Source organism: Oncorhynchus mykiss, chromosome 2, assembly GCF_013265735.2.
Source record: "Oncorhynchus mykiss isolate Arlee chromosome 2, USDA_OmykA_1.1, whole genome shotgun sequence".
In the NCBI taxonomy this organism is placed as follows: Eukaryota; Metazoa; Chordata; class Actinopteri; order Salmoniformes; family Salmonidae; genus Oncorhynchus; species Oncorhynchus mykiss.
In genome coordinates, this window is record NC_048566.1 from 31,604,258 (window position 1) to 31,667,847 (window position 63,590).

Here is a 63,590-nt window from a genome sequence, read left to right on the forward strand (position 1 = left end):
AGAGGTTGCATCTCTGGAGGCACTAGTTATGCTACGTTTCTGAGTGACAGCGTGAGGACTTTATTGTGTTTTGTTGTGGGACTAGAAAAAAATGCCTGGAACGTAAAAGAACGTTATTAACCGGTTCCCATGATTTTTAAATTACGGTTCTGTTCCTGAAACAGTTTGGATCACTTTTGTTCCTTGAAAATGTTTGTTATTTTCCAGTTTTCGGTTCTGTTCCCTGAACCGGTTCCAACCCCTGGTATACAGTGCTAAAAAGCAGTCCTGCCTGTGTGGTTTCTCTGAGGTAGAATTTCCCAGAGCGTGACCTGCTCCACTGCCCCTCTAACTCTGTGATCGAGGCCCACTTCATGTCCAGCATCAAGGAGGCGGATGCCCTCAAACACAAGAGCCAGGTCATCAACGACATGCAGAAGAAAGACCACAAGCAGCTGTGGATGGGTCTGCAGAACGGTGAGGGCCCCACACACATACATACACACACACACACACACATATGTAAATATTGACTTTTTAGACTCTGTACCCTTATGTTCCCCTCTACTCAGCAACTTACACACCCCCAAGTCAACCAGTCAAAACCACGCCACCCACGCTCTCTGAACAGTGTCTTTGCCTCAGCTGCAAAGTTTTTCTCTTCTCACTTACCAAAATATACTCTTTTGGAAGCTTCCATAACCAAACCAGACCAGAAACAGAGAGAGAAAGAGACAGTTACAACTCCACCCAGAAGAGAAAACACATCTGAAATATTTCAAAAGCTAAAATTGTGTGAAAGTGAGATACAGGGGAGGGGAGTTAGAAACCAGGAAAGGTTACCAGGGTTTCAGAAGCCTCGTAGAGCTGGTTTAAAAACAAAAGGAGATGGGGGACAGTTTGTATGTAAATGTAGTTGTGTTGTGTTCCTCAGATAAGTTTGACCAGTTCTGGGCCATGAACCGTAAGCTGATGGAATACCCCACAGAGGAGGGAGGCTTTCGCTACATCCCCTTCAGGATATACCTGGTAAATGGGCTAACACATGCCTTGTTGACATCACAGCCAGTGTGACCTGCAGTGCGGCATCACTGTTACTGTTAATAGATGATGTAATCAATGCAATCAAAAAAATAAGTCAGGTCGCAAATACGGCAATGCATAATCATGAAAGAATCCTCTTTTATCATCTGATAAGCAAATAGAACACCAGGGTGCTTTTAGGAATATAAGAAAGCATGAAGTGAATATGAAGATCACAAAATACACAGTACACAGAAATACAACTGAAATGTGCAGCACAAACCACTTATCAACACAATCATGAATGAATTGTCACTCCACTGCCTGGTCTTATGACGATGCAGTCTAGTACCTGAACTGTCCCGTAGATGGTGCTGTATGACGGACTAGTAAGGCGCTTCATGAATACCGCCTAGTCCTACGGTTATGATTAAAGTGGGCTGCTGTTGAGCAACTTTTTATTTGTTCGTAAGCTTGTAATTTATTGTGATCCAGTGACAGAAACAACCCTACAGAAGTGCTCAGTTGCAAAAATATTTCCTGGAGATGAATCAATGAATAACTTTTTCCCGCCCAAAATGATTTTGTCAAACTCCTTTGATTACGGCAGATCAATCAAACAATCCTCATCTTTTCCCAGAGATCACCCATTAAACTACAAATGCGTTAGCCTAATGTTTGTTCTGACCGTGTGCTTGGCCATCGTTTAGTTTGACAAGTATATAGTTGGATGTGGGCAACTCAAATAAAGCGTGCCCAAACCGTGGGATGCACGCGGGCACAGGTGAATTACTAAGGGGGATCCCGCGCATCCATGACTCAGATGAAATTCCCTCAAAATGATGAATAAGCACCAGTGTCTCATCCTGAAGGTCTGGAAAACATTAGGCCGTGTGTATCCCATAGTGTAGGAAAACTGTGGGGAAACGTTGCGCCTGGAATGGGCATGATTTTACCCAAGACTGCTTTCAATAAGCCCTCGAATTAGCTCGACTGGTATATAGCTTTGCCTACCTAATTCCATCGTATTTGAGGCCATCTCTTCTCAACAAGAATAAACAAATGAGTATAGATTGATGTGGAAATTTCTCCAGGGGAATCTGAGTAGGTTGTCAGGGCTTTGCTGCTGTGTTATAACAGATGTCAGCTTTTATGCCCATGAAATCTCTCATCAATGTGTTTACTGGAATGTTACAATCATAAATCTATTCAAAATTAAAGACCAAACAGAACAATAAAATATATCATTCATGTGTTGACTAAAACATTATAAAACCGTCTTGGCCTGTATTGACTTTTAGTTGGTAAAGGAAACAAAATGTTACCACAAAATGAGATGATGAATATTTTTTGCAACTTCCAGGAAAATGCGATGTAATGCCTAGTCTTCAATTATAATATTGTGGCCAATTCTGTCACGTGTGTATATGACTTTCAAAAAAAAAATACAAGCAAAATTAAACAAAAGCGTGGTACAAATTTGCTTTGGGTGGGACACAACATTGGGAAACGGTGTATTGGTTGGACAACCACTACACAGACTCCCAATGCTGTGTCCCAAAACTAGGTACATATGTAACTAATTTCACACTTCAACAAATCGTTTTTTATTTTGCCTATAATAAAACGGTCCAACACAATAATAAAACAGTGGTTGTAAAACCACAGACGCGCAACAGGACTCCTTGGGTCTAGACAGAAATGTAGTTGTGTACTCCAAAGTTAACTGAACCAACGGCGGACAAAGCTATCCGGGTCCGGATGCAGAAGTCACAATTGAGGACTATATTTCAACCTGCAGGCCCCCCTCTGATGGCAAATTGCGGTCTTTAGTGTAAATAACGTGCTGCTTTTGATGCAGACAGAATGAATGACAACATTGACTCTAAATAACAGAGCACTCACTTCCCCTAGACTGTGTTCCTTATGGAACAGGGAAGCGATTTCGAGGGGATGGATTTATCTGTGTCATCGCGCCAGTCTTTTTCAGACCACCAGTTTCACGCTCCAAAAGTGACGCCACTGTGTTACAAAGTGCCAGAACCACTCAATCTTGCGGAAAGTGAAAATGATCATCCTACTGGGCAAAAAAAGCTTGAATCAACGTTGTTTCCGTGTAATTTCAACCCAAAAGAGCAATGTGATGACGTTGAATCATCGTGGGAAACTGATTGGATTTGCAAGAAGTCATTAACGTAAAGGGCATTTCGTATTTTTCTTTACCCAACTTATAACCTAAATCGAATGACATGGTTCATTTGTTTGTTGAATTTACGTTAGGTGACAACTCAAACAAATGTAAATCAAAACTAGACGTTGATGTCTGTGCCCAGTGGCATGCTTGTATTAGAGACCGGTTACATTGTTTCTCGGCAGGTATGCCTTTTTCTCCTGTGACTAAATGTTTACTCATCAACCGAATGGCAGCCGCACTAACCTTTTTTTATGTTGGCTTTGAGAGGCACCTTCTAGGAAACTAGGTTGATAGTTTCTTAAATGTCTCTAGGGGATGATTTTACAGTGACACATCTGTTTACAAGCCCTGCTTGTGGGTGTTAAGGCAACAGATGTGAAAGCCACTGGGCATACTGTTGCAAACATTTCTTGCTCACTTATTATGTTACATAACACCCAGAATACTCAGGCCTACAAAATATTCTTCAATATTATTTTTCCCTGTTGTGTGTGTGGACTACTGTGGGAGAAATTAGGACAAGCTGGAATAGAGTGAATGGAAAGGGAATCAAACCCATGGCATATTATAGGCTAGAGTATAGTGTTAAGCTATAGACCTAGGTGTTATGGTTATGATGTTTAAGCTAAACAGATTGGCTCCTCCATGGAGGAGAGGGAGACATCCAATTACATGAGGTAGCTTACATGTATACTGTACATGACAGTGGCTGAGGGAAATGAGAGCTCAAAACAAAATCCCCTTGGAATTTTGATTTACCAGTGGAAGGTCTTGGGCTCAGTGGGAAAAGTGGTAAAGCTTTCTCTCCAACTGACTCACTCAGTGAGGGGGATTTGATTATCTGGGCTGGATGGGAGGAGTTTACACTGGGTGAAAAGTGGATAGCATTCATTTTGTACCGGGCTTGGCTCCCGTTCAAAGCCCACGGTGAAGTAGGCTGAAAACAAAAGGGACGTAGCCAAGACTAGATTAAGCACGTGGAGGAATTGCCTTCCCAATGAAATCTAGTTTGAAAATTCAAACATATATTTTATGGAAAAGCGAGAAATTCTGCAAAAAAAGAAACGTCCTCTCGCTGTCAACTAACTGCATTTATCTTCAGCAAACTTATTAACATGTGTAAATATTTGTATGAACATAACAAGATTCAACAACTGAGACATAAACTGAACAAGTTCCACAGACATGTGACTAAAAGAAATTGAATAATTTTTCCCTGAACAAATGTGGGGTCAAAATCAAAAGTAACAGTCAGTATCTGGTGTGGCCACCAGCTGCATTAAGTATTGCAGTGCATCTCCTCCTCATGGACTGCACCATGTTTGCCACTTCTTGCTGTGAGATGTTACCCCACTTCCACCAAGGCACCTGCAAGTTCCCGGACATTTCTGGGGGGAATGGCCCTAGCCCTCACCCTTCGATCCAACAGGTCCCAGACTTGCTCAATGGGATTGAGGTCCGAGCTCTTCGCTGGCCATGGCAGAATACTGACATTCCTGTCTTGCAGGAAATCACACACAGAACGAGCAGTATCACGCACAGAACGAGCAGTGGCGTTGTCATGCTGGAGGGTCATGTCAGGATGAGCCTGCAGGAAGGGTACCTCATGAGGGAGGAGGATGTATTCCCTGTAACGCACAGTGTTGTGAATGCTGGCAATGACAACAAGCTCAGTCCGATGATGCTGTGACACACCGCCCCAGACCATGAAGGACCCTCCACCTCCAAATCGATCCCACTCCAGAGTACAGGCCTCGGGGGGGTTGTGCCCATAGGCTACATTGTTGCCGGTGATGTCTGGTGAGGACCTGCCTCTTTCAGCCTATTGCAGACAGTCTGAGCACTGATGGAGGGATTGTGTGTTCCTGGTGTAACTCGTGCAGTTGTTGTTGCCGTCCTGTACATGTCCTGCAGGTGTGATGTTTTTCAGAGTCAGTAGAAAGGCCTCTTTAGTGTCCTAAGTTTTCACCACTGTGACCTTAATTGCCTACAGTCTGTAAGCTGTTAGTGTCTTAACGACCATTCCACAGGTGCATGTTCATTAATTGTTTATGGTTCATTGAACAAGCATGGGAAACCGTGTTTAAACCATTTACAATGAAGATCTGTGAAGTTATTTGGATTTTTACGAATTATCTTTGAAAGACAGGGTCCTGAAAAAGGGACGTTTCATTTTTTGCTGAGTTTCTATGTTTCTAGACGATGTATCATGCTGCCTTATTGACAATATGACCGAGCATATTACTGTTCCATTTGAGAAGGGCACTCCTCCCTCCGCTTCTGCCCATTCATGTCACGGGCCAAAAATGATTATAATTATATTGATTTACTTTTGTGCACCTCAGCCACCAGTTTACTGTCAATTAGTCGGATTGAACCCACACTGGCAATTAGGCAATGGGTTGAGTTCCTTTGCTCGCTTCAGTCAGGGAGAGCGAGTCTCTTTTCCCCTGACCTCTCATCGTCAGAGAGTTAATGACGCATCGCTCTTGGGTGTCGCCAGGTGGTACTCTGCTAGCTCTGGTGTCACACAAACTGAAAAGAAAGTGTCTCTGTCCAAGAGTATCGCTCTTCTATCCAGGATCAATGGCCCCCTCTTTGTATGGTACCCAGGTCAATTATTCATGGCGGTTTTTAAAAATGCAACGAAGTAGCTGTCACTTATCGCACTCTCTCCACTCCAGCTCCTGGCATAATCCCACACAAACTCTACGCTTCCTGTCAGTGAGTCACTCTTTCTGGTAACCCAAGAGCCAGCTTCGCGCCTTTAGAGCCACCTTCCCTACCATGCGCCCGGCGGTGTTAGTTACAGCTCCGTTACCCAAACCCTCCCGTTGCAGGTTTCCTTTTCACAGCTCCCATGATTAGTTGCTATTGTGTGTCTGACTCGCCGTTTGTCACCTCAGAGGCCCCTGGTTTCCCCGAACTGATAAACAAACTGGTTTCCCAGAACTGATAGCAACCCGATCGCCGGTGTCCGTGTACGAATGCCTGATCTTCTGGACCATATCCAGCGAGCGTCACCTTTCTCATTGCACTCAGATCAGAGACTGGGTAGCAAGCACCACTTTTTATATTTTACTAGATGTGTCTGTAGGTGGACTCTTTTCTTCAATTGGTCATTATCAATAAAACATCTCAAAATGGTGTAGAGCGTTTGATTTGGCTGCTGGGGGCAAGGAGACCCCCTAAAACCATTGACAACTGCATGCCGTTTTCAAGGGATTGTTAAATGTTATAACTTCTTGGTTGTAATATCATCACCTCTAGAAGAGCATAGACAGAACTAGACATTTTAGATTATTCCATGCAAATCAATTGCGCACATTTAGCTCTATCAGAGTTATACAGCAAGTAACAGCGTGCTTTTCATGATCATTAAACATCAATTGATCATGTAATTTCAGATGCGTGAGGGTAGCCCTATCCATTTGAAATGTAACTAGCTAGCTTACCAAACAACGTGTCATTTAGTTTGCGTCATCAGAGATTAGGCTTTTGGAAAGAGCTTGTCATCGGCAAGTCCTCGTGCTGGTGAAGTTGTCAGTCAGACTACTGTCATCACTACTATAGATGGCAAGCAAATATAGCCATCTAGTTTGTCTACTGAAAGTTAGCTTGTTACCTAGCCATATTGACGTAATCTGTTATTAGCTAGCCAATTATATGTTATTACCTCGGTGCCTGTCATGTCTGTCAGCAGCAATCATAATTAAACACTTAAAAACAATTTTAAAAAGGGGGTAATGTTGGCCTCCCGGGTGGCGCAGTGGTTAAGGGCCAGCTGTGCCATCAGAGTCCCTGGGTTCGCGCCCAGGCTCTGTCGTAACCGGCCGCGACCGGGAGGTCCGTGGGGCGACGCACAATTGGCCTAGCGTCGCCCGGGTTAGGGAGGGCTTGGTCGTTAGGGGTGTCCTTGTCTCATCGTGCACCAGCGACTCCTGTGGCGGGCAGTGTGCGCTAACCAAGGTGGCCAGGTGCACGGTGTTTCCTCCGGCGCATTGGTGCGGCTGGCTTCCGGGTTGGATGCGTGCTGTGTTAAGAAGCAGTGCGGCTTGGTTCGGTTGTGTATCGGAGGACGCATGACTTTCAACCTTCGTCTCTCCCGAGCCCGTACGGGAGTTGTAGCAATGAGACAAGATAGTAGCTACTACAACAATTGGATACCACGAAATTGGGGAGAAAAAGGGGTAAAAAAAAAAATTAAATAAAAGGGGGTAGCTAACTTCACTAGATAGGTCTACGCTGCAGTTGGAGAGGAAAAGTTCTAAGTTTCTATTGCAAAGTAAACATTGTCAGCTAACAGTACATCGGCAAATGCACCCTTTTGTTGATTGACAGGCAGAGCCCACAAAGGATGGGAAAATGAACCTAAACCACTTACACTTGTCAGGTATAGTTCACTTTATCACTCAAATATCCAGTTAATGGCGGCCAATATTGAGAGATATCATGAGGCTACACTCATGTATGACATGATCAATTGCACCTAACTTTTATCACTGGAGTAGCCTGTGATTGAATCGTCAGAGACTTTGGTTTATTTAGTTGTATATTCATTTGGGGCGCAGTTCCCGAGGGCTTGGGTCAGTGCCAGAAATAATCGAGTCGTGACTTGTAGCCTAGAATAAGCACTTAATTTTATGTTCTTGCATTGGAGCTATTGTGTGGCTTTGTCAAGCTATTGCATAAAAGTACTTGAGTAATAAATTAAGTAACTTATTGCAAACAGGATGCATGTTTTGGAATATTTGTTTTCTGTACCGACTTCTTTTCACTCTTGTCATTTAGGTTAGTATTGTGGAGTAACTACAATGTTGTTGATCCATCCTCAGTTTTCTCCTGTCATGACCATTAAACTCTGTAACTGTTTTAAAATTAGCCTCATGGTGAAATCCCTGAGCGGTTTCCTTCCTCTCTGGCACCTGAGTTAGGAAGGACGCCTGTATCTTTGTAGTGACTGGGTGCATTGATACACCATCCAAATCCTAATTAATAACTTCACCAGGCTCAAAGGGATATTCAGTGAATCTGTGCTTGAATTCACTGCTCAACCGAGGGACCTTACATACAATTGTATGTGTGGGGTACAGAGATGGGGTAATCATTACGAAATTAATTAATGTTAAACACTATTTTTGCACACAGAGTGAGTCCATGCAATTTATTGTGACTTTTTAAGCACATTTTTACTCCTGGATGTATTTAGGCTTGCCATAACAAAGGGGTTGAATACTTATTGACTCAAGACATTACAGTTGTTAATCTTTTACATTGTTGGGTATTGCATGTAGATCACGGGCACACAATCTCAATTTAATCCATTTTAAATTCAGGCTGTAACACAACAAAATGTGGAAAAAATCAAGGGGTGTGAATACTTCCCGAAGGCACTGTATGTAATTTATTTGTCATGCTCTGATTCCTCTCCCCACTCTCCGTGTAGACGATGAGTGACAGGCCATTCATCCAGAAGTTGTTTCGCCCCATCTCGTCCGACGGCTACACACACACGCTGGGGGATCTGCTGAAGGAGGTGTACCCCATGGCCATATCCAGCGACGGTACTTACCTACTCATAGACATTGCACTACACTAATTACACCTATACTACATATACCTCTCTTACACACAGTACACACACACACACACAGTAAACACACACACACACACACACACAGTAAACACACACAGTCCCACACAGTAAACACACACAGTCCCACAAGAGAAAGCAGACCTGTTTCTTCCTCACTGTGCTATCAAAGGGTGCTCTGCATCTCACAGGAAGCCAGAGGATAAAAGACATCAGCCATGTAGGTCTATTTTATTTACACAGTAAAATAGGACTTTTAGAGATAAAACACAGGAGAGGGTCAAGGAGGGAAAATAGTCGCCCTCATGTGAAAGAGTGAAAAGCAATGGGGAGGGGAAGAAAATACATAGTGGAATGAGGAGCGGCGCTAGATGTAGAGAAGAGGGAGCGATGGAGAGAGAGAGGCAGCCTAAACAGGTAGTGTCTGGAGGGCTGTGCAGAGGAAGTAGATAAGCAGACAATGGAGCTGTGAGACAGAGGACCTGCAGGACAATCACCTGCATGGAGCAATGCACCACTACCATTACTTCTGTTCTGTCTGCCTGCCTGACTGCCTGCATCTCTTTCTCTCTCTCTCTCTGTCTGCCTGCCTGCCTACCTGCCTCTCTCTTTCGCTCTCTGTCTGCCTCCCTCATGTCTTTCTCTTGCTTGCTCCTTCTCTCCCACTCTCTTGCTTTATCAAGAATCGCTATATTTTCTATTCATACCCTTCCTTTACTTATATAATCTCTTTTATCCATTTCCCTCTTTTCTTAATTCCATCTCTCCTCTCCTCTGAGGGTGGTGGTGGCTTGGCTTGATAAAGGTGAAAGTGCTGCTTTGTTGTGTTTCCCTTTCTTCCTCACTGGGGAGATGGGTGTGCGATAGCGGGGGAATACAGCGGTGTGTTTGGATTAGAGGGACTGGGGGGGGGGGGGGGGTACTCAGGCAGCCTAATGGTGGCATTGTTCACAGGTGTATTCTGGGGACCCGATTCCCTGTGAGGACCTATCGGATAAGGATGTCCCAGCACTCTGTGATGTTTCAAACATCAAACCAACATTTTTTTTAAACATTCCCCTCTGTTTTGTCTGGAAGCCTTGATGGCCCTTCAAGCACTCCCGAAACCTGTCAAACTGAACTAACCCAACGAAACATGTAACCAGGGGTTATATTAACTGGGGATTCCCAGCATATGGCAGCGTGATACTCAGATGAGTCGTACTGTTACCGGACCGGACCGACGTTCTTCCACCCACGCAGGAAAATCGGACGTCAGCATCTTATTCTGATTAGCAGTCGGTTGGTCAGCTTTGACGTCTGCGAATTCTTTGTTTTGACCAAGGTATTAGACATGGTTTAACTGGGTTAGAGGCAGGAGAGATGTCTGAACAGTAACACGTTTCTCCCCATGTATGACGCAGGACAAGTTCAATTGCACAAGCCTCAGAAAGAGTTGCCTCGGCGGGTCAAAGCCTTCCGAGAATTCCCCCGTCATGTCCTTTACAGATGTGACATGTTTCTTTTATAAAGAAAAACTGTTTTTGTGGTGATATTTCTAATAAGTGGAGAATGCAGAAATCCCCCCCCGACTGACAAGCCCACGCGCCAACAATAGTCGCCTACACACCCCTCTTATTGATTTTACTCATTCATGGTACAGCCCACAGAACAAAGGAGTGAAACTATTGGCCAATCCGCCCACACAGAACACCACAGTCAGTATCAATAGCGAATCCAGTCTCTTCTCATCAAACGGGCCGTCTCACTGTTCAGAGTGCGGGGGTGTTCTGGGTTTCAGTGGTTGGTTTGATATGAGGGACGGTGGGTGTGTGAGGTGTTGCTAGGTGTTGAGTAGGGGGAGGCAGAAATGAGACAGAGGTCTCCAAGTCAATACCTTATGGTCTGTTTATTGTATAACTGCAAACTCCATTTCCCTGTTCTTTCTTAGAAATGCAGTTGAGGAGTTTATTCATGAAAGAACAAACTACTTAACTTTCTGAAGGAAATGACTCTTATGAGACGTCATAAGACAAACATGATTTTCAGGTCTAGAGAGATGTATTGATAGATTTATACCTGCCAGTTCCCCCTAACATACACACATATTTCTTATTGGCCGGTCAGTGTGTTGATTGAGTTCTGGTGTAACTGTTTTGTCTTGGCTGGCCTCACTGCAGGGATGAATGGGCTTGCGGCCTTCTTAAATTGGACTTTGCTATACTTAAGTAACAAAACACCATGTCTTGACTGTTAGTCGCCGCAATACTCAACCGCAGTGTGTGTTCATGGGTGAGCAAATGTGTCATCTTTTATTTTTATTCAAATATGGTGGTCAATATTCCTCTTTAGAACTAAGTTGTTATGGAGTTGTACATACTATTTAGGGAATAGGGTGCCATTTGGGATGCATGCATTACTATAGTAATGCATTAACATTAATCAAACACAACTTGATTGGCCCCAATCCCAAATCACTATAGGAATGTATAACAACCATGTATGCATCCGAAATGCCACCCTATTCCCTAAATAGTGCACTACTTGTGACAAGAGCCCATAGGTCTCTGGTTAGCCATGTTAATGGCTCACAGCAGCATAGTGTGATTCAGATGTGAAAACATCTCTGTCAGTCTTCCTAAGAGCCCTAATATTATGTCACGTTCCAGTAAAACCTAGGGGACCATGCCTTCTGGCCACAGTATAGAAGGATCCATGGAAAATACACAGTAGAATTCTATCTGGAGGACTCAAAATCCTTCCACTATGACACAGCGCTTTCACAACGTTTCAGAGGAGAATTACAAATTAATCACATTGGTCTCCACCCTCTGAAAAAGATATGACAACCATAAGAGGGCCCACCAGACCATACATTCTGTGTGCAGGTATTCAAGCTGTGTATTTTTGGGATGAATTTCCCTTGTCATAGTGAGAGTGTCAGGGGAGCCCCCCCCCCCCCCCCCCCCACGTGTGCCTGCTACTGTCACCAGGGGCACAGTATGTGGAAGAGAGAGGGAAAGACAGAGAAAGTGAGATTGCAATATGAATGTCAGTACTTGTGAGTGTATTGATCGTATGTGTGCGATCGTATCTGTGATCATAGAATATACATATAAATTGCTATGTATGGCTGTACGTAGGGCGGCCTAGCGGTTAAGAATGTTGGGCCAGCAACTGAAAGGTCGCTGGTTTAAATCCTAGAGCCAACTCGGTGAAAAATCTGACAATGTGCCCTTGAGCAAGGCACATAACCCTAATTGCTCCTGTAAATCGCTCTGGATGAGCGCATCTGCTAAATGACTAAAATGTTAAAATGTACATTGCTGGAACGGCATCATGAACACAGGCCACAATCGATAATGCAGTCATTGTTTTACTTTCTCGAGAACAGTAGTTGGTTTAAAGTGGGATCAAGTTATTTCAATGTAATAAACCTTAAAATTATACTAAGGGAAACTGAGTTAACAAATAATACATAGAATGTATACTTGTTTTATTTATTGAATTAACAAACTTATGCAACACCCAATTCCCCTGTGTGAAAAATAAGTTGCCCTCTGGCACTCAATAACTGGTTGTGCCACCTTTAGCTGCAATTACTGCAACCAAATGCTTCCTGTAGTTGTTGATCAGTCTCTCACGTCTTGGCCCACTCTTGCATGCAGAATAAATTTGTGGATTAGGTGTGGAATTTGACTAAGCTATTACAGAACTTCAAATTAGTTTGGCTTTTTAACTATTTTCATGTAGACTTGATTGTGTTTTGCATCATTGTCTTGCTGTATGACCCAGCTGAGCTTCAGTTTCAGCTCACAGATGAATAGCCAGACATTCTCCTGTAGAATTATCTGAGACCGAGCAGAATTCATGGTTCCTTCTATTAAGACAAGTCGTCCAGGTCCTGAGGCAGTAAAGCATCCCCAAACCATCACTCTACCACCACCATGCTTGACCGTTGGTATGAGGTTCTTACTGTGGAATGCAGTGTTTGATTTTCGCCCGACATAATGTCATCTCATCCAAAAAGTTGACTCAAGTCTGCCAAAAAGCACCTGGATGATCATCAAGACTCTTGGAAGAATGTTCTACAGACATATGATTCAAAGGTAAAACACTGCATTCCACAGTAAGAAACTCATACCAACGGTGGTGGTAGTGTGATGGTTTGGGGATGCTTTGCTGCCTCAGGACCTGGACGACTTGCCTTAATAGAAGGAACCATGAATTCTGCTCTGTATCAGAGAATTCTACAGGAGAACGTCAGGCCGTCCGTCTGAGCTGAAACTCAACTGGGTCATGCAGCAAGACAATGATCCAAACACTTGATCAAGTCGACATGAAAATAGCTAAAAGGCAACTCATTTGAAGTTCTGGACTTGCCTACCTGGTTAAATAAAGGTTCAATAAATAAATACAATTTTAAAAACCACATGTTGCTGAGTTAAGCAGTTCTGCATGCAAGAGTGGGCCAAGACGTGAGAGACTGATCAACAACTACAGGAAGCATTTGGTTGCAGTAATTGCAGCTAAAAGTGGCACAACCAGTTATTGTGTGAGCAATTACTTTTCCACACAGGGGTATTGTGTGTTGCATAACTTTGTTTATTAGATACATTTGTAAAAAATATATATATATATATATAATAATTAAAAAGTGTTCTTTTGTAGAATCGGGTTCCTCTTATGTAATTAGGTTTTGGTTGAAAATCTGATAACATTCATTATCAAAAATAGTGAAAATCAGAAAGTAATTCAATATTTTTTCACGGCACTGTATTTCCATACTATATACCAGTCTGCAGGTGGTGGGTGTGCCTGAGGAGCTTCTTACTAACCCTGGATTCTTCACTTTCTAACGATCGTAACGGTCGTTCAGATATTACGTGTACATGCAACAGTATGCATCTTTTGGTAACGTATAAGGAGAAACGGTCAGTGTATGTGTGCATGTGTGTGTAGTCATATAGACACTGAGCTCCTACATGACTTGGCTACGGCCCCCTCTAGTGTTTTGACCCCGCCCTTCCCCTCAGTGCTCTGATATGAGTGGGTGAAAGTTCGTGACCTGGGGCCCAGTGTCTCTGAAGGGGTGGGGCTACTGTTGCTTTGAGTAAACCAGTAACTTACAGATATCGATGTACACACACACAACATATGCCCTTCAGATGCGTCTACCTGCTGGCAATCTTTCACACATTTCATGCACGTAGCCATACATCCAAACACAGAGCGCATGCAGATTATCATACTAACTCTCTCTCTCACACACACACACACTCTCTCTCTCACGCACACACAGAAACACACACGTGCACACCTCATCGGGCCATCCGAGTGAGGCTAATTTGTCTTGCTATGTGACCCGTGGTCAGTCCCTGGGTCAGGCCTGGTCACTGTGATTGATTAATCTGTCTGTCGCTAGCCGAGAGCCTTCGGTCATTCTGAGGTGAGAGGGACAACTTAAACACACGCTCACTTAACTATCGCTTGCACACACACACAAACTCCCACACTGTAATCTATGAGTGGGGATGTTTTTAAGAAAATTCTAGCATTTCTGTTTGTAGAAATATATGGAGTCCGACACAAAGTCAAAAGGATTTTTAAGTTGGAGCTCCCTCTCATCCTCCATCTCCCTCCCCTCCCTCCCTCCCTCCCTCCCTCCCTCCCTCCCTCCCTCCCTCCCTCCATGTCTCCCTTTTCTCTCTCCTTATACAGACGAGTCCAAGCGCTACCAGGTGGTGATCCATGGGATTGAGCCCCTGCTGGAGACCCCTTTGCAGTGGCTGAGCGAGCACCTCAGTCACCCTGATAACTTCCTCCACATCAGCGTCATACCCGCGCCTAGCGACTGACACCCCTGGCAAATTTTGTAACACCCGGCAACTAGGAATGTTGCAAACTCCGAACGGACTCTTTAGAGAGCAGGAAAACCCACGTGACTGGGGGGGGACGAAGAGTGACGCAATCGCAGTGTGACGTCATCTCATTCAACTTGTCTCAAAAAGGAGCCCACCAGGAGAAAATGTACCCTTCTGTTCTCCATCTCTTTTCCTCTCCTCCTTCGCCCTCTGTCTCTTTTGGACCATTATGTGTTTGGGGAAAGTTGTTCCGCCCAAAATGTGGAAGGCTAAGCAGAAAGAGGGCTGATCCGTTTAAAAAGAGAGGCAGCAAGATGCCGCTTACCACCTCCTCTCTCCTCTTCCTCCTCCTAGAGAAAGAGACAGAGCCCCAACATGCCTAGTGGGACCCCCTACAAACAGAAGTTGCCTTAGTTTTCCCGAGTCACATCATGCGCTACACGGCTGGACGTTCATAAAGTCACACTGAGTTTACATGGTTGTACTGTATGCCACTGAGGAGTGAAAGGGGATTTTTAAAGACACTTCTTCATTCTTTCTCTCACTGTATTTTTATATTCTCCATCTTCCTCACTGTATTTCCTGTCTCTTTCTTCTCTCTCTTCCTCCCTCCCCCTCTTTCTCTCTCGTGTCATTTACTGCCGATGCTCTCTCATCTCCGTAGCTAATTTATCTATTGGAATTCCTTCTGCTACTAATGAGACCGCTAAACTTCTCTCCATGCCAAGCCTTGGGGTTGTGTGTGTGTAATGTAATTAGAGACATAATTTAAAGTCTCCTAGAGGGGGTGAGGAAGGTGTGAAGAGTACGAATGGAATCATGTCTGTCTTCTCTCTTCCGTGTCAAAGGGAAACGGAGCCAGACATGTCATTTGGAGTGTGTTGCAGTCGAAGGGGAGGGAAACTTTTGATGTCACACCTGTCTTAGCACGTCGGGCTTCCTCATTCGCCGCCTAGGATGATGGGAGAGGGGAGTTTACAGCTCAGTCAGGGCTGGGCTCGACGTGGGGTACTGTCTGAGGGGTAGGCATGTGCATACGTGTGTGTATGTACATGTCTGTATGGGTACTTTTTACACATTTTGTTGTTACAAAGTGGGATTAAAATGCATTTCATTGTCATTTTTGGTCAATTATCGACACAAAACACTCTGTAATGTCAAAGTGGAAGACAAATTGTAACATTTATTAACAAAATGCAAAAAAATTAAACTACTATATCTTGATAAGTATTCTCCCCCCTGAGACTACATGTTAGAAATGCCTTTGGCAGTGATTACAGCTGTGAGTATTTTTGGCTAAGTATATAAGAGCTTTACACACCTGGATTGTACACTATTTGCCCATTATTCTTTAAAAAAGTATTCAAGATCTGTCAAGTTGGTTGTTGATCATTGCTAGATAGCCATTTTTATGCCTTGCCATACATTTTCAAGCAGATTTATGTCAAAACTGTAACTAGGCCACTCCAGTGTAGATTTGGCTTTGTGTTTTAGGTTCTTGTTCTGCTGAAAGGTGAGTTTGTCTCCCAGTGTCTGTTGGAAAGAACATTGAATCAGATTTAGCCTGTGCTTAGCCTTATTCTGTTTCTTTTTATCCTAAAAAAAACTCCCTAGTCCTTGCTGATGACAAGCAAACCCATAACATGATGCAGCCACCACGATGCTTGAAAATATGGAGATTGGTACACAGTAATGTGTTGTATTGGATTTGCCCCAAACATAACGCTTTGTATTCAGGACAAAAAGTAAATTTCTTTGCCACATTTTTTTGCAGTATTATTTAAGTGCCTTGTTGCAAACAGGATGCGTGTTTTAGAATATTTTTAATCTGTACATGCTTCTTTGCACTCTGTCATTTAGGTTAGTATTGTGGAGTAACTACAATGTTGTTGATCCATCCTCAGTTTTCTCATATCACAACCATTAAACTCTGTAACTGTTTTTAAATCACCATTGGCCTCATGGTGAAATCCCTGAACAGTTTCCTTCCTCTCCGGCAATTGAGTTAGGAAGGACACCTGTATCTTTGTAGTGATTGGGTGTATTGATACACCCTCCAAAGCCTAATTAATAACTTCACCATTCTCAAAGGGATATTCAGCGTCTACTGTACCAATCAGTGCCCTTCTTTGCGCGGCATTGAAAAACCTCCCTGTCTTTGTGGTTGAATCTCTGCTTAAAATGTCCTACTCGATTGAGGGACATTAGCTAAATGTATGTGGGGTACAGAGATGGGGGTAGTCATTCAAAAATCATGTTAACCATTATTATTGAACACAGAATGAGTCCAATTTATGTGACTTGTTAAGCACATTTTAACTCCTGAACTTATTTAGGCTTGCCATAACAAAGGGGTTGAATAATTATTGACTCAAAACATTTCAGATTTTTTTTTAAATATACTTTTTTGTAATTCCACTTTAACATTATGGGTTATTGTGTGTGACACAATCTCAATTTAATAGCTAAATGTGGAAAAAGTAAAGTGATGTGAATACTTTCTGAAGGCACTGTGTGTGTGCGTGTGTGTGTGTGTGACTGCACACAGCGGACACAGACTTTTGACTCAGTCACAAAGACACATGCTGATGATGAAAAGCAGAGCTAGACTCTCATCTTGCTGACATATTTGTCTTGTTGGGATTTCCCAGTCAACCTATTGGATTGAGTTGCTCAATACTGACAGCTCTGGCTGTATCTCAATTGCAGAGATTTTAAATATCTCTATTGCATGTGTATACTGCCATTCCTCCTCCAAGCCCTTGGCAGCATGTCTCGCAACTCACCCAAAGGGATCCTCGGCAATCATTTATTTTTCATTACGATGGGGAAGTACAGGTAACTGCCACAATAAAGCAAACCCCAACATAAAGTGTCTTAATAGGGTGTTGGGCCACCAGAACAGCTTCAGTGCACTTTTACATAGATTCTACAAGTGTCTGGAACTTTATTGGAGGGATGCGACACCATTCTACCATGTGAAATTCCATCATTTGGTGTTTTGTTGGTGGTGGAAAACGCCGTCTCAGGCACCACTACAGAATCTCCCATAAGTGTTCTTTAAACCCCCTATGCTTTTTTCAGACCCTCTTTCAGTCTCTAAGATTTGATTCATTTAGCAGACGCTCTTTTTCAGATCTCTTCTAGCCTTGGTAGCCAAAATAATGGGTACATGGGTACATGACCCTGAGAATGATGGGATGTTAATTTCTTAATTAACTCAGGAACCACACCTGTGTGGAAGCGCCTGCTTTCAATATACTTTGTATCCCTCATTTACTCAAGTGTTTCCTTTATTTTGGGAGTTACCTATATATGGGACACAATGTCTGACCCCTGTTCTCCAATTGTCCCTCTGTTCCCCAGGTCATCACTTAGTTCATCCTGTTGTGGTTGTTGTCGTGTTTTAATTCATGGCCATCGTCATTAAGGCTGAGGTGGCAACGAAAGGTCACTAAGCAGGTCACTGGGCATGCTCTGTACTTAGGCAGTGTGATGATTGATGTTTGTGTTTTTTTTGCTTTCACCATCAACAACAACCCCAAATGCTCCCCCAATGTGTTCCAACAATAGCCAATAGCCACTGTCCTAGTCATTGGCACTAGATTCCGCGAAACCGAGCTCTCTCTCACACACACACACACACACACACATTTGTTTGTGTTTAACATGTTACAAGGGGCTGAGAGCAGTCAGAGGGTATCAGACACATGAGAGTGATTTGTAATTTAGAGGAATCCATGACTGTATTCCCTCCATGCTGCATCCCCGTGGGATAGAGAGCAAGATTAGGGAGAGAGGATGAGTGCGTAGCTGAGGTGGCCAACGGGCCTTTTCTCGGCACAAGCTCACTAAGGGGGATTTTCTGCTCTATATTTCTACATTTGGACTCTGAGCTTATTTACAAATACTGTAGTTTTTCTTCCACCACACAAACACACACACACTAGTCAATATGCAAACAAGGGTTCTGAGGTACTTTTCTGTCCCTCTGCTGTTTGTCTTTTATCCCTTCCTCTACTTTCTCTTGGTGACAGCGATCATACTTACAGCACAGGTACAAACAGAACCATCCAGTCAGTGGAAGCGTTACTAATGAAATATTTCTTGATTAACGGGCGCTATCTTCAACTATCAGATCTTACCTGGATTCAGCGGTTTTCTCACTTTTAACTCTGCAACAAACAACAAAAATCTGCATTATTTTTCTGTTTTTTTATTTGTTTTCTCTCCAAATACACTATTTTGCAGTGGCTTTTCTTTTGTTTGCTACTTACTGCAATGATTACAATAAAATGCTGTAAAAATGTTTTTGTGTAGAATTAAAAATGAAATTGTTTTATACTGTAGTTCTGGGCTATGCCTGTCTTTTTGTTCCTGTTCTGGTTTGAGTTATCATGATTGGGGTTGTTATGCATCTTATTTCTACATCAAATGTTTTTATTTCTATATGAAAACCTAATCTCCCAGAGTTTGTCTTTGTCATTTATTGGTGTTTATTTGAGGTTCAGGGGGTTGTAAAGGGTGTACAAAATGTATCTGTGAATCGTAGACTTAGTTTTATTTTCAATCCTTTAAAAAAATAGCTTCAGCCCGTTTCTGAATCACTATTGTCTACCCTTATTATTCCATGTTTATCTCACGATCTAATCTCTTTTCAAGAGGGATGTGGTCTCTCTCTGGAATAAGGAAATGGCCATCCCGTCCCAGTCTCCACTTGTTGTAAACTAGTCACCAAACACATCTAAGAGATTACTCTCGTCATTGTTTCTTTCTCTTTCAATTCTTGGCACTACAAACACAGAGCGCCTTCCCTCTCTGTCCATCTCTCTCTTTTCCTCCTGCTTCAAAGGATGGAGAGAATTATGTCTGTTTTAACGAGGAAACAGCCTTTGAAGTTTGTAATTATTAAAAGGACAGAGTTCAGCTCTCTGGATGTTAGCAACCCTAGCTCTTTCATTTGCTTTTAGTCACTCCCTCTCTCATTCCCTTTGTCTTTTCTCTCTGTCACACACTTTTCTGCTTGTGTATACCTTTTAATGACAAGTATTGAGTTGATGAAAGTCAATCTGAAATTGTATTGTTAGTTCAAAAGGAAAAAAATAAACTACTGTCTAGCCAAAGAGTCCCCCCTCCTCTCTCTCGCTCTCTGTTGATGAGGATGTTGAGGTAAACCAGAGATGCTGGAGACCATAAGTCTCATGTGAAGTTATGAGGTGACTGGAGACAACTTTCCCCTCTGCCACCCTCACCCCGCCCCCCTCCACACCGTGACTACACAAACACACAAATACAAACCTTATCTTTCTTACACATATTCTCTCTCACACACACACACACACAGGTTCCCTTCCTACCTCAAGCATACCTGTAGCCAGGGGTAAGAATGGCTGTCAGAGGAGCAAATAACTCTCTCTCCTCTCTCTCATTCTCGGGGGTGCCCTCTCATTTTGAGTGCGTCCCCCTCCCCTCATCCCACACAGGGGCCAACCTGTCATTAACCTAGGCCCCTAATGGGCAGGTGCTGAAGGCAGAGAAAGAGAGTCACTTCAAGGCCTTTACGGTCACTCGCCTTCATCTACATCCTCCCATCATTGTCTCAGTCGCAGTGGCTGAGTTTACTGTATCCTTTCTCTGTCTCTCTCTCTCTCTCTCTCTAATAACTGCTGTACCCACCTCCCAGCTGTAGCCTCTGGCTCAGGGTGAGTAAGTAAAGAGGAAGACTGTAATTTGTCTTTAATAGACTAGAGAATTTGACCCTCAGCCCGTGTGTGTGTGACAAAAATTTAACATTTTGATTCACTGCTTACTAGGGGTGAAACGGTACGTGTATTCGTATTGAACCGTCCGGTACAGGGTCCACAGTGCACGGTTCGGGACGCACTGCAAACCGAACAATACATGAATAATATATTATTGCTAGAAAAATATAGATATTTAATTGTAAAAAAAAAAAATTGCACAAACCAGTGGCGTATAAATTAACGTGGGAAAAATGTAGTAATAAATAGTAATAAAGTTGGTTATAGTTGTCTGCAGCTCCGCTCATTCGTTTTTTCACTCCAACGAGAACAGAGCTGAGACCGTTGTAGCAGCAATTACCTTATAAAGGAATTAGCAGTTAGCTAAATGCAAAGGAGCAACCTGGCGAGCCAGAACAAGAAGACGGCCGAGTATCATTCAGGTCTGCCGTCTGGGAACATTTCGGTTTCCCTGTAAACTATAACGGGGATTACCAACGAGTGGTGGATAAAACATCTACAGCATGTAGGCTCAGTTCATTTTGCAGATAGCCTATTAGAGTGGTAATATAAGTAACATGACTCCTCATTTGCGCCGACACCTCAAAGTGCCAATCCGTGGGACTAGGTGAAAAAAATGAAACGGCAAACACTTCTCCCCACAGCCTTCAGACAGCAATATGCGTCTGACTCCGGTAGGGCTAAAGAAATCAACGCAGCGACAGCAAAATTCATAGCAGCATGTATGCGACTCATATCCGTGGTAGATAATGCGGGGTTCACAAACATGTTTAAAGTGGTCGAGCGCGCTTCACTATTCCTTCCCGTACACATTTTGCCCAGACATTAAAGCCTGCTTTATACAAACAAACAAAAACTTGAGAGCGAGTTGTCAGAAACGCGGTCTCTTGCTCTAACAACAGACAGTTGGACGTCTAGAGCTACAGAGAGCTACCTTACTGTAACGGTTCATTTCATTACGGTAGAATGGGGATTACAAAGCCGTGTCTTTCAAACACGTCCCATTGAGAGTAGTCACACCAGTGTAAACTTTGGGGAAGAGCTAAGGGCAGTAGTTGCAGTGTGGAAATTGGAGAGGGATAATGTAACGATTCCTGTGACCACTGACAACGCTAAAAATATTGTAAATACAGTTGCACTAGCTGGATTGGGGAAACATATAGGATGCTTTGCTCACATTATTAATCTAGCATCTCAAAAAAAATGTCAGTGGGTCCAATCTCGCCTCCTAGCAAAGATCAGGAAGGTGGTATCCTTCTGTCATAAAAGCACAACTGCTGCACATGTTTTCAAGACAAAACAGGAGATGCTGGAGCTGCCAAACTACAAACTAGTCCAAGATGTCCCTACTAGATGGAATTCAAGCCATGACATGGTTGAGAGGTACTTTGAGCAGAAAGTTGCAGTGTATTCTACACTGACTGATCAAGCCGCGAGGAAGAATGTCAAATATATTGTGACTTTGTCTGAAAATGACATAAGACTAGCAGAGGAAGTTATCAAAGTGTGCAAACCTCCCAAAACAGTCACAACACTGATATGCACTGAGAGCATTCCATCAGTTTCCATGGTCCTGCCTAAGAAAACAATGATCCTGAAATCAATGGTGGCATCTGATGAAGATCCTGCAGTAAGGGATGTCAAGACTGCTATCAGAGTTAACCTGGAGCCTAGATATGCTGACCCTGGTGGCCAAGTCTTCTTACACAAGAGCACCACTTTGGACCCCCAGTTCAAGTCCCTGCTGCACCTGGATGCTGCTGCTCATCTGAGAGTCTACAATGAACTCACAGCAGAGATTGTGACCAATACACAACAGGTGTTGTATTTATTTTGTTTATGTGACATTCATTATTTTATTAATTAGGAATTTAACAATTCATTATAAGGTAATAATTGTAATTGTCATAATAGTGTCTGATATATATTTCTAACAACAAATCATATTTTTAAAGCCACTTCAGAGAGAGTAATTGTCATCTAATTTTATTCTGCAGGGTCAAGCCACAGGAGCCAACCCCTCTCCAGAGATGGTAGACTACTCCAGAAAAGGAGGTGACCTCATACAGGGAAGTGGACTGCAATTCCCCTGGATGCTGATCCACTTACATGGTGGAAGACCAAATAGTTAATAAACCTTCATGTTGCCATGTTAGCAAGGCGCTACCTGGCTGGGCTGACATTGTCACAGTAAGCCGATCTGTGCTCACTGCAGATCGCGTGGAAAGACTAATCTTCTTAAAGAAAAACTTGAAAATCTGATTACATAAAAAAAAAAATCAAGTAATCAGTCTCAAGTGGTCCTATTTTGTTTAAGGCACTGCTATGTAACTTAATTTTGATATCTGCTGCTGGACTATGCACTGTTGTTGAAGTTCTGTTTTAAATGACTATTTTATTTCATGTTTTAAGACAGGCACTGTTGTTTTTTGTTGTCCATTTGTTTCCATCTGCTCCTGGGAATTGAAGCTACCCTGTTTACTATTATAATACATGGAAAATATAAATATAAATGACATATTTCTCAGACATTTATTTTGTCGATGTATCGAAACCGTACCAAACTGTGAGTTTTGTGAACCATTTCACCCCTACTGTTTACAGTATTTTTGAAAAACTTCCTGAAATAAACAAAATGCAATGATGTAAATATTTATATTTAGTCCATTGGGACTTTTCTCTGGCCCATCTGAGTACATGAAACGTTTTGTAAAATGCACTCACAAACAGGGCCTAAAATTCCCTTTTTGGTCCACCAGCCACTGTGTTAGGTAGATTTTAAAAATCTACCAGCCACTCAGATTTTTTACCAGCCAAAATAAAAATGTTTTCAACAATAATTACACCAATAAAACAAGAACACGGATGAGCATGCTTTGTAATGTTTCTAAAACAATAAATGTATTACTAATGAAAATTAATGTGGTATATTGTTTAATTTCATATCATTTTTTGTGACCTGAGCCTATAAATATCACAGATGAGACAAAAATGTTCACCTACCCCTTTAACAAATGCAAATGACCTAATTCAAAACCTAACTTTGTTCACTTTATAAATATATTTAAACAGTATGGCACTACTTTAACTAAAATGAAAAACAAAAAGGCAATTAAAACTTGTTGATATTTGTTTGTTAATAAAAAATAAAATACATCACTTCCGTTGTTTGGCTGTGCCTATTGCACCTTTCGAAAATGAGGTGGATAATTAAGCCTTGGGGAACAAGAGGCGGTTCTGTATCATAAATACAGTCGCAGGTAGATGGGTTGACTGGCCCTCGTCTATCGCGTCGGGCCGAATAGCTTCATCTGCATGTGGCTATATTCATGATAGAGCACTGCCTCGCTTGCCTAATTGCTTTTACAAAACTATTACCAACATATTAAAATAACAATGAATTAGATATTTTCATTAACGTTATTTTGAACAAGAAAAAAATCGAACAGAAAAGGTGGGAGATTAACGTGATAACGTGATTTGAGATTCATGTACCTGTGAGATTGAGAATCTGACTAATAGTTGCGTTGTCTTCTCTTTAGCAGTTGAAACGCAAACATTTAAAAACAACGTGGCTTGTGAACAAAACAATGTAAATAGCCAAGAAACACAAGAACAAAGTATTATTTCAGTTGACGTGCGTTCCATGTAAATTAGACCAATTTTTATGCGCGTTCGCAACGCTTCTAAAAAGGAATCTTTTACTCAGCTCTTAAGGTGCACACAGCCCCCAGCCAGGCAGTGTTGCAGCGCGAGGTGGGATAAGCAAAAGCAGAGTTTCCCACAGTCGGTCCAGCGCCCCCCCCCCCCCCCTCCCCCCTTTTTGGTTTTTGCTCTACACAGCTGATTCAAATAACCAACTAGTCATCATGCTTTGATTATTTGAATCAGCTGGATCGTAGTTCTTTGACTTTGTGCAATTAATTTACCAGCTATGAAATTTAACAAAACAGAATAAATACTTTTAAAACAACTACTGCAACATTTATTTAGCTATAAATGTGATCATCATTTACTATTTATATTCACAAATGTGATTGAAATGCTTGCACTTTGGACCCCTGACCACCCTCCAACTTGGCTGGTGAAATATACATCTTACCCACCAATGCCAAAATCTACCTGCATTTGGTAGGTGGCGTGTGTTAATTTTAAGGCCCTGATCACAGAACCAATACTTGCTCACAGTACATTTACCCACATTGATATATAGCACCAGCTATAAGCCCCCTTCACACACAGTTACAGTCACACATAATACATAACCTCTCTCATTGAAGTAGCAAGGATATTGTTTGCATATGTGCATATGATGTGGTATGGAGAGAGAAAGAGAGAGAGAGAGAGAGCGTTTGTGTGTGTGTCACATACAGGTTCTGAGCCAGGATCGAGGGAGGGAGACAAAAGGTGGTGGCAGGAAGCGAGGGAAGGTAATCATAATTCTTAATCGGAGGGCTTCACACGTGGCTCGTAAATTCACACAGCAGAACACTAATTGCTATAATGCCCGAACAACTCACTCCCCTTCCCATCCTTACTCCATCTGTGTCATCTGGATAGGGCCGATGACAACACTGTGGAAATCTGTGAGCCACTAGTCCCATAAGGGACTAGAAGATTCCTTTCTCATAATTATGTAAAGATGTTAATTCATATAAATTCAGTTTTTTGGGTGTCTCAGCAAGAGAAAGTTACTCAGCAAATCTTTTCAAGCCTGGTGTATCCCACAGGGCGGCGCACAATTGGCCCAGTGTCGTCTGGGTTAGGGGAGGGTTTGGCCGGGGTAGGCCGTCATTGTAGATAAGAATCTGTTCTTAACTGACTTGCCTAGTTAAATAAAGGTTAAATATATACATCTGTGATAAATCTGCACCTCGCACAAACACACACTCACATACTTGCACACATATGCAGATGCATGCCACCTATGCACGATGGCGGTGACTCAGCACTACATCACTGTAGCCATCTTTGTTCAGCCTCTAGCTTCATTGGGACAGATGAGCTTCATTTGCTGCTCCTTTGTATTCAACCACAGTTCCCCTTGGTTCCCAAATGCTAGTTGCACAGCGGTATGTCCATGTGTTCAAGTGACCAACTGTACTGCTCATAATTTCTCCCTTCTCTGCGGTCCATATGACCCGGTCACCATGTGTTCTGGTCCTTATCTGTAACTACGGCTCGCCTCTTCTGGTCCTCATCTGGTCCTCATCTGGTTTCTGTTTTTGTCCTAAAATGGGGTCGACTTCCTGTCAAGATGGGCTAAAGGGGACAGGTTCGGGAAGTTCTATGAGGCAGAGAGAGATGTATCACATCCCATTGAGTTTGATGACCCCCCCTTCTGCTTGCGTAATGCTGTCCTTGTTACAGTATATTTATGGCAAAGCTAGGGTTTGTTTTCCGGAAACATCCTCATCGATGGCGTCAGCCTGGAAGGGAACTCACAAGTTGGTATTTCGTTGTGTGCATATGCGTGTGTGTCGTATGTGTGTCGTATGCGTGTGTGTCTACGGTTTCATTGATAGAAACTAAGACACACATAACGAAAGAGTCTTGTGGAGAGAACATTAACTTGCAGATGGAGACGCTAAATACAACTGACACTTTTGTGTGTAAACTATCGCTTAGCTTTATTTACTCCTCTGTCACACAGCCAGAGTGTGTGTGTCTGTGACAGTGAAAGAGAGGGAGAGTTGTAAGGTCCAGAACCATACTGTTTTGAGGCAACATGTTGCCATCTGAGTTTAAGAGATTTATATCCCATGTTCGTTTAGGAACATGAATAGCACCAATGTTTGCGTGTCTCAAGGGTGACTCCACCAAAAAGTATTTCATTTCACAATGTTCGACAACACCATAAACCAATAACGTGTTACTCACATTACCAACCAGTTGAGGTGAGGTCCCCAGTTAGGTTTAGGGAAGCCCAGTAAGTCTGTTTTCACCCACTCAGTCAGTCAAAAAAAGTACCATCCCTAAGTCATGCTAGCTGGGGCAGTGGAACTTGCTGTGTCAACATCTGATTGTTCCGTTTCCCTGATAGTAATAATAGGCTGTTGGAGAGAGAGCAAATAGCCCATGCTACGTTAAAGCGAAAACCATTGAGTCAGAAGGTGAGAGCACAGGATGTTTTCGGTTTGACAAAGAGCACGTAGGCTACGCTACAAACTCAGACGACAGTTCTTGTTTGCTAATGCAGAAGATTCACAAACAGGAGCAAGTTTATAGGCAAATGGTAATGGCTACATTCCAGCTAGTCTTGAAATAAACCAAATAAATGCTAGGTCAGAAACATGAATAGCTCAGCTGTGCTAGCTAGCTTAATGTTTACATTATAATAGAGCTTGTTTATGATTGTGCCTTGTAGGTCTACATACAGGCAACTGCCAAAATAAAGGAAACAAGTAAACGAGGGTTCTAGCGGATGGCTCTGTTACGGTTTAGGTCCACTCAACCCCTTTATGTTGGTGTTTCCTTTATTTTGGCAGTTACCTGTACGTGCCTTACTCTGAAACCATAGTAAGGTGATGTCTAGTACTTTTACACTGCCCAAAACTATTCTGTTTTACTTGACCAGGAGGTAAACAGGTATGTTATGCTGCTGTGTATACTACACTGTGGGTTTGATTGTAGAGAGCCTGCAGTCTGTACTGAATTATTCACTTTTTCAATGAGCAGACACTCATGAGGAAATGGTGCAGGATAAACTGAGGATAAAAGACAGACCACAGTTACTATTGCCGTGGGGTAGGGGGATGTGTTCCAAATGTACTCTTATTTCCTTTTCCTGTCTTTTAGTTTAGCACGGCACACAATAAACTTTATTTTTAAATGGACAAACCTTCAGTCCTCTTTACTACATATCGACCATGCATGCATGACTAGAACATTCGTAGACATCTTGTGTTGAGGTCAATGAAAGGTTTGTGTGTCTTCTAAATACACTATTCTCCATTCATTCCATCCCTTGGAAATTCTTCCAGTGTCTTGATCTAAACCAAAAAGGCATGCTTACCACTTTGATGATGCCTCATATTGTCCTAAGCAAAGTGGTGTCTCATTAGTTTTAACTAGCTACCTCTCCTGTCCTTTCCTCCATGATCACTGATCTGGGGCTACATGAGAGGTGATCTACCAGAAGCCATAGAATACTGAGACCCTAATGTCTGCTAGCTGCTTCTCCTAAAGCACAATACCCAAAACAGGAGGCAGATAAAAACTCACACACAAAGAGTCAGATTAGAACTGTGGACATTTATCATAAATTTACATTTTGCACATAAATAACTATGTAAACAGAGACAGTATTTTTTTTCCAATTTCTCTCCTCTAGGGCTAAAGATGAAAGGGGATGCTTTGGTCATACTTTAGGGTTGGAGGAAGAGAGGGAGAGAGAAAAAAAAAGAGAATGGGGACTGATGTGCAACTGCTTCCAGGTCACCGGCATGGGGTCAGTTGCTATGGAGACAAACCATATGTCATCTTACAGCCATTATAACAGTCCAATCATATTGAATAGTGGGAGGAGCACCGGCAATTAAGTCATAAAGGGGAGGGGCCAGTGCATAAGAAGGCCGAGGTGCTTTGGTCTGTGCCATTTAAGAATGAGAAGGGGGATACATTTTTCTCAAACAAAACAAAAACTACAAAACCACAGCTAAAGAGCTAACACTTCATCACAGACAAACAGTACTCTTGGTCTTCTTTTCGATTCTTTAAAAGTCTCTTCTTTTTGGTGTGTTTGAAACTAAAGCCAAGTAAACTTTGGTTACTCGCCTCGAATCTGACAAATCCCATTTGAGAAGGTTTACTTGGTCCCCTTTTGCTATTGACAGTGTTTTGAAGTTCCCTTGGACTGTGGGCGGGGGGGGGATTCCCGGACTCACAGTCTTTATATGCTACATATTGAGCAGACTTCTCTGCACTTTGGATCATGTGGAGCTGCACTCCAGTTCATTTTGGAGTCTTCAAGTAGCAAAAGCAATAAATAGAAACACACTTGCCTTCAGTTTCCCTCTGAACAGACACACACATACTTACACTCCTACTCACAGGCATACAATCATACACACATTGAGGTAACTGTTGTTGAAAATATACAAACAAACAAAAAGCCCTTTTTTGTAGAGCTCAGGATGAGCGTGGACATAGGGATGCTTGCTGGACGGGTCAGAAGGTCAAGCAACACCTTTTCTTTCTAATCAACAGTTCTGTTCACCTTTGGCAAAACAAAGTTGTGACCTTTGACCCTTTTTTAACCTGCTATATTGTTTAAATAAAATTTAAAAAAAGAGAAGTGGGCACCCCTGCTTCTCAACAGGTCACACAGGACAGATACAGGCAGAGAGAGAGAAAGTATATACAAAGAAATGGCCCCAGAGTGAAATCAAAACCAGAAAAACAAACAGTAAATTACAATGAATTACCTGGTCATTGTCAACATCACTTCCACATATTGCTTTTTGAAGACAAAATAATTGCATAATAAATTAAGGAGGTTATATAACAAATTGAACAAAAATAACACTTGGAAAAGAGACAAATAATAGTAATAATAATGATATGAAATCCAGGGTGGATGATTGTCCTGTCTTAAGTGTAGGACACAGTGGAACAGTTTAGTAGTCTGGGGACAGTGTCTCTTGGAGCCCTGAGTACAGAAGTCCCTGAAAGTTTGAAAACCCCAGTCGCTACAACCATCAAAAATATATTTACACTCATTGCTCCTGCTAACCAAGTTCTCAGAGCCACAGTCTGACTCAACGTCCTTCAAACGGTGAGCTTAAGCCTGTTCCTCGGACTCCTGCTTGATCGTGACGTTGGAAGGAAGAAGCGGACTGCTTCGGCGCAGTTTGATAACCGACGTCTCATTGACTGAATTGTACAGGCCGTAACCTGTAGACTGGAGCTCACTGGCGCCGCCCTTGTGGTGGTGGTAGCCGGAGGTCTTGAGGTCCATCTCCCTCCACAGCATCCCCAGGACCTGCTTCTCCAGGACAGCCTCAACCTCAACCCCTCCCTGGAGCTGGTCCAGCCTCTCAGCGTGGTCGCTCATGTCGAAGCGCTCAATCTCCTCGTTGATGCGCTGGAGCTCTTCCTGGGTGGAGGGGCTGGGGGTGGGGCCACCTGAGGAGGTGACGGCAGCCAGACAGTAGCCCTTCAGGTGTAGCCGCAGGCTGCACAGGTGAATGTAGTGGCGGTGGCAGTGGGGGCACTTGTGTGGCCGCTCGCGGGAGTGAAGGCGCTTGTGCAGCTTGAGGTGGACAAACTGGGTGAACTTGGCAGGGCAGAGCTTGCACGAGTAGGGCTTCTCACCCGAGTGGAGGCGCAGGTGGGTCTTTAGGTTGCTGGTGCTGCTGAAGCGCTTATGGCACACCTGGGGAGAAAGAGGACAAGTGAAGGGTTAGAGGAGGAAGTTCAGCGTTGCTTATGTATATGCTGCTGCAGCTAGCTAGCTTAATAGGCTTGGCGGCTAGCATAGAATTTGTGGTGGCCTTTACCGAGCACTCATGGGGCTTCTCTCCAGTGTGCACCAGGAAGTGTTTCTGCAGGTGGGCCAGCTGGGTGAAGCCCTTACTGCAGGTCGAACACTTGAAGGGTCGCTCACCGCTGTGGACACGCAAGTGCACCTAAACACAGCAAGGACACAATGATACGTCAGTTGGGTTCAATGCAAGGGAACACAAAGTAGTCTGGCTGCATGGAATGAAGGGAGCGAACAGAATGTCTCCAGTCTCACCTTGAGGTTAGAGAGCTGGCCGAAGGTCTTGCTGCAGACGTTACACTCGTACTTGATCTTGCCGTTCTGCTTCTTGAGTGGGTAAGGCAGGGTCTTGTAGCCTGTAGAGCCACCACCACGCTTCATCTTGCTCAGGTTCATGGCCTCCTCCTCTTGCCGGCCGCTGGCACTGCCCAGTAGGGCTGAGGTAGGCTTGGTGGGCACACGCTCGCTAGGGGCTGCTGTGCCCGCTGTAGGGGAGCCGCTGGTGGGGGCGTGGAGGTGCCCGTGTGGGTGAGGATGAGCATGGCCAGGGTAGGGGTGATTGGGGTAGTGGGGGCCGGCCTTGTCCTTGAGGGTGGTGGCGGCCAAAAAGGCACTGGTGGGGGCGGAGTGGAGGAAGTCCCTGTGGGTGGAGAATGAGGGGTGGGAGGAGTCAGGCAGTAAGAACCTTCTCCCCGCCTCCCCAGGCAGCAGGGGCATGTGGGGGGGCAGCAGGCTGCTGAAGAGAGGGTACATTCTTGGAAACATGCCCCCAACAGTGGGCACCCCACCCCCAGGTAGTGGGTAGTGGTGGGGTAGCATGTAGCGGGAGTAGTGGGGGCCGGGAGGGTAGAAGGGCGAGGAAAGGGGGGCGGCTGGTGGAGAGTAGCCTGGGAAGGGACCCAAACCTTGGGAGTAAAAAGAGGATGGGGGTGTGGGTTGGGGAGCTGCGGGGCTACCGTGGGGGCTACTCTCCGGACTGCTCCGCGCCGACGGACTTGGGGTCGCTGACGACTGGTTGCCTGGTGATCTGATCACTGTGTAACCAAACTGTACCGGGCTGGTCTTACAACTCAGGAACTCTTCAGTCAGATGAGGGTGGGGGCGGAATGGGGGGTAGAGGGCACGGGGGTACAGAGGTCGCTCGGGGCTGTCAGCACAGCGGGGTCGCGTGGCCAGTGGCCGGCTGGGCTCCCTCTTGCTGGAGGTGGTGGGGCCCCTGAGGATGGAGGAGACACTGTGTTCTATCTTGACTGGGGCACTGCTGCTGCTTACATGCTCCTCACTGGCCTGCTGCTTGGCTTCCAGCAGAGACTGCTCTGTAGAGGGTTGAGAGAGAGAGGTCAGACACTGTTCTCCCTCTGACTGAAGACCCCGTTTCCCTTTGACTTGGTGTCAGGAGCATTTTAAAGTGCCCACAGGAAGAAAAACTTATCTAGACATGTCTTTAGCTTAGGAGAAATAATGGTCTTTCAGCTGTAGAGTGTGAGGGGGGAGGAGGGGTTAGGAACACAGTAACCCAGTGGTCCAATTAGAGCGACAGATTTGACGAACGATCATGGGGGGCTAAAAGACAGGAAGTGAGGCGTGACGGCTGCCTCTGGGCAGGGTGTGTGTGTGTGTGTGTAGAGGAGGTGGTCTGGGGGCAGATAAAAATCAAGATAAAATCCAAATGGGGGCAGGGCTGATTGAAAGTTTCCTCTCCAAAGTTTGGCCTCAACCTGCCCTCTCCTCCTGACTCTCTCCCCCTGTCTCTCACACACACACACACCATGACAAAGAGGCCTTTGTCGCTTCCAGGCTACACACTAAACGCCTCTGCATGTCGGTTAGCACATCCTCACCTGTTAAACCTCCATCAGAGTTGGGATTTAGAGTGGACATCAATCCCATCCATTTACTACCCATTGTACCTTTACTAGAGGGTCACAAATCTGTGTGTGTGTGTCTGTGTGTGTGTGTGTCCACTAACTTGTATATACACACATTAAGCTTTCCAGCACTCGACAGACTTTCAACCAACACAGTGACCCCCACACCACTACTGCGGCAGTATGTAAACAGAGGTTATCAGTGTGCCTCCCCCCCCTTTCCTCCTCCCTGTCCTCCCCCCCAGATAACACCACTCCCAGCCCTCCTCTCTTTCCCCTCCTTTCTTACAGAAAACAAACAGGGTGGCCATCTTGGAGATATCAATCTGTCAGCACAGTCCCGCCGCCAGGAAGTTCAAGTAGTCAATAGAGGAGAAGCTTTTCTTCCTCTCTTCCCTCCCTTTTCTCTGTCTCTCCACTTTTAAAGTGCCAAATAAATTAGGGAGAATGCCAAGGAGCCGTCAGCCCGTCATACACAAACACGCACAGGGGCACGTGTGCGCGCACACACTTTTGAGATTAAAAGAGTGAGTGTGTTGGAATGAAATACCTCTCCGGGTATGTGTGTGCTTGCATGCAAGGGAGAGGGGGTGTGAGTAGGATAGTATGCGTTTGAACGAACACACATTTAGAACAGGAAATGCTAACAGGTGCCATATGTCTGTGCAAAACGTATTGTCATTGATTGTCACACACACTCTCAAATATGGAGAAAAAAACAGCTGTCACACAAAGAGGGAGAGCGAGTGGGAGAAGAGCTTGAGTTCAGTCATTTCAGACCAGCCAGTTCTGCTGACTCACACATAACCAACACACACACACACACACACACACGTCTGGTTCTACTATGACTGGGTTAATGGAGAAAGACACAGGGAGAGAGATGGACCGAGACAGAGAGAAGAAAAACAGAAAGAGGTGAGTATGATGTCATTCCCAGGTCAACAGGGACCCCTGCAGTAGTGGGGTGGTTTAATTACAGGGGCCATAGAGAAAGAGTAGGGGCCAGAGGGGCCAGTACCATGAGGGCGCCCAGGCCCCTGTGTCTCTCTGCCCCAGGAGATGTGCATCTCCCGGGGAACTGTAGTCACTACCTACTACACCTGGAGGCAGAATGCTGGCTCCTTCCATCCCTACTCTGTCTGGCGCTCTCTCTCGCTCACTCTTTTTTTCCCCTCCAATCCATCGCATTTTTGTTGTTGCTTCCTCACACACTTACTCATATTTGCATTTAGCTGATTGACTTTATTTATGACCAGAGTGACCACACACACGCAATGGTGGCGCTGACAGAGATGAAAGGTCGAGGGGCTGTGTGTGGTAATGCCAGGCTGATGTTCAGAGAGGAAGGAGACGTGGCTCCCCTCAGAAACACTGTCAGGCTCAAAATATAATATACACAAATATACACTCTCGCGACACACAAACACTGAGCAGGTAGGTGCTAAATAAAATAACTCACACTCAAGATGACCATGGAAAGTTAATCAACATAACACCAATAGTACACTATACTTCCAAGGATACAATGTTATTACTATGTAATAAAGCATTGCATACAGTATATGATCATCATTATATAACTGACAGTTTACAGTGTTATTACTATGGTATAACATCCATGTAATAAGGTTTCATATGAAAGGTCTTACTGAGTTTCTGCATCATGAGCTCTCCAGAGGGCGGGTAGTGGAGGCGGTGAGCGAACTCTGGGCAGTACCACACCAGCAGCTCGGTGCCAGGGGGGATGGCCCTCACCGTGTAGAAGTAGATGTTCGTGCCATTCTGGCACGCCGCCAGGTTCTGCTCCTCCGCCGAGTGGGCCGGGTTGACGTAGCGCATCCAGTTAGACCGCTCCTCGTCCAGGCCGTCCACAAAGTGGTGGAAGTCGCCCTCCGAGTAGATCTGAGGGGACGGAGAGTCGGGAAATGGTCAAAGGTTAACGGGCAAGGAAGACTCAATGGCAAGTTTAGAACGCTCTAGAAAAACTGTGCCGAGTAACGACTAAATATGTCGACAAATCATATTTTCAGCAGCGCGAGTGTAATATCATTAAAGTGTAGACTCGTTAAATCTCTCCCCTCCTACACTCCAGACCTTGTAGCCAGTTATACAGACAGATGGTGAGACAGCGAGTAGGAGCCTCTCCCCTCTTATACACGTCCAAAAAAGAGTTGAGTCAGAGGATACGTCACGCTGACAATGTCAACGACACTCATTCTGAATCTTTCCCCACTCATAGACCAGCCTCTCTCCTATCTGACTGTGGCCATCAACATCATCACCGAGAGAGGCCTATAACTCTGTGTTGTTGTGGCTTGCCTGAGCAAGGGACATGAATAGAACGCATTGCTATGGGATGTTGTTGAATCTAGGTGAGTGCCTGTGTGTGTGTGTGTGTGGGGGGGGGGGGGGGGGGGGTGCTACATTGTCATTGTTCCTGGAAGTGACAAGCACTGTTCCTGTGTACAGTGTAAAATAGTCATATTCCTCCGCCATTGTTCCACTACAGTTCTTACTGTACTAGCTGCCACACTTACTGATCAGACAACCACTATTGAACAGCAGGCTTCACCCAGCAGATGTATCATGATGAAATAGGTGTTGAGGGTGTGTGTGTGTGTCCGAGACAAGTATGTGTATAAAAACTGCATACACACAGGATGTACCACACACACACACACACAGTGGAGAGCCTTAGTCTCAGAATGATTAGAGAGAAAACCCCTTCTGTCTCCATACACAAACTTCTTCAGAATGCAGAGACCCTGGCTGTGACGTCACACTCAGTCAGTCAGTGGAACAGGAAATGACCTATGATTGTTTTTCTTCCTCTGTGGCTGTCTTTTACTGAAAGTGAAGCGCTCGCTGTGTGTGTGTGTGTGTGTGTTAGTGGACAGGAGGGAAAACCACTCACCCTCCAGAAGTACTTCCTGTTGGCGTCTTTGGGGACGCTGTCTGCAGTGTAAATCTGACCCACCAAGGGGCCGAAGCGTGTTCCTTTGGGGATGTACTCTCTGCTGGCCACTCCAATCACCTACAGGACAGCGATAAAGACCATTAGTTGAAGTGTGTGTGTGTTCTGTGGTTAGAGGATTTACGTTATCACATCCTGCCAGGAGGTCACAGTCTTCACATGAAGACGGCCGGAAGAACCCATCACGATCAAATCAACAAACAAGGCTGCCTCCCTCTCTGTGTGTGTTTAATTACTACTCTGTACTAGAAATAATCTGTGGACTTAGGTGGGAATTGGACAGTCACACTTTTTCCTCAAGCCACATTTGCTGTGCGTTTTAAGTGTGTGAACATAAGCAAAACACACACCTAACCCTTATCCAGTGCCAACAGGAAGAGTTAGAAAGAGTTTCCTCTATCTCACCCAGGTTGTGACACAAAGCATCTCGCCCTCCTCGCCTCACCTTCTCTGTTCCTTTCTAATTGACCACAGGGCCACTCCCTCGGACACCCACTCTCCTAACCACACAACACACCCTACCACATCAAAACAACTCATTATCTAAATAGACTGTTCGCCTTAAGAGGAAGATATCCACACCTGATATTGAAGCGCTTTTGTTCCTTGCAAAACAATTTACATTAAAAATAGAAGGAAAAAAAACTTGAAATGGGAGGGAGGAAGGAAGAACAGCAAGGGGAAGTGCATCTGTCTGAAACTGAGGGATTATCAAACCTAGACGTTCAGCTTATCTCCTAACCATGAAACTCTGATGTATTCACCACACCCCCTACACACAGTCTACACTTGCACGCAGGCGCTCGCACACACACACCCTTTCCCTCTTCATGCATATCCTACACAAAACACCCACCCCCTAAAGGATTGGGAAATCCCCCTTCCCATTTCCACCCCAGGGCCAGACCATGTCTCAAGATTAGGGGTGTTTTGAGGATAACTTATTAACTCACTTTACAATGCTCTCTAAATGACTAAGTCAATATCCTTTGATCACTGGTAAATGCTATATTCTTTCCACATCCTCTCATTTTCCTCTATCAATCTTAGTGGTCCCTTCTGTGAAGGTGATAAATATTGACTGATACCGTATCAGGTCGTAAACAAACGTGGTGGGAAACACTCATTCTCACACACACAGGGTGATAAGAAACAGATGAGCAATGATGAGAAAATCTATTAACTGCAACCAAATCATGCGGTCTTGATCAGGTTAAAACCACAAAACGCAACACGCTCCCCCACCTAACCTCGTGACCCCTCGCACATATTCTACAGTGTTCAACAGTTAGACTGGGGATCAGTTCGGGTTGTGAAGAAGGTGATATTTGGACAGAGTTGGACAGGTAGGTATGTAGGTAGGGAGAGTTGGGTCTGGTCTAGTGTAGGACTGACTAGTGCGCCCTCTAGGGGATAGAAGAGACAGCGCGACAAAGTGTGAGAACATCGAGGGATAGACACACAGAGACAGGTATGGAAAATGGTTATCAGGATGTGTGGATGAAGCTCCTGTCAACAGCAGGGCTAAGTATGATTAATGACTTCATGGATGGGTGGGAGCTCATTTCTCACTGCGGAGGCTCTGTAGCAACCTGCATCACACCTCAGAGTGTGTGTGAATTCCCCTCCACACTGGGCTTACACACCACTCCTACAACACATACAGGTCGTCGCCGTGCTCCAGTGTGCGATCTTTTACAACGAGACACGCTCCTCGCCACAATTTCCCCTGGCTGACATTTCTCCTGCTGTCATATTTTACCTAAAGTGGAGTCATGCGAGTTTGGGAGGGGGGGCATATGGGTTTACAGACGGTGTGTGTATTTATGTATGTATATACACACACACACACACACACCACACACACACACACACACACACACACACACACACACACACACACACACGTGTCCTCCTACCTCTTTGGATTCCGCAAGTTGTTTGAAGGCCAGGTTACGAGGCAGCGAGGCCTCTGCTCTCGTTAACCCCTCGCTCTCCGTTCCTGCCTCCCGCGGAGTATCCTTGACGATGTAGGTACACTTCTCCTCAAACTCTGCCTCCGTCCACTTCATCATGTCCGCCTCCTCCATCTTAGAGTCTGTGTCGGTGGCCATTTTGGATCCTGTGCCCATCTGAGTTTCCGTGTCCCTGTGGGGTTCTGTGTCCATTTTGCCGACGTCGTGCTCTACGGTGTGGGCCCCCTCGGTAGTCAACATGGCCGAGCTATGAGAGGTAGCCTGAGAAAGGGAGAGCGAGTGAGGAAAAAAAAAAAGATCAAGAGACAGACAGATGGAGAGAAGGAGAAAGGAAAAAATGTAGAAGGGGAGAGATGAGATAAAGAGAACAGAAAGAAAGACAAGGGGAGAAAAAAAAGGGGGAGCGTTATTATCCAGTATGAGTCAGTGAGTGGCGAGTTCCTTTGAGACTGGCTGACTAAGCAGACAGTGTCTGTGCTCTCTCTGTGGGAACAAGAGCCACAGTCGACCGACCCTACTAGCCTCCAGCCCAGGACAGTCTGATCCCCACTACTCTCTACTTAGAGGGAAACACTCAATCACAGGAAACCATCAACTCTATTCAAATAAGTTACATAAAAACTTATTGAATCCAGAGTGAAAAGTCTATGAATGTTTTATTACAGATGAGTTGTGACCCAAGAGTATGTATGTGTTATATACTGTATGCTGATCTGGATAGTGTCTCAGGGCAAGACCGATTGGTCAACCTATCTGCACAAGTCATTGGTCAATGGCAGCCAAGCTGTGAGTCCTTTCTGTGGGCTATGTAAGTTGGCATAAGGTCAGGGCCAGCCACACTACGCACCCCCCCGGTCTCTCTACCCTCCCTCACCCTCTTCATTCCCTCTGTACCCTTCTCCCACTCTGTCCAACCTACCCTTCTTCATTCCCTCTGTACCCTTCTCCCACTCTGTCCAACCTACCCTTCTTCATTCCCTCTGTACCCTTCTCCCACTCTGTCCAACCTACCCTTCTTCATTCCCTCTGTACCCTTCTCCCACTCTGTCCAACCTACCCTTCTTCATTCCCTCTGTACCCTTCTCCCACTCTGTCCAACCTACCCTTCTTCATTCCCTCTGTACCCTTCTCCCACTCTGTCCAACCTACCATTCTTCATTCCCTCTGTACCCTTCTCCCACTCTGTCCAACCTACCATTCTTCATTCCCTCTGTACCCTTCTCCCACTCTGTCCAACCTACCCTTCTTCATTCTCCCTCCTTGTCAAACTGTCAACATCAGTATCTTAATCCCCCTCTTCCTAATGCTCTCTCACTGTCCCTATCCCTCTCCATCCCCAGGGTGGAAAAAGAGTCACAAACAGGGGAAGGCGGAGGAAGGAAATCCTGTCTGGGTCTGAATGGAGCTAAAATTGGAAGCAGAGTAGCGGAACTGGCAAATCATCCCCAAGTGTGTGTGGGACAGTCGGGAGGGAGCGCCAAACTTTTCCATTTGAGGGGCCACAGCAGCACAAACAAACTTCAAACGCTCCCCACCCAAGACCATCTCACACACACAAAAAAACAGTGTACGTAGAATAAATGATCGTATGTCAGATTGTCAAATTTCAAGGCCGATGATAGACTGAAATGCAACCTGATACGCCGTCACATAATTCAGGAAAAACGTACCATAACCCACACCAGAAATCTACTTGGCCCTCCAATAATCTCCAAAACTAAATCACAACTAAAACCTTGACAAAATTCCCCAAACCTTGACCAAATTCAACATGACCCTATACTCAACAACATTCACTCAAGCCAACAAAACAGGTTCCTAGGAGACTAGTGTAATTAATTAACTTCTGGAAGAGTAACAGAACAACAAATCGCTTTTCCAACATTTCTTTAAAACAAACTGTACGGCAAACAATATCCCAAATAATTACATACATGAAATTATAATACAACAAACTAGGATATTCCATTTCAATTTAGAGTAGATCCTTTCAAACTATTTAATATTGTGATATTATTTATTGGACATTGATTTCATGAATATCCTTTAAAAGGGATTTAAATATATAGATAAATATAATACCAAACACTAGTCGAAATCTGTTCCTGCTAATAAAGACGTCTTTCTATGACAGCTGTGCAAAACTAATACTGAAACTGAGAACCTGGCCAAAAGCAACTGATTTACCCCCCCCCCACACACACACACACTTCTGTTCAAATATTCGATAAACACTACTGATATCGTTTAAAAACAGACTTTGAAAATACAAGTTTCAAATTTAAGCAAGCTATAACCAATGACAATTTCTGGAATTTTAATAATTAAAATCATTCTGCTGAAGTGGAAAAACTACAATAAGCTTTTAACAATTTAAACCATCTCAATACTCAAAATGATTGCATTTAAATATTCTATTACACAATATATTGAAAGTTTAACAAACTCATTGCATAATGGAGTGGCCAGACAAACAAGGAGAAAACCGTATGACTTATACAAATAAGTCATAAAATAAACCTTCATATTTGTTGTCACTGGATTCATTTAGGAAAGTCTTTGATTCTTATTACAAGCAAAACAAATGTAATACACAACTTTAAATTAAAATCCTCAAAACTAATCATATAATTTAGGGAAAAAATGTAGCAAATATTTCCTTAAAATAAAGTGAAAGTACCAAAATAATAATATATATTTTTTAAATTCTACAAGACTCTTTCTCCATTGACTAGGGTTCAGTAGCGTACTCACCGAGAAGCTTTGGTCCCAGCCACACATAGGGCCGAATGATCTATCACCTGGGTGAGAGTGTTTATGTGCGCACGTGGGACAGGTGCAGTTCACCCTCTCCCCCTCTGATCCAAGCACTATTCCAGAGTGTGAGTGCTGTGTGTGAGCGTGTGTGTCTGCTCCAGTGAGTGCCTTCTGTTTAACTGACTGCCCCTTGACAAGTGAGGGAGATGTTGATTCACTCAGTGGTCCCTCCCTCATTCAGTCTACACTCCCCCTCTCAAGGACCGCCCACCACCATGAGGAACACGATCGCTTGCAGCTCATTCAGGGTAGCAGTGGCAAACGCACAATGCCCTATGGAAATAGCAGGCGCTTTCACCTGAGGCATGAGCTCTTGCTGCCCCACACAAAAAAAACACACAACAATATCGATTGGAACATAAAAGTACCATCACACACCTGAACATAAATTCAAACATTCTCCTGCAGTCTTTGAAAAACTTCAATAAAATTAGAAAAGGTTGCCAGTTCCAAATCAAAGTCTCAAAAACATATTCCCTCAACATAGGTGATTGTTGTGTAACGGTGCCACTATTACATATCAACAACCCCCCACAAACACACATAGATTGGGGGAGGGGGGGGGGTGTTTATGAGTCTTAATGTAGAAGGAGGACATCCTGTGACAGTGACTCAATGCCCCTATACTGTTTACCCAGCACAGAACTGAGGACAGACGTTCCTCTCACACACACAGATACACACCCTCTAGAGGGCGACACTGGACTGACCTCATGGCTCAGTCTCACCAACACATCCCTCTCTCCTTCCCTTTCTATCTCTCTGCCTCTGGTAATAAACTGAGGCATAAAAAGACCAGGGCTTGCTGACCCTGGTTAAATACACCACTAAACACTGTCTCTCCTCCTCCATCTAGTCCTCTTTTTCTCCATCCGTGGTCTGTATATCAGATCCTCATAGCAAAGCCCACTCAAAGCAAGCAACCATGTCCTGGAATTCAACTGGAAATCCCCTACTCTCCCCCTCTTGATTGACATTAGTCTTGAGTGGGGCGGAGTGGAGCGAGGGCTAATGAAGAATGATAATGAAGAAAATAAAACATGAGGCAGGGGAGGGCGGCAGGGAGGGAGAGAAAGAAAGGACATAACCGGGTCTTCAATCCCTCCCTCTTCCTTTCTTTCTCCCCTCCCACTGGAGACAGAGAGTTGACCACATCACTCGCTGCCTACTCCTTCCTGCCAACAGACGACCCACCGGTCCCAAACACACACACGATCTGCACCCCAGCTGGTCTACATGATCATGCTCTGTAGCGACCAACCCCTACCGAAAAAAAACATCTCCCTCCCTCCAGAAAAACAAGTTAAGATTTCAACTAAACAAAAAAAACATCTCCCTCCCTCCAGAAAAACAAGTTAAGATTTCAACTAAACAAAAAAAACAAGAGGGAAAATAACATCTTATCGCTTTTGAAAGTCACATGTGGTCCATCCCTACCCGCTTGCTGGCTAGGAACAATCTGGGCCCAGTAGGCTCTCCTGATCCCTTTCCCCTCTCCCTCTCTCTGCTTAAACTGTAAAGGAAGGAGGGGGCGCAGGCAGGCCTGAGGCTGGGGGGGGGGTAGGGAGGGGTCCCTCTGCTCTGAAGTCAAATGGCTCTTTTTGTTTATGCGCAGGCCGAGGAGGGTATTTAATGTGGCCTGCATGCCTGGAGGAGAGGGGGGGGGCACACAAAGAAGGGCATGGGGACCTCCTGTCTCTGTTAGTTTTACAGAGGGCTCCTATCAGGGCTAAGAGTATAACACACACAGCATAATTGTGGTGCCAACACATCAGAAGGAGGTAGGGATTATGAAAAGAAAGAAGAGAAAGGAGGTGAGGATGAGAGTGGGTGGAATGGGTGGGGGTGGCTAAACCACAGGTGAGATTAGCAGCCATTCCAAATTCCTGGTTCCCTCTGAGACAAGAGGCAAACTTTATTGACTTCATAGCAGATACAGCTTAACGGTCCTGCTTTTCATGTTCTTGTTGTCACAAAAAGAGAAGTACTGGCTACACTGTCCATTTCTCATTCAAGGGCCCTGACTGTTATTCACATTGTGAGAGAGTTTGAATATCACAATCTTCCCAAAACTTTCCCCACAACAGCAGTGGATCTTATCTTGAGAGTTGATCTGGAGTGTCACTGATTTTCTCCCCTTTGTCACAATATGTTTTAATTCCGGTCTACAGGATGCCTCTCACAAGATCATAGCAAGAAGATTGTTATTGACCATTTCCTGTGGCGTGTGTGTGTGTGTGTGTGTGTCAAACGAAGCTTGTATCCGCTTGAACTTTCCTCAAAAAGTGTGCGCGGAGGAGGCACAGTGGATTTGGGTGTTGTTCTGGAAAGAGTTAGACCCTCAATGGAGGAACCATTAGGGGGGGGGGTTAGGCCAAGCCATTATCCCATTTGGGCTGAGGGACCTGTGTGTGTAGACGCGTGGCATGCGTCAGGTCGAGCCCCCCTACAGCGTAGAGCAGGGTGGGGTTGAGGCATTGCAGTTGCTCTCATCTTGCCAATCCACCACGGCTGCACACACACACACACACCCCCCCCTCAGCCATCTGGAGGGACTGTCCACACAGCGGACACGTGTGTTACGATCAACACCACCAGACAGTCACCCTCCTTAACCCAGAGGAAGAGCTAATCATGGTCTATTTGGCACATGCCACTGATTACATTGTACTTTTCATTACGAGTGAAACAGGGGCCAGTGGCATTGACACACTGCTGACAATGAGGCAAGGAAAGAGGGGGGAGTGAGAGTTAGCCCATCAAACACTGGAGTCCAGATAGAGCTGGCCTGCCACTATCACAAACGTCAAATGATGTAATGACTTCATCACTTCCTGTAATAAAAATACTACAACGTTTGCTTCATAACTCAAATGCACATTTCCCAAATATTAGATTTATGAAATCTTAATTTTGCATTAACTCAAAGACTGAACAATAGTTTAGAATGACAATAATAGTGTAAGTAACAAGACTGAGATTCTCTTGTTTTTCACAGAGAGAAACTGATGTGTGCGCGTGTGTGTGACTGATACCCTGGGCAAAACGGACTCAACTCTAGAAACTATAAATGAAACTTTCAACCACTAAATCGAGAAACCTATTTAAGCTCGCAGACCTTTTCCGCAGGTAAATGTTTACCGAGGTTCACAGTGCATTCCCGTAAACAACCCGAAACGTGCGCCCAGTCACAACCAGAATCACATGCCTCTTCTTTTCGGCAATGTGAGGGAAGTCATAAGCCTACTGCACACATAATGATGAGCACAGCACTTTGTGATAACAACCTTCCAACGTGGCTGCGTCATCGGACAAATGTCGAATTACTGACATTTGTATGATAGCATTGATAAGTATATGTAAACCACACCATGGTTTTAAAAAACGTTTAATACACCTATGAGCAGAGTGGGCAACGAATCATAAAAGAATAGGACAGGACATATGATCCTAGGGCCTTTGCTATAGCCCAACTACCGCCCACGACAGCTGTACTTAAAAAACAATGTTTATGTAGTTGTCAGGTTGTGGTATGTGTTACACTGGACAGATATAGGCTAATGTACCATACCCCCGTGCCCGTGACAGCAAGCAAAGCGTTGCGCAGCGGGTGTTCAACTGTTAAAAACTGTCAAATGCCCGGTCGGGCACATTTGCCAGTTTAGCGAACGCCATGGTGTAAAGATCGAATCAGGACAATGAATAACCTGTGCAAGACGAGATTGTCGGATAAGAAGCGAAACGGGGCTAACAGGTCAACTCGTCCAAAATATCGGGTTGTTATCCGACTTATTTGTCGGGTTAAAGAATGTAAAAGGACTGAACTGTAGGCTACGCAAAAAAAACTCACTTCCAGTCATGTATACTATGCAATCACTTTCGATTCATAGCAGGGTCATTCAATGCGACTCAATTCAATTCCTTATCGCATTCTTAACTGAATGACCACACAATTCAATTTTTTTTTTCATCAGTAGGCTAATATAGACAGAGTTGCAACAAACGGGAAGAGGATTTTCAGAAAATGATTTAATTTAGCCAAACAATTGTGAATTTGTAAAAAATATTGTTATGCAGTGTTGCGGAGTAGCTTATCTGTAGTTTATAGTAGCCTACTATTAAGCAATTAGCCTGCTAAACATGAAATTAGGATAATGTTTTTTTTATGGCGACAGGTTCTATAGCCTATAGGCTACATACACAACATGCCAATAACCTAAGGTGGAAGGATGTGAATGAAATGCGACAACGTGAAAATGTCGGCTGCTCTAATGTCTTAATTCAAGACGAACTTTTAGCCTACACTAAACAACGTAGCAAATACATGTAAACTATTCAATGTTGTTTATCGAACGGCAGGGACCGAAGCGGGGTGCAAGAAGCTCTTTTACCTGTCCGCGCTATGAAGCTCCTGTCGCGGAGCGCTGGAAGATATCCTTATCCCAATTTCCAAACTCAGGCGCTGCTGGCCTAGGTCCGATCGTTTCTCTTTGTAGTGCGTGTATCCTATGAAATTGTCGAGGTGAGTCTGTAGTCTACAGTTGCCATACAAAGTAGCCTACCCCTTCTTTCCGCGCCCAAGTCTGCTCCACCCAAAACTGTAATTAGGATTAAGACAAGCAATTAACAAAACAAACTCTCCTGCGCCGACGCTTTCGATAACTGATGGAGCAATTGTTAGTTAAAGTAACACCTCCCGTTTCCAACATTTGCATTGTGCTTAAAGGACATTAACATGTTCGTTTAGGATAGCCTAAATGTCGAGGAAGTTTTAGACGCCTTCACCCCTCTGCACCCACTGTGAAGGCTGCTACAATTTAACAGACGAGACAATGAATCAATAGGCAATAGTTACAAAGTCACGTCTTTGTAATGTGCATATTTGAACGATTAAAAAACTTAAAAGAAAATGGAAAATTTGAAGCAATAGGTGAAATTCGAAATGGATTAATATAAGACATTGAACGCTTTATTGATACGAAATCAAGGACCATTCTGAAATAATTAGCCTATTTATTAGGCAGAGGCGGGCCTACCATATTCTACCCTGTCAGGCCTTTAATTCTTTGGTAGAAAAATATTCTTAAAGGAATCGTTTTTCATCAAGCAAAAAAAACATTTGATCAGGGTTAGTCTATTTTCTGAGCGTTTTTCTTTTTAAAATTGCATCCAAATGTTTGGATGACATTTTTGGTCAATTTGTTTTTGTAAAACTTAAACACATTTAATTGTAATAAAATACATAATATTTGCTTTAAAAAAGTTATCATTATTGGTAGGCAAATAATGTAAATATGTGGCTTAGAGCACCAGAAGCGGTCTGGTTATATTGCGGTCTGGTGAAGGCAAATCCTGTGTAGCCTAGTCATATTGCCACTTTTTATGAGAATTTGGAATTTGTATGTGTGTGTTTGACTACTTACTATATTACATTTATTTTATATTTGGGGGCTGAGCATGTTTTTATAGCTATTAGGAAATTGTTATGATAATAATTGTCAAGTGCTTTTAGAATCGTTCCAAGTAAAAGGACATTTATTTTATGTCTGAGTGAAAATAGAAGCCATTTGAATCAAATGTTTTATATCTGTCCTGCATGTTTGAGTGAAGGGGGAGTGTGAGCACCTGTTGAGCTTTGACTGAGCCCCTGTAGCCCTATCCCATTTGATATGAGGGCCTGTACTGTACCCCTTCCCTCTTTCACAATTCTCTCTCTCTCTCTCTCTCTCGCTCCTATTCTATTCTATTCAGATATCCCTCTCTCCACTGAGTCTCCCCATCTCTGTTGTAGTGGAGTCCATGCTGAGCAGGGTTAGCTGTAGCGACACACTTCCGCTGTGCCCAGAAGTCTCAGATCTTTACGCAGAACAGACACACTTACACACTCTTCCTGTCTCCACCCCCCCAACACACACACACAGTGATGCAGCCCACTCCTCATCAAAGCTGTGGAAGTGTGTGTGGGACGATGGATGTGATGGGGGGGGGGATCAAAACCCTTTGAGCACAGCAGACATACACATTCCACCCACTCCTAGTGCCCTGCCCCTACCAGCCTCTAACCCTGGGTGCTCAGAGGTATACCGCATCCTTCGTTATGTCCCTGTCTCTATTTCGCTCTCTTTCTCATCCCTCTTTCTCTCTCTCTGTCACGTCACAGCTGGGACTAATCATCACTTTCTCTCTTTGCTCCCGGTGCTATAGTTGACCTCCTTAACTCTCTCTCTCTCTCTCTCCCTACTCTCTCTCTCTCTCTCTCCCCCTACTCTCTTTCTCTCTCTCTCTCTCCCCCTACTCTCTCTCTCTCTCTCTCTCTCTCTCTCTCTCTCTCTCTCTCCCTACTCTCTCTCTCTCCCCTACTCTCTCTCTCTCTCTCTCTCTCTCTCTCTCCCACACACACACATGCACACACACCTAGTTGGCTCGAGGGAAGCCCTTTGCTTTATCGCAGCTTGGTGCTGAGCTGTGAGTGTGTGTACATTCTCGTCCAGGAGAAATATTTAGCTTGGCAGGCTGCCAGCGAGGCAAAGCTGAGCCAAGCTGGGATTCACCCACAAAGGCAGCCACACGCCCCAGCTCAACTCTGTGTGTGTCAGTGGGTTTGCGTGTATCTGATATATCTGAATCTTAGTGGGCTTATAACTGTGTGTGTTGAGTGCTGAGTGCTGTCTTTGTGTATCTGTATAAGAGAAACTGCAGTCTGCAGATGACAACATTTTGTCAGGTGTTGAGGGAAATGTGTCCCACAATATTATCACACAAAACCACAGAGCTGAGTAACACCGTTTTGTTACAGAACGTATGTCACTCTCTTTCACTCTCTCTCTTTATTTTTGTCTGTCTCTTCTTGTCAATGAAAAAACATGACCTTGCCTGAACAGAGAGATAAAGATGGTGTGAGTGTTTTGCGTGTGTGTTGCGTGTGTGTGTGTGTGTGAGAGTGTTTTGTGTGTGTGTGTGTGCGTGTGTGTTGCGTGTGTGTGTGTGTGTGTGCATGTGTGTGTGCATGTGTGTGTGTTGCATGTGTGTGTGTGTGTGTGTGTGTGTGTGAGTCTTTTGTGTGTGTGTGTGTGTGTTGCATGTGTGTGTGTTGCATGTGTGTGTGTGTGTGTGTGTGTGAGTGTTTTGTGTGTGTGTGTGCGCGTGTGTGTTGCGTGTGTGTGCGCGTGTAAGAAAGAAACTTGCTGACAAAATCGTTCCATGACATTTCAGCAAGCCATGACACCCACCATCTCAGATTATTCTGAAATTGTTTCTGTAGTAAACAGATAAGATTAGCATTCCTTCAACATTATTTTGTTGAAATATAATTTGATAATTGATTACACTAGGGGCGCACCTTTGATTTTAGAAGTGGGGGGGACATAATTTGTATTTTTTAAATGCAGTCGGATAAACACTCCAAACAGCCTATCCGATGCTTGGAGGCATCTACATGGTCCTAAAGCACACCGTTGCCTCATTTTGTATTACAAAAATGCCATTTCAGCATGTGGGGGGACATGCCCCCCCCCCCCTTCCCAGTGAAAGTTGTGCCCTTTCATTAAACCCAAATTGTCAATTTGAATTGATAGGATTCGTGTAGGCCGTTATTGTAAATAAGAAGCTGACTTGCATGTTAAATAAAGCTTACATTTAAAATATATATATAATATTCAATAAATATAATACCCAACAACTAATTTGGACCAACTTTTTTCTAACAATGAGTAAGACATGAGGAATCCAAATAAATGGTCAAAAGCTAGCCACGGACCCCCCACAAACCACGGACCCCCCACAAACCACGGACCCCCCACAAACCATGGACCCCCCACAAACCACGGACCCCCCACAAACCATGGACCCCCCACAAACCATGGACCCCCCACAAACCACGGACCCCACACAAACCATGGACCCCCCACAAACCACGGACCCCCACAAACCACGCCAATCCCACCCCAACAACAAATATACAGTATCAGTTCTTTATGTTTGACAAGTAGTATTGAGCTGCGCCTCAGAATATTCTTTCTTCATCCTATGTAATCTATTCTCATTTAATTTGGTGATGTTCTTTCCTCCCTGTTAAGATAAATTAGTCATCTAAGTTGTTAGGTATATGTCCCATCCTATAACCTCATATTACCAGGTTCTGGCCACTAGATGGTGTTATTCCTGCTATTAGGTGTTAAAGGGATAGTTAATTGTTAAAAAGTTATCATTTTAAACAGTGGACAACAGAACCAAAGCATGAATTGCTGTCATACCTTGTCCATAGACTGCTTACAAGGCAAGGAAACAATTATGTCATTTTGTAATTTGGTTAAACTATCCTTTAACATAATCTAATAGCAGGAACAGCGCCATCTAGTGGTCAGAACCTGACAATATCAGCATGTGGGATGGGACATAAACCTAACAACTTCAATGACTAATTTTTCTGAACAGGGGGAAGAAAACACAAAATTGTCTGGTAGTACATTACATAGGATGAAGAAACAATACTTTGAGCTTGTTGTTGTGGTGGGATTAGCTTGGTGGTCCGGAAGTGGCATTTGACTGTTTCCTTGGATTCCTTTACTAACTCATTGTCAGAGAAAGGTTTGGTCCAAATCGGATGATAGGTACTATATTTCTTGAATATTATATGAATGCTATAAAATAAAATGGCCAATTTGTATGCAATCAATTAGCTTCTTTTCTCAGAGATCAAATTATGTTTCAACAAAGCAATGTGGAAGGAAAGCTCATCTTACCTGTTTCTAACAACAGAAACTATTTCAGAACAATCTGAAATGATGGGTGTCGAAATCCTCGTTCTTGTGCTTTTTGAGGTGGAGTGACGAGACAGCAACAATGAGGCGTGTGTGTGTGTGTGTGTGTGTGTGTGCAGATGAGTGAATGGGAAAATATAACGACAATAAAGCAATTTAACATTTCAATGCTAGGAGGTCAGTGGGTTTGTGTTACAAAGTGCTACTGTGTCTTTTCTTGTGACTAGGAACTGATAAGAGATCAGTGATCCGGGTGTGAAAAGCCACTGAACTCCAGCGATCGGATTGCGCTCTAAAGACCTGCTTTCGACACGCACTGAATGAGACCGATAAACCTATTCAGGATTGTTTTATATAGTTGGGTGCTATGAAATACATTGGTGCTTTGAGACCTAGTGAAATATGCTGTTTAAATACAATATATTGATATTCCTGGTTATATAAGGTAAACTATTATTATGTTATGCTATACAGCAGGTTTTTTAGAGTTTGTTAAATATTTGCAAACTTTTTCCTTTAACTTTGTATACACTGAGTGTACAAAACATTAAGGACAACGACTCTTTCCATGACATAGACTGTCCAAATGTATGTGGACACCCCTTCAAATTAGTGGATTCGGCTATTTCAGCCACACCAGTTGCTGACAGGTGTAGAAAATCGAGCACACAGCCATGCAATCTCCATAGTTAAACATTGTCAGTAGAATGAACTCAGTGACTTTCAACGTGGCACCTTCATAGGATGCCACCTTTCCAACAAGCCAGTTCTTTCTGCCATGCTAGAGCTTCCCCGGTCAACTGTGAGTGCTGTTATTATGAAGTGGAAACGTCTAGGAGCAACAACGGCTCAGCCGCGAAGTGGTAGGCCACACAAGCTCACAGAACGGGACCTACCGAGTTCCAAACTGCCTCTGGAAGCAATGTCAGAAAACTGTTAGTCTGGAGCTTCATAAAATGGGATTCCATGGCCAAGCAGCCACACACAAGCCTAAGATTACCATGCACAATGCCAACCATCGGCTGGAGTGGTGTAAAGCTTTCCGCCATTGGACTCTGGAGCAGTGGAAACGGGTTCTCTAGAGTGATGAATCACGCTTCACTCTCTGGCAGTTCAACGGACGATTTTGGGTTTTGCAGATGCCAAGAGAATGCTACCTGCCCGAATGCATAGTACCAACTGTAAGGTTTGGTGGAGGAGGAATAAGGGTCTGGGGCTGTTTTTCATGGTTCGGGCTAGGCCCCTTAGTTCCAGTGAAGGGAAATCTTAACGCTACAGAATACAATGACATTCTACACGATTCTGTCCTTCCAACTTTGTGGCAACAGTTTGGGAAGGCCCATTCCTGTTTCAGCATGACAATGCCCCCATGCACAAAGCGAGGTCCATACAGAAATGGTTTGACAAGATTGGTGTGGAAGAACTTGACTGGCCTGCACAGAGCCCTGACCTCAACCCCATCGAAGACCTTTGTGTTGAATTGGAATGCCGACTGCGAGTCAGGCCTAATCACCCAACATCAGTGCCCAACCTCACTAATGGTCTTGTGGCTGAATGGATGCAAGTCCCCACAGCAATGTTCCAACATCTAGTGGAAAGCCTTCACAGAGGAGTGGAGGCTGTTATAGCAGCAAAGGGAAGTCAAAATACATATTAATGCTCATGATTTTGGAAGAAGATGTAGTGTATGTTTTCTTATTGATGTCACTTGTTAAATCCAATTCAATCAGTGCAGATGAAGGGGAGGAGACAGGTTAAAGAAGGATATTTAAGCCTTGAGACAATTGAGACATGGATTGTGTATGTGTGCCATTCAGAGGTTGAATGAGCAAGACAAAAGATTTAAGTGCCTTTGAATGGGATATGGTAGTAGCTGCCAGGGGCACCGGTTTGTGTCAAGAACTGCAACGCTACTGTTTTTTTCACACAGTTTCCTGTGTGTATCAAGAATGGTCCACCACCCAAAGGACAGCCAGCCAACTTGACAACTATGGAAAGTATTGGAGTCAATAGGCCAGCATCCCCTTGGAACACTTTCGACACCATGTAGAGTCCATGCCCCGACGAATTGAGGCTCTTCTGAGGGCAAAGGGGGGGGGCAACTCAATATTAGGAAGGTATCCTTAATGTTTTGTACACTCAGTCTATATCACTTAAGCCTACAGCAATACTAATTTCCTAGCTTTCTAGGAACATTTTCTGTTTGCTGGATACCCCCATTGTTTACTCCAATACATCAATAATTTAGAGATACTAGAATATATAATGAATAGCAAACTGTGATGCTCCATATGATCGACAGACAGAGATGTACTTTCACCACTTTGTCTCCGCATCTTTATGAGTCTCCTACGTATTAAGAGGATATAGCCCTGTCCTATTGTCTTTTGACCTAATTAAAACTATTATGTAGGCTTTAATTCTGACTGGATGTCGGTAATAATCCCGTTATTAATCTGAGTCAGATGTATAGCTGCCATCTGTGGCGTGGGGCTGGGAGGACGCCGCTGATTATGGTTACTGATTTTTTTTAAATTGCAGCTAAAGGCAATGGAATTAAACTGGAGCAGGACAGGTGGGCTGATGGGTTGTTGCATGTAGCGTGTGGTGGCTAAGCATCTTTGGCCTGTCTGGGGTGGCTGGGATAGGGGCTAGAGCAGGGGCTTGGGGTGTAGATGGGTCTAAGGCAGGGCAGTTTGAGCCTCACATACTAAGTCTGGACTGGGGTCAGGTACTTGCTGGGGTTTAGGATGGGCAAATATCAGGCCTGGGTTGGGGGCAGGGTTAGGGGATAAGGTAGGCAGGGTTAGGGGCTAAGGTAGGCAGGGCTAGGGGCTAAGGTAGGCAGGGCTAGGGGCAGGGATTTGGAATTTGTCTAAGGCTGGCACTGACTGATATCCAAATATTGGCTGGTGATGTTGCTTGGTCTGGGGCTGTAGGCCTTTCTCTGGTCAGGTCAAGTGAGTGATGGATGAGTTGGAGTTGGGTTATGGCAGGTGGAGGGGAGCTGCTGCCATCAGTCCAGCTTAATCAGCATGGCCTGGACAAAGGCTCCCTTTAACCCCTAATGAGTGGTCACTCAATCTAGCCACACACACACACACACACACACACACACACACACACACACACACACACACACACACACACACACGCACGAGTGCACAGAACCATCCAAGCACACACACACACACACAACCTTTCAAACACACACACATGCACGAGTGCACAGAACCATCCAAGCACACACACACACACACACACACACGCACACACACACACACACACACACACTCACACACACACACACACACACACACACACACACACACACGCCTATTCCCTCAATCATTGATTTATGGTTTATTAATCATAATCACTGGCTGTTGTCATGATGTAATTAAACTGCCATAGAACTACCAGGAGTCCTTTCAGACTCACCCCACTGGGAGAGCCAGTTTGGAGTGACTGAATAGTTTTAATCAGCATGGACACAGGTCTATTAAGTTTGTCAGTGTTATAATTTGTGTATGTGTGTGGTGTGTGTATGTGTGTAAGGTTTGGACTAGGGAACAGTAAATCTACAGTGCATTTGGAAAGTAATCAGACCCTTTAACTTTTTACACATGTTGTAACGTTACAGCCTTATTTTAAAATTGATAAAATAAAAACTGTTCTTCATCAATCTACACACAATACCCCATAATGATGAAGCGAAAACAGGTTTTTAGACATTTTTGGCAATTTATAAAAACAGAAATACCTTATTTACATAGGTACTCAAACTCTTTGCTATGAGACTCAAAATTGAGCTCAGGTGAATCCTGTTTCCATTGATCATCCTTGAGATATTTCTACAACTTGATTCGAGTCCACATGTGGTAAATTAAATTGACTGGACATGATTTGGAAAGGCACACACCTGTCTATATAGTTGACTGTGCATGTCAGAGAAAAAACCAAGCCATCAAAGGAATTGTCCGTAGAGCTCTGAGACAGGATTATGTTGAGGCACAGATCTTGGGAAGGGTACCAAAACATTTTTTTGCAGCATTTAAGGTCCCCAAGAACACAGTGGCCTCCATCATTCTTAAATGGAAGGAGTTTGGAAACAACAAGTCTCTGCCTTGAGCTGGCTGTCCAGCCAAACTGAGCAATTGGGGGAGAAGGGCCTTGGTCAGGGAGGTGACCAAGAACCTGATGGTCACACTAACAGAGATCCAGAGTTCCTCTGTGGAGATGAGAAAACCTTCCAGAAGGACAACCATCTCTGCAGCACTCCACCAATTAGGCCTTTATGGTAGAGTGGCCAAACGGAAACCACTCCTCAATAAAAGGCACATGACAGCCCGCTTGGAGTTTTCCAAAGATACAAGATTCTCTGGTCTGATGAAACCAAGATTGAACTCTTTGGTGTGAATGCCAAGCGTCACGTCTGGAGGAAACCTGGCAGCATCATGATGTGGGGATGTTTTTTCAGTGGCAGGGATTGGAAGACTCGTCAGGATCGAGGGAAAGATGAACGGAGAAAAGTAGAGAGATCCTTGATGAAAACCTGCTCCAGAGAGCTCAGGACCTCAGACTGGTGCGAAGGTTCACCTTTCAACAGGACAACGGCCCTAAGCACAGCCAAGACAACACAGGAGTGGATTCAGGACAAATCTTTGAATGTCCTTGACTGGCCCAGCCAGAGACTGGACTTGAACCTTGATTGAACATCTCTGGAGAGTCCTGAAAATAGCTGTGCAGCGACGCTCCCCATCCAACCTGACGGAGCTTGAGAGGATCTGCAGAGAACAATGGGAGAAACTTCCCAAATACAGGTGTGCCAACCTTGTAGCGTCAAACCCAAGAAGACTCGAGGCTGTAATCACTGTCAAAGGTGCTTCAACAAAGTACTGAGTACATACATTTACAAAAATGTCCAAATCTGTTTTTGCTTTGTCATGATTGGCTATTGTGTGTAGATTGATGAAGAACAAAAACAATTGAATCTATTTTTGAATAAGGCTTTAACGTAACAAACATTTTGAAAAAGTCAAGGGGTCTGAATACTTTTGGAATGCACTGTATTCTGGGACATTTAAAAATATATATATATTTTCCCTGAATAAAATTGTTTTTAAAACTGTTTTTAGAAAACAATACATTTTCTAAGTCTGTTGTAGTTGGCAACCCTAATGTGTATGTTTTTTTTTATAACAAATTGAGTCTGTTTGTATTACACTTCATTAGGTAGGTCAGTTGGACTTGTTCTTTTCACTGGCGTGTTTGGCCGTGAGGACGTAAAGACACCCCACTGTGACCCACTTTCCAGCCAGTCTTCGACACTTGTCCCCCTTCCGCTTATTTCTGCTCCACTTGGTCACTGTGTCGGAGACTGGTTTTTGAATAACTGTTTGAGTGGGAGTGATCGTGTGTGTGTGTGTGTGTTTGAGGCGGGGGTTAACAGTTCCCTCCACTGCTCAAGCTGTGAGGGGTATTGTGTACGTGTTAACTGGTTAGGCTCTGACAACAAGTGAGTGAAAGTTGTGAATTGCTTCTGAGTGTGTGAGATGGACAGTTAGTGCTAAGTTGTGGATTGATCAGAGTGACAATGCCAAGTAGTTAATGTTAATTATACATCAGGGCTATTTGTATTGACCATTAGAGTATCATTAATTGAGTGAATGAGTGTGTTCAATAAGTCTATTTGAAGTGTAAATGGTTCAAATCAAGTGTGGGAAGTATGAGGCCATGTTTCATATAGCCCATTTTACCTACATTCTTGGCCCTTGATCAAGTTCCCCAGAGACACTTACAATTAGCCGCCTGTGAACCACCAAAGAAAGAGCATTTTTGTTGGCCCCTTTCTTGTAATTTAGTATTAACATTAGTGTTAACCTCTTCCAGAGAAGAGGACAGCTAGCAATGTTTCAGTGTTAGAGTTCTTACAATGCAGTTAGCAAGTTCCCTTTTCAGGGAAACGTATGGCCTGTATGATGTCAGCATTAGCCTCTTCCAGCAAAGACTTGGTCTTCAATCACAATTACTGCTGAATATAGTGACACAGAGAAACATCTGAGCTGTGGTTTCCTCTGAAGAGGCTGCTCGGCCATCGCGCCCCCTACCTCTGTCTGTCTGTCTGTTTGTCACAGGACCCCTACGTTTCCACACACACATGCACGCACACAGCTGCTGTAAACATGTCTCTGTGAGCTCCAACATGCCGAGGCGGTCTGGAAACCACTTCCTCCCGCGGTTCGACACATTTTATTCATTTACTTTGAACTCAAAGGAAGCGGAGAAAAGCACTTTCACTGGAAAGGGGGCTGAATGAAGTGTGTGTGTGTGTGTGTGTGTGTGTGTGTGTGTGTGTCTGCACGCATGTGTGTGTGTGTGTGTGTTTGTGTGCACACGCGTGTTTTGAATGAATGAATATTAAATTAGGGAAATTAGTGGAGATTAGGTGTATGTATGTGTGTGTGCTGGCAGAGCAAATGGTGTGATGTGATTGTCATACAGTGCCAGTCAAAAGTTTAGACACACCTACTAATTCAAGAGTTTTTTTTCAGTTAATTTCCGATTTTTGAGGCTGGTAACTCTAATGAACTTATCTTCTGCAGCAGAGATAACTCTGGGTCTTCCTTTCCTGTGGCGGTCCTTACGAGAGCTAGTTTCATCAAAGTGCTTGATGGTTTTTGTTACTGTACTTAAAGAAACGTTCAAAGTTCTTGAAATTTTCCATATTGACTAATCTTTATGTCTTAAAGTGATGGTCTGTTGTTTCTCTTTGCTTATTTGAGCTGTTCTTGCCATAATATGGACTTGGTCTTTTACCAAATAGGGCTATTTTCTGTATACTACCCCTACCTTGTAACAACACAACTAATTGTCTCAAATGCATTAAGAAGGAAAGAAATTCCACAAATGAACTTTTAACAAGGCACACCTGTTAATTGAAAGTAATTCCAGGTGACTACCTCATGAAGCTGGTTGAGAGAATGCCAAGAGTGTGCAAAGCAGTCAACAAGGCAAAGGGTGGCTGAAGAATCTCAAATATAAAATATTTTTGTATTTGTTTAACACTTTTTTGGTTACTACATGATTCCATATGTGTTATTTCATGGTTTTGATGTCTTCAATATTCAACAATGTAGGAAATGCTAAAAATAAAGAAAAACCCTTGAATGAGTAGGTGTGTCCAAACCAGATGTCTGACAGTTATTATGAGTCAGACAGTACTTCATTAGGTAAAATATCGTGTTTATTATCTGTGGTCATGAGTTACAGCTGTAATGCAGCTATAATTACACTCATTGTGTGTAATCAAATACATTTAATTAAGGCAAGAGGGTGCCCGTACTTGCTACCAAACACACACACACACACACACACACACACACACACACACACACACACACACACACACACACACACACACACACACACACACACACACACACACTTTTTTCCCTCTCTGAGCGTAATATCACCAGCCCCTCTCTGATTGAGCCTAGTTCTATAAATATTTAGAAGAAGCGGAAGAGTCCATCGTCCATCCTGTCGCCAAGGAGACAGATAGGTACCATCCGTCAGCAGAGTGACCCTGTCCGGAGCGCCGGACGCCCGGATCCTCAGATTGGATCAATCACACACACCCCCATTCTGGAACGGGGTGTTGATTTAGCCCCCAAACAACCCTGGAGTGACCTCCTGGTCACCTCTGGTCACCTCTGCATAATGGCCACTCAGATGTCATAGATGGGCAGGGTTAGAGGACTTATGGAGCAGACACAGGTACACCCTTACATAAGCACATTCACACACACACACACACACACACACACACACACACACACACACACACACACACACACACACACACACACACACACACACACACACACACACACACACACCCTTTCCCCTTACAATGTTCCTCCCTTTCCTTCAGGGCTATAGATCTCCAGCCCCCCTTCCCCTCAACTTCTTCCACTCTACCTTTTCCATTACTGCTTCATCATGGTGACCTCTGGACCAGACATAGACCCAGCTCTACTCTCAACCCCCAACTCCCCTTCTCTTCCCTCTCCTTCACTCCCCCTCTCCTCCCAACTTCCCCTCCCACTCCCCCCCCCCCCCCCCCCCCCACCACATAAGAGAGCCATTATACAGCTATATTAAAGGAGAAAGAGGGGAGGAGTGGATGGGACCAGTGGCAGAGGGAGGAGGGGAGGAGATGAGGGGAGAGCTGTAAAGAATGGATGGATGATAGCTAGAGAGGAAGCAGGAGGAGGGTAGCAGGAGAGGAGGAAATTAATGGGCAGTGTGAGAACAGGAGGGAAGGAGAGGGCGTGAAAGGCGAACACCGACATTTTCATTCAGTCTTGCAGGAGCCGAGGGAGGGAGAGGGAGAGGGAGAAGGAGGGAGGGAGGGGGGAGAGAGAAAGAAAGTGTGTGTGTGTGTGAGAGAGAGAGAGAGAGAGAGAGAGAGAGAGAGAGAGAGAGAGAGAGAGAGAGAGAGAGAGACTGTGTAGTCACACTGACACATACAGTACTTACATGCCCAAAACTTGTTTTTTTACCAACTTATCATGCTTCTTCACAGAACAGTGGGGAGGGTATGATGCTTCAATACTGTGCTGTCACACAACTTGAACACACAAAACATGACCTCAAAAAACACACATCCACAAAACAGAAGACGGCTACGAAGAAATGTAATTTGGAAAAGCCCATACAATTCCAAGGAACATATTGAATGAGAAAGTTCATGAGAACTAAGAAATGAGAAGAAGAAACTTCTCAATAATCAAAGTAAAGACATGATACATAAGATGTGCAACATCAGGGGGTTAGGCTCCAGCCTGCCTCCCCTACCCCTCATCTTCCTCTTCTGTCTATACTCTAGTCATGTGACCTCATCCACTAGTTCACTTCCTGCCAGACAAGTCCTTATCTGACCTTTGACCTGTGATGAGCAGAGATAGACGAGTCTGTCCACTTTCAGCCAATCCACAACAAATCACTGACTGTGTCTGAGGCCTGATGAGCTCTCTCACCAAACAGTCAGTTAGCATGCTACCTAGTGCGCTGGCATTTCTTCATATTTTGCAACAACTTTCTTTTTCCTAGCTTATGCACACAAAAATGGGATTGTTTTGAACAGACTATATGATGAGCCTAAATTCAACTTGAGCTCTCTTTATGAGCCTAAATAAAACTTGTTGATCTTGCTTGGGGAGACACCACTCCCGAGCATGGGCGAGTGTATATGTGGTGGGGGAGGAAGGGGAGAATGTGAAGTCGAGAGGGAGATAGGTAGAGAGAAGGAGTGTGTGATCCTCTGTAATTTGTCCAGGGCTAGCATTGAGCCTATAATTACAACCCCCACCTCCTATGCCCTCATGCCGAGTTACAGTCTTGGACAGAGTACCGGATGTGACTGTCACTCTCTTACTAACACTCAGAGATGACCCAGATACTACAATATTATTGGTATTTCTGACTTACCCTGGAAATTGGACTATTGCGTTTGATTGAATACTGTCCCAAACTTACACAGAAGCTTGCAGTGGGCCGTATGTGTGTGTGTGTGTGTGTGTCAGTCCTAATCTCTCCTGTTGATTCTTTAGTCAGTGGACAACCCAAGACAAACAGGTGTAGACTCCCTGAATAATTCCATAGGAGACTGACACAGACAGCCTCTGTCTAAAAACACCTTCCCCTACCTGAGTCACACCCGCAGAGAGACTTACCTAACACACACACACACACACACGCACACACACACACACACACACACACACACACACACACACACACACACACACACACACACACACACACACACACACACACACACAGTCTTTACTAGGTTTCTGACCTGAAAAGGCCTCTTATGATAGGAAGGAAACCTTGCCTAACCCTAACCCTCAGTCCATCACCACTGGCTAATGACACAGGAAATCAGGAGCAGCGCTACCCTGCAATCATTAGCATGAATCACAGCTATACACACACTGTCTCTGTCTCTGTCTCTGTCTCTCACTCGCACAACAAAACAGGACTCCCATCAGAGGAGGCTGGTGGGAGGAGCTATAGGAGGATGGGCTCATTGTAATGGCTGGAATGGAATAAATGGATCAGACTTAAATATGTGGTTTCCATATGTTTGATACCGTTCCATGATTCCATTCCAGCCAGTACAATGAACCCGTCCTTCTATAGCTCCTACCACCAGCCTCCACTGACTCCCATATATAACTCCCAGATATACGCCCCACCCCAAAAGCAAACCTCCCACACTGACCATAACAAAAATGTTGGAAAACAGTCAACTGTCAACTGTCAGCACCTGAGATCTGGTAGTTACTAATGCTGCCTCTCTGAGACATGTGTAATCTATCTTTGATAAAACCCTGGGGACTCAATTTATGGTCTTTGAGCAAGGTGTGGCTTCACTGTTTACACACACACTCAGTGTTATTGAAATAGAAAGTATCAGGGCCAAGGGTCGTCCCTATAATGCCCTGATAAAATGTGTCATAAGGTCATAGCTAACCAATCAGGAGTGTGACAAACACACGCAGACACACACACACGCACGCACGCACACACACACACACACACACACACACACACTACTACTACTACTAGGCCATCCAAACTCATAAAAGCCCAATTAGCTCTCACAGTCTCATGTCAGAATGTGACGCTCATCCATGTTTCCACATTTTGAAGCTGTTGCAAACATAAAATGTAGAACTGTTTATTAAGGTTAAGTTTAGGCATTGACTCCGGAATCTTAAGGTTAGGCATTAAAGGTAAGGGTTACGGTTTGGGATAGAGGCTGAAAACAAACATCTAGAAAACTACCTTCTATCACTGAATTGGAACTTGCAACCTTTGGAATCAGAGGCAGAGTCTTACACCCGTCTGCCATCCCTGTCCACAACACTAGCAAAACCTAAACCTACTTGAAGGTAACAGCGCTCACTGTTGCCCCTAGTGACCAATTTCCCCGCCATCTTCCGACGTCCTCAGACATGCATTGACATCGAATACGGTCTTGTATCATGGGTGACCTGGCTGTAAAATCGTCTGTTTCAATCATAGACGGTTACCCCTACAACCTACCTCCCAACCCCATAGCCCCATAACCCTGTTGTGAAAACATGCTAACTGATGACCTTTGACATGTGACTGTTGAACTGTGGCGTATCGACTAAACATTTAGCAGGAGGAGTGTCCGTATGACCTGGGTCATACCTGGGCCTGATAACATAGAGGCTGGGAGGGCAAAGACTGCATAGTCATAGCTAGCCCGCAGAGGGAGGGAGGGAATTGCTAAAAACATCACCATATAGGCAAACACACACACACACACACACACATTATATTCAGCCACCTAGGAAGACAATGGATGATGAATAAGGAATGCCCCCCCCCCCCCCCCCCCCCCCCCCCCCCCCCCCTCGAAATGGAGTTATATTTACACCCTACCACCAAACCACACATTGTGACCAAAGCCACACTGCTACAATAACAAGATGACATAGACACACAGACAGAAAGTGAGACGGAGAGGCTGAGGTGGTTTCTGGGTGACAGAAGTGTGTTCAACAGCTGAAGGTACAAATAGATTCTAATAGACTCACACAGAGAGAACACACAGAGAGACAGACAGAGAGAACAGACAGAGATAACACACAGAGAGGCAGAGAGGCAGGCAGGCAGGCAGACAGACAGACAGACAGACAGACAGACAGACAGACAGACAGACAGACAGACAGGACATGCAGAGGACACGCATGCAAACCCAAGGAGATTTGATCTCATTTTGACACCATTGTCAAAATTGCCAACACCATTGTCACAGAAACTGACTCTATACAGTACAACTCACAACGCCTGTAGATAGTCAATCAAAGCCTCTATCTTTGCCAAGTCTAGGAAAAAGCCATGATATCATGAATGCAGGTTTAAAACGGTGTTTTATTCGCGATGCACACAATGTAATTACACTTTTATTACTGTGCTCCACACACACTGTGCCGGTATTATCCCTCTCACTCAGTACCAGTTGCTTTGTTGACATAAACCCATAACTCGATAGTGTTATCACTCATTCAATTATTAGACTGATGGTAGTATTCACTGGAGCGCTGCCAACACGCCGTTTGTGTGAGCGATAGTGAACACAAGTCCTACTGCTTGGCTTCAGCGTTTGACTGCCAACTGTAACATGTCAATGCGAGAATGATGATTTAACTGTCCGAGTCGAATAGTTTGAGTGTGAAGAATGGAAAGTGGGGGGGGGGGGGGCTCCTTGTTTTGTGTCTTTTTCTGAATAAACAGAAGATATACATACCGTATGAGTGAAGGGGAGTTTCTCAAAGAGAGAGTGAGAAAATAGGTGCTAGTCTTATGACTGCACAATGTCCATGTGTAGGAATGGAAGAGGATATGTGGGTCCTGTCCTTGTGCCTCTCTCAGTGTGTGTGTGTGTGTGTGTGTGTGTGTGTGTGTGTGTGTGTGTAACGCGAGTCCACCCAGATATCCCAAGCGGCCGGCCGTTAGTTGGCTCACCTGTCGCGCGGCGCGGAGCCCAAAGCAAGCAGCACAGCAGCTGAGGGGTCAGGGTTCACCCAGGCGGCAGCTCAACACTGGTTGGATTCCCCCTTTAACGACCGCCATTGTTGATCTTTGTCTTTTTTTCCACCCGCCTCGTGTTCTGTAACTCTAGCCGTTTTACCGCGGGCGGCTCGTTTACTCCTGGGCCCTCTGACCACACACACGCACTGGTAGACACACTTATGTACACACTGCTACACATGCATAGTAGCCTTAGGCTTAGAGCAGGGATCCTTACCTGCCGTGGATGGTTTTATTTGGCCTCCAAGTTCTCTGAGCCAATATTCATTGTTGGACATAAAAGATTGTAAAAACATCAGAAAATCAGCTCCAAGTGATTTTAATTTAAATCTGTGCCCAAGTCTTCCCACGCATAGTAGAGAACCACGTGATTGTGTGCAAATGTCAGCAAGGTTTGAAATGATTATGTTTTAGTCAAACATGATATCTGTTTTGGCTTCTGGAGTCCTCTCTCTGTCTCTCTCTCTCTCTCTCTCTCTCTCTCTGTCTCTCTCTCTGTCTCTCTCTCTGTCTCTCTGTCTCTCTCTCTCTCTCTCTCTCTGTCTCTCTCTCTCTCTCTCTCTGTCTCTCTCTCTGTCTCTCTCTCTCTCTCTCTCTCTGTCTCTCTCTCTGTCTCTCTCCCTGTCTCTCTGTCTCTCTCTCTCTGTCTCTCTCTCTCTCTCTCTGTCTCTCTGTCTCTCTCTCTGTCTCTCTCTATCTCTCTCTGTGTCTCTGTGTCTGTCTCTCTCTCTCTCTCTCTCTCTCTCTCTCTCTCTCTCTGTCTCTGTCTCTCTGTCTCTCTATCTCCCCCTCTCTGTCTCTCTCTCTCTCTCTGTCTCTCTCTCTCTCTCTCTCTCTCTCTCTCTCTGTCTCTCTGTCTCTCTCTCTGTCTCTCTCTGTCTCTCTCTGTGTCTCTCTGTGTCTCTGTCTCTCTCTCTCTCTCTCTCTCTCTGTCTCTGTCTCTCTGTCTCTCTATCTCTCCCTCTCTGTCTCTCTCTCTGTCTCTCTGTCTCTCTCTCTGTTTCTCTCTCTCTGTCTCTGTCTCTCTCTCTCTGTCTCTCTGTCTCTCCCTGTCTCTCTGTCTCTCTCTGTCTCTCTCTCTGTGTCTCTGTCTCTCTGTCTCTCTGTCTCTCTGTCTATCTGTCTCTCTCCCTCCCTCTCTCTGTCTCTCTCTCTGTCTCTCTGTCTCTCTCTCTGTCTCTCTCTCGCTCTCTGTCTGTCTGTCTCTCTGTCTCTCTCTCTGTCTCTCTCTCTCTCTCTCTCTGTCTCTCTCTCTCTCTGTCTCTCTCTCTGTCTCTCTCTCTCTCTCTCTGTCTCTCTCTCTCTCTGTCTCTCTCTCTGTCTCTCTCTCTCTCTCTCTCTGTCTCTCTCTCTCTCTCTCTCTCTCTGTCTCTATCTCTGTCTCTCTCTCTCTCTCTGTCTCTCTCTTTGTCTCTCTCTCTCTCTTTTAACCATTATTGGCCACAATGCAGATCGGCTTTCACACAAGGCAGTCCTCTACTTAGCACCAAAGCACCTTCACTGCACACACACATACACACACACATACACACACACATACACACACACTCAGGCATACCAACACACACACACTCTCCGATATGGTGTGTCAATTGGTTTCTCCTCTGTCTGACAGTAATCTGTATTGGAATGGTTGGGAGATGTTACTCCCGACTTCATCCCATTACACTCTCTTCTCATTCACTTAAGTCTAAAGGGCAATCTGGACCATTAGAGTTAGCGTGCTGGCTAAGGGGATAGTAGCTGTGAGCCTGTGCTTGTTAACATTAGCTGTCACGCTAAATGCCAACGAGTTACAGAAAACACTTTCCATTACAGTCTATTGCTATCACTTAAAATCAGTTATAAGCTGTTCATTTGGGGGATCTGAGAGCAATTATGACACTCACACACACACACACACACACACACACACACACACACACACACACACACACACACACACACACACACACACACAGAGAGAGAGAGAGAGAGAAAGACAAAAGAGTTTGCCTGACCTTTGACTGGGACTCTATTCCTATACTCTTTTTGGGGTCAGTGTTTCGATCCTCATGCCACTTTTAGAGGCAGTACAAACTGCAACTAAATCCACCCCTCAAGGTGAGAGGAAAAAGGGAGAACAAAGGAAGGAGAGAGAGAAAGGGAGAAGAGGGGAGAAGAGAGAGAGGGTTGAGAGAGTGAAAGAGAAGAAGACAGAGAAAGAGAGAGGGAAAATAGAACAGGAGAAAGAGGGAGAGAATAATGAGAGAAAGAGAGGATGAGACGGAGGAAAAGAAAGAGATAGATAAAGAGAGGGATGGTGGACAGGGAGAACCATTCAGCTCAAAGTAAATTCCGTGAGTTCTTGCGTTCCTTTTTAAGTGTGAAGAGCAGACACCTGTCTGAGCAACAGCTGCTGAAGGAATCGATCGCTTTCAGAATGTTGATGACACCCTTTCTCTGTGTGTGTGTGTGAGTGAGTGTCTGTGTGTGTGACTGAGCCTGTGTGTGTGTCTGTATGTATAGAGCAAGGGGTCTATGTGACTCAGACAGCCCCCCTCTGTATTTTGGTCTCGAAGCTCAGTTCCAACCCGGCCGACAGGACAACTGACTAAACTGCCCTGTGTTGATGTTGGTGTGTGTGACAGTTTATCCATCAGGTATTCTGACATGGTTATTCTTCCAGCCCCATCC

The 63,590-nt window shown here is 44.4% G+C and overlaps 2 protein-coding genes across 5 annotated transcripts in view; one reads left to right on the forward strand and one right to left on the reverse strand.

Annotated features, from left to right (window-relative positions):
• Positions 1-19,757, forward strand: part of LOC110486995 (autophagy protein 5) — a 34,541-nt gene extending 14,784 nt beyond the window's left edge. For all 3 annotated transcript variants that reach the window (XM_036945732.1, XM_036945733.1, XM_021558888.2), the window contains 4 exons: positions 294-456; positions 914-1,008; positions 8,643-8,760; positions 14,490-19,757. In XM_036945732.1, coding sequence (XP_036801627.1) covers positions 294-456; positions 914-1,008; positions 8,643-8,760; positions 14,490-14,626 — 513 coding nt within the window. In that variant the 3' untranslated portion in view covers positions 14,627-19,757. The remainder of the gene's footprint in view (positions 1-293; positions 457-913; positions 1,009-8,642; positions 8,761-14,489) is intronic.
• A 7,871-nt stretch (positions 19,758-27,628) lies between these two features.
• LOC110486999 (PR domain zinc finger protein 1) lies at positions 27,629-44,421 on the reverse strand. 2 transcript variants are annotated; one of them, XM_021558905.2, is made up of 7 exons: positions 43,908-44,421; positions 36,643-36,960; positions 34,664-34,783; positions 33,399-33,651; positions 30,134-31,194; positions 29,895-30,023; positions 27,629-29,770 (listed from the first exon to the last, which is right to left on the reverse strand). In XM_021558905.2, exons 2-7 carry the CDS (start codon positions 36,937-36,939, stop codon positions 29,177-29,179), a joined length of 2,454 nt encoding a protein of 817 aa, XP_021414580.1. In that variant the 5' UTR covers positions 36,940-36,960; positions 43,908-44,421; the 3' UTR covers positions 27,629-29,176. The 2 variants fall into 2 exon arrangements, with proteins under 2 accessions (XP_021414580.1, XP_036801629.1); XM_036945734.1 differs by lacking the exon at positions 43,908-44,421 and adding an exon at positions 39,454-39,648.
• Positions 44,422-63,590: the final 19,169 nt, after the last annotated feature.

Excerpts from the sequence above, each read along its gene's own strand:
- LOC110486999 (XM_036945734.1), bottom strand. The coding sequence starts at position 39,480 with ATGTGTGGCTGGGACCAAAGCTTCTCG. Across the intron at positions 36,961-39,453 it reads GCTGGGACCAAAGCTTCTCG|GCTACCTCTCATAGCTCGGC; the intron begins GTGAGTACGCTA and ends TCCCTTTCTCAG. Across the intron at positions 33,652-34,663 it reads ACAGGAAGTACTTCTGGAGG|ATCTACTCGGAGGGCGACTT; the intron begins GTGAGTGGTTTT and ends CCGTCCCCTCAG.